The 64,378-nt window shown below is 40.7% G+C and overlaps 2 protein-coding genes and 1 long non-coding RNA gene across 3 annotated transcripts; 2 read left to right on the top strand and 1 right to left on the bottom strand.

The window, feature by feature from the left end:
• The first annotated feature begins 8,041 nt into the window (after positions 1–8,041).
• Positions 8,042–20,948, top strand: LOC117525550. Its single transcript, XR_004565087.1, has 3 exons — positions 8,042–8,214; positions 16,130–16,134; positions 20,938–20,948. It is a non-coding gene; the product is annotated as an uncharacterized LOC117525550 (long non-coding RNA).
• Positions 20,949–25,894: 4,946 nt separating this feature from the next.
• On the top strand, positions 25,895–29,059 carry rtn4rl2a (reticulon 4 receptor-like 2 a). Its single transcript, XM_034188084.1, has 4 exons — positions 25,895–26,145; positions 26,686–26,912; positions 27,082–27,315; positions 27,523–29,059. The coding sequence occupies exons 1-4, from the start codon at positions 26,088–26,090 to the stop codon at positions 28,381–28,383; spliced, it is 1,380 nt and encodes a 459-aa protein (XP_034043975.1). The 5' UTR covers positions 25,895–26,087; the 3' UTR covers positions 28,384–29,059.
• A 10,371-nt stretch (positions 29,060–39,430) lies between these two features.
• Positions 39,431–43,987, bottom strand: LOC117526716 (CD209 antigen-like protein B). Its single transcript, XM_034188770.1, has 7 exons — positions 43,843–43,987; positions 43,500–43,724; positions 43,310–43,408; positions 42,416–43,210; positions 40,560–40,702; positions 40,234–40,343; positions 39,431–40,079 (listed from the first exon to the last, which is right to left on the bottom strand). Exons 2-7 carry the CDS (start codon positions 43,603–43,605, stop codon positions 39,941–39,943), a joined length of 1,392 nt encoding a protein of 463 aa, XP_034044661.1. The 5' UTR covers positions 43,606–43,724; positions 43,843–43,987; the 3' UTR covers positions 39,431–39,940.
• Between the last annotated feature and the right edge of the window lie 20,391 nt (positions 43,988–64,378).

A 64,378-nucleotide genomic window follows, 5' to 3' on the forward strand; every position in this document is an offset into this window, starting at 1 on the left:
CCTACGTACCCGCTCGGGCCCTGCGCTTGCAGGGTGCAGGACTTCTCTGTGTTCCTAGGGGGAATTAAAAAGTCTGCGGGTCACAGAGCTTTCTCTTATCGTGCCCCTGCTCTGTGGAACGAGCTCCCTGCGCACATAAGGCAGTCGGATTCTGTGGAGACTTTTAAATGAAGACTTAAGACCCATTTTTTCCCCTGTTTTATCATTATTATGTTATTATGTGTTTTTTATTCTTTTTACTCTTTTATGGTTTTGTGCTTTTATTATGTTTGTAATTTTTTATTTTAGTTTGTTCTGTTTTTTCTTAGTTGTGTTGTGTGAAGCGCCTTGGGATGACCTTGTCGAGAGGTGGCACTATATAAATGAATAAATTTGATTTGATTTGATAATTCTACAATAGTTTCCGTGTAATTTCATAGAATATGACTTGTGTGTGTAACTGTGAAGACACAGGTCCACTGGTTGACGAACACTTAAATGATTGTGTAACCGTAAAGTTAAGACCAGTTGAACACCTAAATACTCGAGCAGCTGTTTCACAAACATTTCTCCTGAAATCCAACAGTATCTTTTTAGTCCATCCAGCATTGTATTTAAAGTACTATCAACTCTTGTTTCCATCTCTAAGTTGTGGCTGTTTTCCATTTCAGGACATTAATCCTGTTATCTTCATAAGTGCTACCAAATCACATTATCATCTTGCCACAGAATGTTGAGAAAAGAAATTGCAGGACCCATAAAGTTAAGTATTTCCCTTTAATTTCGATCCTTCTGCCTCCCACAAAACCCATTAAGCTTTCAGGGAGACATTTAGTTTGTAATTGAAAGGATGGCAGATAATTACCTTTCCTGAGGTACAGTAGAATAAACCTGGCTTACATATAAAGATACAGTAATTTGATTATCGCCTACAATTCATTAACTGTGAAAAGAGCAGCAACAATTAAAATCAACAGACAAAAATCATGAGTGAGCAATAATTTAATTTCAGATACAATTTCATCAGTCACATGGATTCATTTTTTCATATTAAATTCATTATTATGGCAGCACAGGGTTTAGTGGTTAGCACTGTTGCCTCACAGTAAGAAGGTCAAGGGATCGATTCCTACCGGTGGCCTTTTGTGTGGAGTTGCATGTTCTCCCCGTGTTTGCGTGGGTTCCCTCCGGGTTCCTTCCTCCCACATCCAAGGACATTTAAATATGTGGCCCTGCAATAGGCTGGCGTCCTGTCCAGGGTGTACCAACCCTCATGCCCTATGAGTGCTGGGACAAGATCACCCCCCGGCCCCCCGTGACCCTTATTTGGAGTAAGCAGTTGAAGATGAGGGAGTGAGTGAATAGATTATTATTATTATTTATACTTTAGTACCCTTGAGCAGTATTTTCCCAATACTTTCCATCCATCTGTCCTTTTCTGCTGCTTCTGGTAGTACTTTTATTTATTTATTTTTTTCTGCTGGCTGAGGAAGGTAGATGTCATGTGATCGCCCTATTTATCTGTTCCCCTAAAAGCAGAAGAACCTAAAAAGTGAAAATCATATTTTGTAACTAGTAATGGCCACCGAAGCTGCTATATATATATATATATATATACACTCAACAAAAATATAAACGCAACACTTTTGGTTTTGCTCCCATTTTGTATGAGATGAACTCAAAGATCTAAAACTTTTTCCACATACACAATATCACCATTTCCCTCAAATATTGTTCACAAATCAGTCTAAATCTGTGATAGTGAGCACTTCTCCTTTGCTGAGATAATCCATCCCACCTCACAGGTGTGCCATATCAAGATGCTGATTAGACACCATGATTAGTGCACAGGTGTGCCTTAGACTGCCCACAATAAAAGGCCACTCTGAAAGGTGCAGTTTTATCACACAGCACAATGCCACAGATGTCGCAAGATTTGAGGGAGCGTGCAATTGGCATGCTGACAGCAGGAATGTCAACCAGAACTGTTGCTCGTGTATTGAATGTTCATTTCTCTACCATAAGCCGTCTCCAAAGGCGTTTCAGAGAATTTGGCAGTACATCCAACCAGCCTCACAACCGCAGACCATGTGTAACCACACCAGCCCAGGACCTCCACATCCAGCATGTTCACCTCCAAGATCATCTGAGACCAGCCACTCGGACAGCTGCTGGAACAATCGGTTTGCATAACCAAAGAATTTCTGCACAAACTGTCAGAAACTGTCTCAGGGAAGCTCATCTGCATGCTCGTCGTCCTCATCGGGGTCTCGACCTGACTCCAGTTCGTCGTCGTAACCAATTTGAGTGGGCAAATGCTCACATTCGCTGCCGTTTGGCACGTTGGAGAGGTGTTCTCTTCACGGATGATGCGAAGGAGATGTGTTGCACTGCATGAGGCAAATGGTGGTCACACCAGATACTGACTGGTATCCCCCCCCCAATAAAACAAAACTGCACCTTTCAGAGTGGCCTTTTATTGTGGGCAGTCTAAGGCACACCTGTGCACTAATCATGGTGTCTAATTAGCATCTTGGTATGGCACACCTGTGAGGTGGGATGGATTATCTCAACAAAGGAGAAGTGCTCACTATCACAGATTTAGACTGGTTTGTGCACATTATTTGAGGGAAATGGTGATATTGTGTATGTGGAAAAAGTTTTAGATCGTTGAGTTAATCTCATACAAAATGGGAGCAAAACCAAAAGTGTTGCGTTTATATTTTTGTTGAGTACTCAACAAAAATATAAACGCAGTGCAACACATCTCCTTCGCATAGAGTTGATCAGGTTGTCAATTGTGGCCTGTGGAATGTTGGTCCACTCCTCTTCAATGGCTGTGCGAAGTTGCTGGATATTGGCAGGAACTGGTACACACTGTTGTATACGCCGGTCCAGAGCATCCCAAACATGCTCAATGGGTGACATGTCCAGTGAGTATGCCGGCCATGCAAGAACTGGGACATTTTCAGCTTCCAAGAATTGTGTACAGATCCTTGCAACATGGGGCCGTGCATTATCCTGCTGCAACATGAGGTGATGTTCTTGGATGTATGGCACAACAATGGGCCTCAGGATCTCGTCACGGTATCTCTGTGCATTCAAAATGCCATCAATAAAATGCACCTGTGTTCTTCGTCCATAACAGACGCCTGCCCATACCATAACCCCACCGCCACCATGGGCCACTCGATCCACAACATTGACATCAGAAAACCGCTCACCCACACGACGCCACACACGTTGTCTGCCATCTGCCCTGGACAGTGTGAACCGGGATTCATCTGTGAAGAGAACACCTCTCCAACGTGCCAAACACCAGCGAATGTGAGCATTTGCCCACTCAAGTTGGTTACGACGACAAACTGGAGTCAGGTCGAGACCCCGATGAGGACGACGAGCATGCAGATGAGCTTCCCTGAGACGGTTTCTGACAGTTTGTGCAGAAATTCTTTGGTTATGCAAACCGATTGTTTCAGCAGCTGTCTGAGTGGCTGGTCTCAGACGATCTTGGAGGTGAACATGCTGGATGTGGAGGTCCTGGGCTGGTGTGGTTACACGTGGTCTGCGGTTGTGAGGCTGGTTGGATGTACTGCCAAATTCTCTGAAACGCCTTTGGAGACGGCTTATGGTAGAGAAATGAACATTCAATACACGAGCAACAGCTCTGGTTGACATTCCTGCTGTCAGCATGCCAATTGCACGCTCCCTCAAATCTTGCGACATCTGTGGCATTGTGCTGTGTGATAAAACTGCACCTTTCAGAGTGGCCTTTTATTGTGGGCAGTCTAAGGCACACCTGTGCACTAATCATGGTGTCTAATCAGCATCTTGATATGGCACACCTGTGAGGTGGGATGGATTATCTCAACAAAGGAGAAGTGCTCACTATCACAGATTTAGACTGGTTTGTGAACAATATTTGAGGGAAATGGTGATATTGTGTATGTGGAAAAAGTTTTAGATCTTTGAGTTCATCTCATACAAAATGGGAGCAAAACCAAAAGTGTTGCGTTTATATTTTTGTTGAGTGTAACTTTAAAACAACACGTGTTGAGAAAAACAGAGCGTTCGAGGCTCATAACATTTTAATGTTTGTCATTGTTAAATGCTCTTTTAATTTAATTTCTGGCAACATCAGTGGAGGTGATGGACTAATTTATCTGTCATCTATGTATTCACTCACTGCATTTCCATCAGTATTCCCATGTCTAGGAATATTTTGACTATATGGTCAGTGGGTCTTGAAGGAGCTGATCAAAATCTGGTTTAATCTGACTCTTCCTCCTAAATTTTACTTTTTTTTTTGTTCACTTACATTTTACCTTATGACATCACAAAGATATGATGGAGATAAAAGTCAGAATTTTGCTTGCCCGACTACTTTGATCAAGCAGAGGTTATAATAGTTAATTATGTTTGCTATTACTGTTATTGTTATTATTGGCTAGCAGAGGTACCTGTCTTGGCCCAGGTGAAGAATAGTTACCAGGTTTTAAGCATTTGTCATAAAAAAAAAAAAATAAGCACACCGTTGGAGTCAGTGCATCAACCTGGTAGTTTCAGGCTATAAACTACTTAAACTTGTGCTATCTTCTAATAGTGTTAAGATATTTATTGCACATTTTGATTATTTTGTTTTCATTTTTTTTTCATTTCACATTCTGTATTGTATTGACGTAGAATAATTAATGCTGTGATTTCACACACTCCCACAAAGCAAGCAGCAGTATGGTCCTCTAAAGCTGGTTTAAGGTCCACCAAAAAACACAGAAGAAGAAGGGGTTTTTAATTTTTATTTATTGATAAGTTTATTTTCAAACAGTAGCTGATGGTCTGACCAAGGCTTAAAACACTGATTTATGATGGATTTAATCATTCATGTGTCTTGAAAATGACATCTTTTAGACGTTGCAAGCATCGTCTGAGGGACACAATGGTACGTACAATGGCACAATGGTAACGTGCTAAAATGCTAGCATGACCAAATGGGTCCTTTTTTTTTTAGCATTTTATTATAAATATTTGTAATAATATGGTTTAATGTGCAGTTAATTGGCCTAACAGATCATCTAAGAGGCGTGTCCTGCCGTCTTTCTGTCGAGCGAGGTGGTGATTTACGCACACACAAATGTACTATGCTGAGAGTTCCACCTTTGCTGTGGACACACACACACACACACACAAGGTTGTTTACAGTATTGATTTATTGACCAACAAATGATTTTGTTGTATGAATTTCTTCACTTTTTGAGTTTAAAAAGTCAGGTACTAACCCTGTCACCGACCGTACGGTCTCCCCTAAAAATTTGCCCCCCCCGCCTTCACTGCGCATGCGTCATTTCGGAGCGTCAGCAGCAATTCACCGAATATCGCCTCGTTTCTGCTTAAAACGGCCTTGTTTCCTCTTAAAACTGACTTTAGAATGATTTAAGAGGTTTTACTTTCTTTCTGTCACCTGATGGTTAATAATCACACGATTCCCTTTGATCGTTTTGGGTGTGGAGAGTCAGACTCAGAGAGTCAGACTCAGACATGCTGCTGTGGCGCTCTGATCACTCCCCCCCTTTTATTATGAAATAATGCTGAATTTATGTGGAAATGATTTTTGTACAAAAGCTTCAGATATTTGTTGCTGAGATAGATGATGACTGAAGTGCAGTTTGAAGCAGAAACGAGGCGATAATGGGTGAATTGCTGCTGATGCTCCGAAATGATTCATGCACAGTGAAGGCGGGGGTGGGGTGGGGGGACCAATTTTTAGGGGGGGACTGTACATTCGGCGACACCCTCCATAAATGAGATGAGAGAGAGATCAAACACTAATCTAACAGGAACCACAGAGTGTTTAACACTCCTCAGGTTCATCAATGATCAGCCCGACAGGCTGTGAACATACAATATGCAAACTCCTCCATCGTGCCACCTGCAGGCGTTACTACATGCACAACATTTGTTCTACGGTGCCTATGTAACTTCCATCCCCATGCAGATTATATGGGACATGAGTGGATGAAGAAGGAGGACGCACACAGCTCATCATCTTGCAAATCTTCCTCATAATCACCTGAGAGCTGCTCAACTGGCAGATGGAGTGAGAAGTGTAGCGAAGAAAATAGAAGTGTGAAGGTGGAGACTGGACTGGTATTCCTGTTTATGGGGGCGTCTTCTTTAATACTCTCTCTCTCTTTTTCCTCCTCCTCTTCTCTGTGTGCTTCTCTCTCCCAATTATTTACCAGTCATGGAGTCATTAAGCTCTCCTAAGCTATCCCATAATGCCATGCTGTCGAGGCAGTCCCAAAGCACAGAGTGACATCAGCGCCAAGGCTGGAAATAGTTGCTGGTGTAAGTGTGCGTTTGCATCCATATGTGTGTCATGCATGCCATGTGTGTGTGTGTGTGTGTGTGTGTGTGTGTGTGTGTGTGTGAGTGCGTGCACATGCGAGTGTGCATGTCAGTCTGACGTCAGTACTCCTCCAATCCATATTTGACTACATAGTGAGGAAGACTCACAGCACCTTGTAGGTGTCTCATCTGAGGGTATTTATAGACAGAACTAAACTGGGCGCCTGTTTGACAGGTGAAACGTACCCCTTAAGTTTCAGACAAAGACGAGATTAACCGAGTTATTCTGGGATTGCATCGGAACCCAGCGGCAGGGAAAAAGATTTTCCAGGAAGGAGGGATGAAAAATAATAAGGAACGTCATGAAATGGGGCTTCAACACCAAAACCCTCTTGCAGAGGCAAGACTGCCCAGTGTCCGGTTAAGTTCGATCCCCCTTCTCACCCACATGATGGCGATAACCTTGTGATACAGTTTTCTTTCAGTTAAGAACTCCCCCGTTGTTCACTGATGTTCTGTCATGAGAGCCATCCTTTAATCCTTAAGTGAGGGGGAGGCCACGTTCAGACATGGCTGAAAACCGGATCCTGCACATCCTTGTGGGCGAGACAGCGTAGCCCAAGACTGCAGGGTGGTGGAGCTGAAACCTGCGCCAGCTTTTCTGGTTTTGACCCTCAGCTTGAACTGCTAAACTCTTCTGCTGGTCGCAAGTTACTGCAGCTTTGATGGCGGTAATCGTCCAGGCTGACCTGGCTTTACTGACCAACTCCCACATCATTCAGTCCATTTGACGTTCTTGGAGTGAATCACATTTTTTGGCCAATCCAAGACTGTGCCGCAGATGCCAGCTCCTGATGGAGGATAGCGGTAGTGGAAGTCCATTTAATTGCAAAATCACAATGTCTGCAGTAAATCATCACCACAGACAATGACAAAATCTGGGAGATGGGTTATCGTAATTTGTCCATACTTTGTCTATTCATAGATTAAACTATAATAAATAAACCGCTAACTCGTCATTTACTAAGTTACCTATTTACCATCATGAGTTGAGGAACAGTGTACTTCAGCCTATTTTTCCCAAGCAGCCATCATCTGTTGGAGAAGCTGCGTAGGTCCTGATATCACTGGAATGACTTTGTGTCAGGGCAGCGCAGTGGCTCAGTGGTTAGCACTGTTGCCCCACAACAAGTTAGGTGGGTTAGTAACTTTAAATTGTCTCTACAGGTCAACCTTATTAACTCACGCAAGTTGGGGTCCATAAAATCAAACCGTGAGTTATCTGAAACTGTGAGTTAATGAGGTTGATTAAAAACATGCAATAGTCAAACTTTTGGGGGTCCACAAGTCAACCGTGAGTAAAGACGAAATGTGAGTTACGCATATGTGAGTTAATGTGGCTCTGCAACAGACTGGCATCCCATCCAGGGTGGACCTCGCCTCATGGGCACTTAGGGAGACTCAGATGAGGAGTATTACTTGCATTTTGAGAGAACATCAGCTATGACATTTTGGCCATGTGGCACGTTTCTCTGTGCATGATCCAACACTTGGGTACCTCATAGTAGAGCAGCAGACAAGCGTAAGAATCATTCAGCTGATGATACTAGCGCCAAATTTGGTATAAATACTTCTGAGACATTCTTTTCTTCAAAAAAGATATTAGCCACGTGAAATTTTATGTGAATATAATGTTGAATCATTATTTCATCTGTTCAACAGTCTATTCTAGATGTTTGCAGTCTTCATGCACTGATATGGGAGCAAAGCAGACTCCATCAGAGAAAATCTCTCTGTGTGCTACCTTTACCTAGTTTAGCCCACAAGCCAATGTGGTTTATTGGGTTGTGGCCATCGCCATGCACAAGCAACTACTTGGATCCATAAGCAGTGAAGACTAGAGTTCATCCAAAGGACATGGCTGACTTTAAAAGCAAAATTTGCAAAAATTAAAAACAAGAAAACAAAACAAAATTTTTTTCATGTTGTCATTATGGGGTGTTGTGAGCAGAATTTTGAGGAAGAAAAATGAATTTACTCCATTTTGAAATAAGATTGTAACATAACAAAATGTGGAAAAAGTGAAGCACTGTGAATACTTCCTGGATGCGCTGTATCCTTCCTGCTTTTAATGAGTATGATGCCCACTGCTGACTTTTGTTTGTGCAATATAAATTAGATTACATTAATTGACTAATTAATGTTGCATACCTTTCTATTTCTACATACTACCGTTATGTGCTTTTAATTGCTGCCTTTACGTGCAGCTGCAAAGCTTTTATTAGTAACCCACTCACACGTGTGTCCACACTAGCTCATTCTCTCAGAGGTCATCGACACACATCATATCAAAGCAGGATCATGTAGTTCCAGCTTCACTGTAATTCACCTTTGCGCTCTTGTTCTTGATGAGTGAAAACACTACAGACATTTTTAAAAGCAGCTTTAATTAAATGAAATTGAAACAGAGAGAAAGAGAGAGAGAGAAAAAATCATGACAACCTGAAAATGTGGTAGGAGGGAAGTGTAAAAAAATAGCTGAAGTGTTAAAGGTGTTAATTAGTGAAGTTTTAGACACGCATTTACACACACAGGTGAAACAGACTCTACTGATGACGGCATCAATATCAGCTATTGTGAGAAATGAACAAGTCTGGCAGCTGAAGGTCACCAGCTACTTTTTTAGCTATTTAATTTGCTGTATTATAAAATATGCAACATCGTCAGCCTGCATAGCTTCAGGCGGTGTGACGAACCATCTGTTTTATAACTTCAGGCCGAGAAAAAGTTTTGCAAATATATACAAAATTAGCTATTTGCGTTACTAAGTGTACACGCTCATACGCAGTCTAATACGTGCAGATAAGGATGATTTGAGAGGATGTACTGTATGTTGCCTCAGCACAATAAGGGAGGCAGAAAAAGGACGAGGCGACACCTTCTGCTGGGAAAAGTAGCAATGACAGCAGGAAAGCAAGATAAAATTAAGATGGAAAGGAATAAATACGATGTTATTCATATCACCCACTGTGATCTGCAAACAACCAGCAAGTGCTGCTAAATGTGGTAGTCTTCACACAACCAGTAGGGGGCATTAAACGCCCACATTGGAATGGACAGTGTGAAATTTGAATCTGTTTATTGAAATAAGTTGAGCGTGTGTCCTTGTTTATTTTACGATGCACATTGCAATAGGAAGGGGGTGCTAACATCACGCAAAATATGAAGTTACGCCAGTGAGAGGTTTCTGAGCTCTAGCTGCAGACAGACACAGCAGAAGTGCTCTGTTTGCTTAAAAAATAAAAACAGTGCAAGACTTTGGCCACACATGTAAGTGGCCCAAAATAAAAATAAATAAAGCAGATTCAAGTCATATAGTCATATATAAGTGACCCAAATGTGTTGTGAAATATTTGATATGGTGTGTTCGTGTGACCTAAAAAAAATTAAAAAGGATTAAACCTTGTCTTGTGTTGGTATGTTGGGAAAAAAAAAACTCATTCAAGTCATTTCAGGTCACAATGTGAACATAGCCATATATAAGTGTCCCAAAACTGACATGAAAATTCTAATGTGATGCATTTGTATGACTTAAACAAAGATCAAGTCTCTGTCATAGGTAGGCAAAAAAAACAAACAAAAAAAAACATTCAAGCCATTTCAGGTGGTCATGTGAACATAGCCAAACTGTGTTTTACATTGGCAGGTTGGAAAAATTCTTAGTTTGTGTCACTTCAAATTGTACTGTGAACATAAACATATGTAAGTGCCCCAAACCTGATATATATATATATATATATATATATATATATATATATATATATATATATATATATATATATATATATATATATATATATATATGAGGTCTATTAGAAAAGTATCCGACCTTATTATTTTTTTCAAAAACCATATGGATTTGAATCACGTGTGATTACATCAGACATGCTTGAACCCTCGTGGGCATGCGAGAGTTTTTTCACGCCTGTCGGTTACGTCATTCGCCTGTGGGCAGTCTTTGAGTGAGGAGTCGCCCACCCTCTCATCGATTTTTTTCATTGTTTAGGAATGTCTCAGAGACTGCTGCTTTGTTTGATCAAAATTTTTTTCAAAACTGTAAGGCACAACTGAGTGGACACCATTCGATAAATTCAGCTGGTTTTCGGTAAAAATTTTAACGGCTGATGAGAGATTTTGGTCTGGTAGTGTCGCTTTAAGGACGGCCCACGACGCCTGACAGCGATCTGCACTTCGAGGCGGCAGCGTCTCGCCGTTTCAAGTTGAAAACTTCCACATTTCAGGCTCTGTTGACCCAGTAAGTCGTCAGAGAACAGAGAACTTTCAGAAGAAGTCGGCATGAGGAGTTTATTCGGACATTCCATTGTTAACGGTCATTTTGTAATGAAAGAACGTGCGGGCAGAGTCGCATGTCGGGCTGGACCCGACCGCGGGGGGTCGCGACAGGAAAAACACCTCCGTTGGAAATCTTAACGGGCAAGTTGGAACATGCCCAAGCTGTTAAACAATTTCTCAGATACTCACTTGTTGAAAGCCATCAAAAGCCGCCTGAATTTTACAAATGGTTTTCAACACGGAGGTGTTTTTCCTGTCGCGGCGCACACAGATTTGCTGAGTCATCATGGAAACGATGGCGAATTTGCGCGCACGTCTTTCATTAAAAAATGTCCTTAAACAGTGGAATGTCCGCATAAAGTCCTCATGCCGGCCTCTTCTGAATCTTCTCTGTTCTCTCACGACGTCCTGGGTGAATTAAGCCTTAAATTAGGATGTTTTCAGGTCGAAACAGGCTGACGACGGCGCGTGGAAGCGCTGCACGACGTCCCGCTCTGTGGGAAGTCCTTACACCGACAGAAACACCCCATAATCTCTCATCAGCCGTTAAACTTTTCACCGAAAACCAGCTAAATTTCTCGAATAGTGTCCACTCAGATATTCCTCACAGGTTCAGAAAAATTTTTGATAAAGCAACGCGCGCCGTCTCAAGCAACGTGTGAAACAAAGGAATTCAGCTGAGAGGGCGGGACCACATCTCACTCAAGGCCTGCCCACAGGGAAATGACGTCACCGACACGCGTGAAAAACTCACGCATGCGCACGAGGGTTCAAGCATGATTGGTGTAATCGCACGTCATTCAAATCCATATAGTTAAAAAAAAAAAATAAAAGGGTCGGTTTATTATCTAATAGACCTCGTATATATATAATCTGACATGGTGTGTTTAAAACATGAAAGAAATGATAATGAAAAAAAACAAAAAACAAAAACAGCTCTTATGTTATCATGTTGGGAAAAAACTGATTTGTAAAATTTCAGTGATTAATATTTTCGACGGCTACTGTTATTATGACAGAGATCAGGCGTAAAGCTTTTATGCGGCTGGTAAAAGCAAAAAGGACACAAAAAATGAATTCAGAGCTGAAACGGAGCGAGTGAGGGAGGCGTGGAGGAGGGAAAGTGGCAGTATTGATTTGAGTGCATGCAAACACGTACAGTAAGGCCGAGCAGCATTACACAATTATCCTGGATGAGATAAAAGCGGAAGTGAGGCCGATGAATCGAGAGCAAACTGAATTCAGCTGAACTGCCACATCAGTGTCTAAATGGTGACATCATACTGATACGGACGTGTGCACGGAAATAACGCAAAACGTTATGGCCAGATTTTAGTGGCATCTGGTGGAACGGTACAAAGAAGAGTTAATCTGAGTTTGAAGACCTGAAAGCAGAACCATCATAGGTTAACATTAATATTTGTGGGACGTGATGGTCCAGTGGTTAAGGTGTTGGGTTTGAGACCAGAGGATCCTCGGTTCAAATGCCAGCCTGACTGGAAAATCATTAAGGGAACTTGGGCAAGGTCCTTAATCCCCTAGTTGCTCCCGGTGTGTAGTGAGCAGCTTGTATGGCAGCACCCTGACATCGGGGTGAATGTGAGGCATTATTGTAAAGCGTCTTGAGCGTCTGATGCAGATGGAAAAGCGCTATATAAATGCAGTCCATTTGCCATTTATTTGTAGTTTCTCAGGGGCAGATCTAGCTTCAGGTGGGGAGATGTGGTGTTGGTGTTGTGTGTGACTTGGATGGGTTCTGGGTTCATCATCTGACAGACATTAATGGCCAAGTCTTCAAAACACAAAGAACAATTTCAATCAGAATGGATGGACAAACTCTGAGGACCATCCTCTTGCAGCCCAGGTAATGCCAAGGTCAGGGGTTAAAGGTCAAGGTCAAACAAGATATCATCGTCCAAAACACATTAAAGGCCATATTGTCAAAATGCAAAGAACAACTTCAGTTACACACAGGGTGGATGAACATGTTCTTGCAACAAAGGTCATAGGTCACTTTCTCTGTTCTGTGAGGATATCTTCAAATTGTAAAGGTCATGTCAGGTCATAGGTCACGGTCTACTGTCTGTGAGGATGTCCTCAAATCGTAATGTAATGCCAGGTCATAGGTCACTGTCTACTGTCAGTGGGGTTATCTTCAAATTGTAACTGTAATGTCAGGTCATAGTTCACTGTCTTCTTTCTGTGGGGATATCTTCAAATCATAAAGGTGATGTCAGGTCATAGGTCACTGTCTACTTTCCCTGATGATATCTTCAAATCGTAAAAGTAATGTCAGGTCATAGGTCACTGTCTACTTTCCCTGACGATATCTTCAAATCGTAAAGGTAATGTCAGGTCATAGGTCACTGTCTGCTTTCCTTGAGGATATCTTCAAATCGTAATGTAATGCCAGGTCATAGGTCACTGTCTACTGTCAGTGGGGTTATCTTCAAATTGTAACGGTAATGTCAGGTCATAGGTCACTACTTTCCCTGAGGATATCTTCAAATCGTAAAAGTAATGTCAGGTCATAGGTCACTGTCTACTGTCAGTGGGATTATCTTCAAATTGTAACGGTAATGTCAGGTCATAGGTCACTACTTTCCCTGAGGATATCTTCAAATCGTAAAAGTAATGTCAGGTCATAGGTCACTGTCTACTGTCAGTGGGATTATCTTCAAATTGTAACGGTAATGTCAGGTCATAGGTCACTACTTTCCCTGAGGATATCTTCAAATCGTAAAGGTAATGTCAGGTCATAGGTCACTGTCTGCTTTCCTTGAGGATATCTTCAAATCGTAATGTAATGCCAGGTCATAGGTCACTGTCTACTTTCCCTGACGATATCTTCAAATTGTAACGGTAATGTCAGGTCATAGGTCACTACTTTCCCTGAGGATATCTTCAAATCGTAAAAGTAATGTCAGGTCATAGGTCACTGTCTACTGTCAGTGGGATTATCTTCAAATTGTAACGGTAATGTCAGGTCATAGGTCACTACTTTCCCTGAGGATATCTTCAAATCGTAAAAGTAATGTCAGGTCATAGGTCACTGTCTACTTTCCCTGACGATATCTTCAAATCGTAAAGGTAATGTCAGGTCATAGGTCACTGTCTACTTTCCCTGAGGATATCTTCAAATCGTAAAAGTAATGTCAGATCATAGGTCACTGTCTACTTTCCCTAAGGATATCTTCAAATCGTAAAGGTAATGTCAGGTCATAGGTCACTGTCTACTTTCCCTGAGGATATCTTCAAATCGTAAACGTAATGTCAGGTCATAGGTCACTGTCTACTGTCAGTGGGGTTATCTTCAAATCATAACGTAATGTCAGGCCATAGTTCACTGTCTGCTTTCCTTGAGGATATCTTCAAATCGTAAAGGTAATGTCAGGTCATAGGTCACTGTCTACTTTCCCTGAGGATATCTTCAAATCGTAAAGGTAATGTCAGGTCATAGGTCACTGTCTACTTTCCCTGAGGATATCTTCAAATCGTAAAGGTAATGTCAGCTCATAGGTCACTGTCTACTGTCAGTGGGGTTATCTTCAAATCATAAAGGTAATGTCAGCTCATAGGTCACTGTGTACTGTCAGTGGGGTTATCTTCAAATCGTAACGGTAATGTCAGGTCATAGGTCACTGTCTACTGTCAGTGGGATTATCTTCAAATTGTAACGGTAATGTCAGGTCATAGGTCACTACTTTCCCTGAGGATATCTTCAAATCGTAAAAGTAATGTCAGGTCATAGGTCACTGTCTACTGTCAGTGGGATTATCTTCAAATTGTAACGGTAATGTCAGGTCATAGGTCACTGTCTACTTTCCCTGAGGATATCTTCAAATCGTAAAGGTAATGTCAGGTCATAGGTCACTGTCTACTTTCCCTGAGGATATCTTCAAATCGTAACGGTAATGTCAGGTCATAGGTCACTGTCTACTGTCAGTGGGGTTATCTTCAAATCATAACGTAATGTCAGGCCATAGTTCACTGTCTGCTTTCCCTGAGGATATCTTCAAATCGTAAAGGTAATGTCAGGTCATAGGTCAAGGGCAAATTTTAGGTCACTGTCTAATGTCCTTGGGGATATCTTCAAGGTGTAAATGGCATTTTCAATCAAACCTAGTGGATAAACTCAGCGGACAGTTTTCTCACAAAACAGGTCATGTCAAGGTCAAATCAGAAGTCATTGGCTGAAATACACTAACAACAATATCTCAGGAAACATCGAAAACCTTTCTGCACAGATGCCTGCTCTCTGCTCTTCTGGGGCGGATAAATATCTGAGGTCGCTGATGTCATGTGATGATTTCAAACCAAGTCAAAAAATGAGCTTGCGGTGATGCCTCGTTTTTAAATTGCATTGTGTAATGCGGGCATTCCAGGGTTTTAATGTTTTTTTTGTACCAGTTTGCTGCAATCTCAGCTGTTCTTGCCCCCTCACTGTGAACACATGAATATTCACACCACTGTGAATACTCACAAATAACTAAAGAAATAACATCAGTTCTCAGCAGCTGTTCTAATATGCACCTAAATTTACAGTATATGGTGTGTATGTGCTAGTGCTACTTCAATCAGCACTACAAAACCACCGTGGGTTCTGGATGGCAACCACCCAGGCAGACAACCAGTCCAACCCCACCTCCCAAAACTAGGGTCAGACTTTTGATAGGTTTGGCGATACGTTATACTGTAATTATTAAAAAATGATTTTAACATAATTTTTAATCTGGTTTTTCAACCATTTCTAAAAAAGAAACCATTCATTCATTAACGATGTTGCATTTTTAGACGCGCTGTCTCCGGTGTAAATTGTTGATATGCACGTTGTTGTTTGCTCAGTTAATTGCCCCATGATAAAAAAAAAACTCATTATTTTTGTTTGATTTAAAGTGTGGCCTGCCCTTTTAAGATGAGGATCAATTTTTACGAGCTTGCTCGATGCTTTTTCTCTCACTCTGAAAATGAAGCCAAAACTGACCACTAAAAAAATGTAAAAGGTCATGTCCACATTTGAAAAGGATCTGCTATAAAAACTCAATTTTTGAAGGTCTAACACACGAAGAAGAGCCTTAGATTAAAACATAATAGCACAAAATTAGCTGTCTTTCTTTGTGTCTATCATTTTCCAAACACAAAAGATAAGTTGCCTTACAAAAAAAAGGTAATTACAGAACTGTTCAATAGGCGCTACACATTGTGTGCCAGTGTGTGGAAACAAAGCAGCAAAATATGGTTCAGCGGAAGCTGTGACGCTGAGGGACATAACTAACAACAACAACAAAAAAAAAAAAACAACCAGTGACAAAAAGGAAGGGTGGGTCGAAAGACAAAACCAATACAAGAGAAGGGAGGGGGAGACAGAATACCACGACCATCTTTCTTGCCAATAATTGGACAGGCAGCCAAAGACGCCGCTTGTGTGACAACGCATGAGAGGCAGAAACAGATTGTGTCAGCGAGCGACGTCGTTACTTTCATACAAAACAATATGATATTGAGTCAGCCTCCAAAAGTACATGTCACGGCTTTCTATCAATGGACGTCCGGCTGGCGTCTGATTGGCTGCTTCAGTGCCTCACGTCCTGCACGGCGGTGTTAGAATCAGGAAACACCCGTGCACGCGTTTCCAGCTGTGCATGTTCAAAAAGAAACAACCAACAGCCAACAGTCCGCTGTCCGATGATGCACTTTTCTAGACCTGTTTCTTACCACTCCCCTGCACAATAAATAAATAAACAACTGAATATGCAATATTAACCAGATCCAGAGTTAATCAAACATGCTCATAGATTTTTTTTTTCTTTTTGGCTGCCCTGGTTGCTTGGGATCACCACAGCAGATCCAATACAGATCTGCTGTGGGATTTGGCACAAGTTTGACACTGGATGTCCTTCCTGATGCATCTCCAGTTATACATGAATAAACATGTGCATGTCCAAACATGTCCTGGTGTTTCCAAGCAGTCTCCCAACCAAGTAACGTAGCATAGCTTAAGATTTCAAATTTAAAATTTTGATTCACGGAATCAATAACAGCTGGAATCTCTAAATAAGAAGCAGATTGTTCACCTTTTATTCATCCACTTACAACCAATAGGTAACACGCATGTTATAAAAGCAAACAAACAAACACACAACAACAAAAAATAAACAGTCTGTTCTAACTCACCTCTTTGCAGCTTGCAGTCACTGACCTGGATGCTCCCTCCACCACCCCACTGGTACCAGACAACAAGGTCACCAACAAGGCAACACTCCTCAGCTGCAAACCCAACACAAATGGAGAAGCTGAAGGAACTTAAGCAGAACAAAAATACATAAAATAATCAATAAGCCAAGATGGCCAACAACGGGAGAAATTTAAAGCATGTTTTTCTACTTTGCACACATAGAGTACATTTAAACAATATTAGAAAAAAAAATGAAGTTAATGTGCAACATTATTCCAGTTGGTCATATTATTCTCTCATCACCCCCCCCCCCCCCCCCCCCGCCAACACCTCCCTGTGATTAGCAGGACAAGAATAGTACTACTGTAGAGTACATCCTGCAAGTATTAACAGCGCTTCACTTTTTATACATATTGTTACATTACAGCCTTATTCCAAAGTGGAGTAAATTCATTTTTTCCTCAAAATTCTACTCACAACACCCCATAATGACAACATGTAAAACTAGAGTAGAGTGAATACATGTTTATGTGATTTCTTAGTATTTTTATTGTTAATAAATTTGCAAAAATAAAAAAAAAACTTTTCACATTGTCATTATGTTGGGAGGTTTTACTGTCACATTTGCAGCTTTGCATTGACGGTGTAAATTATGTTTTTTAAGGGAGGGGGAGCACTATTTTTTCTTCCATATTTGGGATGGAAATGCATCACATGCACAAAAAGGGTTATTCACAAATGAAAAGAAGTGTCCTCCAAAGTCTGGCCTTGTTAAACCAATACAACTCACCTCACTAAGGTACGCGTGAGTCATTGAAGGTTTTGTGATGCAAATCGCGACAATTGGCACAGAAGCCAAACCATAGAGTGATGTGCTGTTAACCCAGCATCAGACACAACTTTATTATCTCTGTTCTACCTGTTGATGCCAGAGACAAATAAATGAGACAGTCAGCAGGGGGCCCGCAGACACACAGACACATTGAATGTGTGTCTGATCGACAAACAGATGGGACAGATGAAGACGTGCCGACAGACATGGCGACGGGCTGGCAGATGTGCAGCAGTGGGCATGGCACGGGAAAGCCCCGCTTTGTTTCTGTGTGGGGATTACACAAACCCGATGTACTGTTAATCACACTCATAAAGATCACGGCGCCCACAGAGTGGAAAAAACCTGCTGTGTGGGTGACTGTCACATCACAAACTGACTGAGACTTGCATGCTGGCATTTACAGAGTCATGTTCCAGCACATGCAAACAACAATGCACAACTGGTTCAGTGGGTGTGTGCGAAGGGGAAGCCTGTGTGCTGTTGGCCCCGGATGGTCGCTGGGTACCGAAACTCGTGTGAATCCGCAAGTCCAGATAAGGACAAAGCAGGAGGTGTGAGGGAACAACATGCAGTGTGGAATAACTCACATCAAAATTACTCATCTGTTTATTATGCCTGTAGCTCATTTGGCTTCCTGCAGCTTTCATGCGTGTGCACGGAGCTCTGCTGTACAAGCTGTGTGTATGCACATGTTAGCCCGTAGCTGTGGCTCCCCCAAAACTTCTCATCTGTTCATCAGGGAGGCACGATGCTGACCTCAGTGCCTCTGCCAGCCCACGGAGGAGGAGCAACCTCTGCACACCTCCAGAAGATTCATGTGGTCACCTATGTTTGTTTGTTAGTGTAGAAGTGATGTCATAAAGTGGGGGGCGGCTTAACATGACATAACAGAAGGTTCCAGCTCACGATATGGTTGGCGGTCACGCGGTCACCCACGTTTGTCTATGCGATTGCTCAAATGAAGGCACAATATCTCCAAAAGGTCAGGTCAGCCGCGTACACCACACCGCGGACCTGCCTCGCGTTTTCGATGGTAACCACCCAGGCAAACAACAGGTTTAAGTACGTAACTATCTATCTGCTACAACCAGGTGAAACGTGGGTGTGTCCTTGCCGTTTATCAGCCGCTGAGTTCCTCAACACTCAGGAACCTGTGCGCCAGATAATGTCAAGGGAAACATGTCACATGGCCAAAACAACATAGCCGATGTTCCTTCACAATGCAAGTCCCCTCAAGTAACCGAGGACTCTAGATCATTTCTCAAAATCCGATACGACATGTATGTATTGTTGGACCTCGATACTTGATACATATCATGATAGATATAATTATGTGTTTAGGGTTGCTTATAGATATATATGCTAGGGTGAGGAGCTCGGTCACTCTGGAGGAGCTCGGAGTCGAGCCGCTGCTCCTCCACGTCGAAAGGAGTCAGTTGAGGTGGCTCGGGCATCTTTTCTGGATGCCCCCTGGACGCCTCACTGGAGAGGTGTTCCAGGCACGTTCCACTGGGAGGAGGCCCCGGGGAAGACCCAGGACACGCTGGAGGGACTACATCTCTCGGCTGGCTTGGGAACGCCTTGGGGTTCCCCCGGAGGAGCTGGAGGAGGTGTGTGTGGATCGGGAGGTCTGGGCAGCTTTGCTTGAGCTGCTGCCCCCGCGACCCGACTCCGGATAAAGCGGAAGAAAATGGATGGATGGATGGATGGATGGGTTGCTTATAGAAATTTTATTTAAATGCAAACATACACTGAAGTGTGTGGTGTTGGTGTGTACCCAGGCTATTTAGTACTTTAGTATACTCCTTAATGTGCATTTTATTAGTACTTTATTTTTGCACATTTTCACCTTTTTTGTGCCTTTACTCTGTCCCAAATTGATATCACAATGTACATGTCAATCCCCAAAACCCTTAATAATTTTAATATTCATGGCAACATCCCCAACCCCTGACCTCCACACAAAAGCAAAAACAAATATTGCTTCATTTCCCACTTTAGCTATGCAGAAAGTTAAATGAATTAAAAAAAAAAATTATGTGGCTCATCAAGACCATTTAATTCAGAATTTTAGATAAGTAAAAAACGTCAAAAACATCTTCAAAAGTTAACCTTTAGTCTAAGGAAATTAGGGGAGAGGGGAAGCCATTCAATCTCCTCGCCCCTCTGGCTATGCACCTGCACAGTCTGTGTGAGCAGTAAGAAAACATGATGAGAAAAAAAAAAACAACTTTCTATGCAGAAAGCAGTATGTGATAGACAGGTATGGACACATTATGTTGGCAAAGATGCAGTGCTCACAATTGTGAACAAAATTTGCCTTTTTGTGTGCATGGACAAAATCTCAAATCTTTCACTTCAATGCATGAAAAATGGGCATAAAACTAAACTGTTGCATTTAAGAGAAGAAAGAAAGAAACAAGTCAGGAATAAAGTATAATGATGCTTGACAAAGAACTATACCTACAGTACAATGCATCTGATCCAACAAGGTAAACAAGCCCAACAAAGACCTCTTGCTCCTACATGTGTATCGTAAACTGCAATGCCGTTTCATTCAAGCCAACTGGACAGCATAACATCATGGACCAGAAACACTACTGTCAGATGCATGAAGAGTAATCAAGCAAAATTATGAGAATAAATGATCACCTGGCCCACATAACACACTGAAAGCAAGAGGCACATCAATGGCCCACATCTTGAACTACATTGCATGCACAATCTGGCTCACAAGCTCATTGCCAACAGAATGGTACAAATCTGTTATTCCAATTCCCAAAAAAAGAAGACCTCCTGCAGTGTAGTAATTAAAGAAAAATTACATTGGTTTCACACAACAGAAAGGTGCTTTTACTCATCTCTGACAGACTAAAGAAGCATGTAAACAGATTTGCTCCAGGAGGCCAAAGGGAACCATCGACCAGCTCTTCACTGTGCACCAAAAAAAAAATTAAACACTCAAAGGGGTCAGCACATACATGTGTTTGATGAAAGAGTCAAAGGTGTTTGACTGTGTTCAGGATGACAATGACCCAAGTGGGCGTGGCTCCACAATACAAAAACAACTATATATTTCATTTTGTTAAGTGTACTTAGAGTGGAATGTGTAGTAACCATTACTAAGGGTTTATTCATGCTATGATGATGATGCTGATGCTGGCTGATGTAGCAGATTCTCAGAAATCTGACACACCATAGCAGGCTCACTCCAGTGGTACAAATTACTCGTCTTCAATGCATGTCGAAGTAGCTCAGCAGATGGTAATGCTTGGCAACGGTCCACTGACTAACTATTGGAGGTAGTTTATCTTTCACAGTTGGAGGGTGGGTGCATTGGTTGCTAGCATAGCTTGGTGGAGCTGATTGCCGAGTCAAGGTTTGAGGTGTCATGTGACACAGCGTATATAAACTCGACACAACTCTGCAACTGCATCACTTCCTACTGGTGCGTTGTCAAGACAGGTTCAACGTATTCCCTCACATTTCTTCATATGTCACCATATTTCTTCATGCCCAAGGGATCCAGAGAAGGTAGTGTGTCCAGTCAAGCCTCTGATGTTGGCCAGCAGAGTGCAATGTAGCAGTAATAGCATACTAGCGTAGGTAAGGTAGTGGTAGTGGAGCTCAACTCTTGCTGGTTATTTAGCATGAATGTCAAAGATTTTAAGCATGTTGAAAATTTATCTGGGACCACAACAAACATCAGCATTGTCTGACTATTGTTGATGTAGCTCCTGTGGAGTCTGGTGGACCTCACCGCTGGTCAATGTAAGCAACTTTTCACTCTCTGTTGGCGAATGCTGGGCTAATCTTCAGAATGTGAACAGGCCATAAGCAGGTAGTTTGGTGGGATAAAGAGTTGGACTATCCAATATGTAGACCCAGGCTTGATTCCTGGTCATGCTACCCGCCTGTGTCCTTAGACAAGACCCTTCATCTACATGGGGTCTCAGTCCATCCAACTGTAAACTGGAGAGTAAAGCCCTGGTCAGACCGAATAATGAACAATGAATAATGATCCATAAAACATGCATTTTTTTTTGTGCAAGTCGCTCTTAGAAGCAGATTATTTGGCCAACGAGGCTCATCACTGAGTGTGGTGCTAATTTTGTGAAGTTCAAAATTTAGCAGAAATAGCAAGGGGTGATTTGTGTACGAGGTACTACGAGGACAAACGAGGATGTTAGAGGCATGTTAGTGGTGAGTATGAGGCTGTTAGAGACCCATTATCTGAGTACCTGGCGGCTACAAGGACAGGACAGGCTACCTGCAACAGAGCAGGTTCCACTCTGAGAAAGCCTTTTTTAACATCTGTTGCCTGCAATTCCTTCAGAAGAGCATCATATAGTATGTGGCTCATTATTCGAATAATCACTGAATAATGTCACTATACCACTTTTGTCCAATACAGTACAGGTCCTGGAACCTTTGATATTTGCAGATACCAATTCTAATCCAATCCCATTTTCCCTGTCTTAAAAGAACTAATCTGTTAAATACATTTGTCTGGAGACACATCAACCCAAACTGTTAAAGGAAGTCAATACAGCCCAAAACGTGACACGTGTGCAGTAAAAGAAGCAGATCATTTTTTTTAATTTCTGACATCAAATTAGGCTCATACCAATCTGAAATACTGGATCACAATATAGGTCATGTCAAGGTCATAGGTTAAAGTTCATTGCTGAGTTGAAGGCGTTTGATTACTCTCCGTGGCAATATCTTCAAAATGCAAAGACCAATTTCAATCAAATTTGGCAGATAAATTCATTGGACTGCCCTCTTAAAACACAGGTCACATCAGTTTCAAAGATAAAAGGTCAAGGTGAAACTAGGGGCAATTTTAATTCAACTTGGCACATAAACTCAGTGGACTCTCCTTTCATAACATAGGTCATGTCAAGGTCATATGTCAAAGGTAAAATATGAGGTGATCGTCTACTCCCCATCTTCAAAATGCAAAGAGCAAATTTATTCTAAAAACTTACACTTAACGGACTCTCCTCCAGGAACACGGGTCATGTCAAGATCATAGTTCAAAATTCAAGATCAATTAAGAGCTCACTGGCTAAATATCTCAGGAACCACAAGAGATATTGAAATGTAGTTTTCTGCCCAGAGATCTGCATCGCCCACGACATAACTTGTGTGCAGTAGAAGACATGAATATTTTTTAATGTGTGATATACAATCAGGCTCACACCAGTCTGAAATACTTCATCACAGCACCCCAAATTTTTACACACTCCCCGGTACCAGATAACTACGTACTGGATTCAGGATTGAATCTACATATCTAAACCTAAAGGATTTAGGTTCAGTTCTCTCATCTTCTTCTGAGTTCTCATAGCTGTCAGTTTGAGCAGCAATCTTTATTTTGTTTCAGTGTCACACATGAAAAAGACAGCTGCCATCCAAGGAGAAAGCTGATTTATTTTTCTCACACGGTTCGTACCTCACTGTTACATCAAAGGTAATAATTTTCACAATTATTTCCTGTGTTGAGTTAAAAATGGCTACACTGATAAAATGCTGCATTCAAGCACAAGTTCAAGTTCATTCTTTTGTTTAGTTGAAGCTCACTCCCTTAACAAAGCCACATCTCAAAGACACAGTGTTAATTCAGATGTATTTCACTGCTGAGTTTGTACTTCGTGACTGGAAATGTGAAAATATAACCATGTAATTAAATCACAAATATATAATTTCCTGTACTGGCTAACAGCTCAGGGTGGGTGCAGAGAAAACCGACATGAGTGGATCAGTGACTGGCTCCATCACAGCCAGCCAGTAACTAAAAAAAAAAAAAAAAAAAAAAAAAAAAAAAAATCAATATTATCTCATGTCTCATCAAACTAAAAGTGAGGATGATGAGGATGACATCATTAGGTGGTGATTAATTTTGATGAATCACATCAACTGAAAAAGCAGCTTTGTTTTGCCTGCGTAATATCCTACAGTTGGGTCTGCCTTCACCTGAGTGTCACTTTATGCAAACAAGAAACGAACCAACAAAGGTGTTGGTAAGGTCAGACCTGTGTGTGATGCACCTTGAGGCAGCTTTGTTGTGATTGGGCACTATATAAACTAAATGAACTAAATTAATTAACAACATGATTCACAACATCACCAAATTTGAGACAAAACATACAACAGAATTGGAAAATAAATTGGAATTAAAGAATGGATAGAATGTGCAGCTGGGGATGATTCCAACATTTATTGTTACTACTGCAAATTAGTGATGTCAAACTCAAAACACTGTTTCTCATCATTTCCAAAGCTTTGAAACATGCAAATTTTGAAATGTTGTTCCAGAGTTTGTAAATAAACAGTAGACATGCTGAACACTTGCACCTGATGGACGGTTCAAGAATGTGCATCCATTGTCTATTTTCAACAATAATATCTTCAAAACGCAAAGAACAATTTCTATCCAACTTGGCAGATAAATTCATTAGACTGCCCTCTTGAAACACAGGACACATCAAGTTCATAGATCAAAGGTCAAGGTCAAAGTAGAGGCCACATTCTATTTTCCACAACATCTTCAAAATGCAAATAGCAATTTTAATCTAACTTGGCACATAAACTCAGTGGACAGTCCCTTCACAAGATAGGTAATATCAAGGTCATATGTTAAAGGTCAAATGTGAGGTGATCATGTACTGTCCAAGGCAAGATCTTCAAACTGTAAAGAGCAATTTTATACCATTTTTGTCAACTTAATGGACTGTCTTCCAGCAACACATCACATCAAGATCATCGGTCAAAAGTCAAGATGAAATCAGAGGTCATTGTCTAAAATATCTCAGGAGCTACACAAGACATTTAAGTGTGGTTTTCTGCACAGACATGTACTCTGTTGGTGTTAACTACCATGTCAGGCTTCTGACAATTACGTCATGTGATGATATCAGGCAAAGAAAATAAAATTAGCTGGTGAGGAATGCATTCATTTGGTTGCCTTGTTTCTAGTCTTCATTATTTTATTTTAAACAGCAGAATTTAACCGTTTTTCCAGTAAAACCTTCATTTAAAAAATACCTAATATTAAAACTAGTATTAGCCATTTCAGTAAAGGAAGGTCACAGCCTGTTTTTTTTTCCTGACAAAATGACAGTAAAAAGCTCAACAAAAGCACAATTTATTACTGGAATACAGCCTTTGAACATCAGTTCTTCATATTTCTTTGCCATTTTATAAGAGCTGCACCAAAGAGAAAATGAATATCACACATGCATGGGGCCAAATTTAAAACAGAAAAATGCCTTTTCTTCTTCTCTCCTCATACCTTAAGGCATGGCCTTCATTTTATCAACTGAGTGGCAAACTGGAGGATTTGTTACAGACATTTTCCTGCAGCATTACTGCTATCTCACACAACAGTAACAGCTTGAGGCACAGACACAGCAAAACTGACTCGAAGTGGAGAAAACGAGGCATCTGCTGTGGTTTGCAGTCTGGCAACTCCGCGTGCCATTCAGGCCATTTCTCAATCACAAGTCTAATTCACAATTTGAGATATACTGCAAGAGAAATGAACATGAACCGACAATATTTTCACTTCTTACGCATATCAAGTGTTGTCTGAAGTGGTCTGCATTAAAAGGTTGCAAATTCCAATAAGCCCTATGCATTTGCAGTTTGTGATTTCATATCTCCATCACCAGAAGGATTGTGATGAGTATAATTACTGAACAAACAACATGAATGGAGCAGGTGGAATTAACATCCACATCAATTACTACTCAGTCACGCTTGTTCTGAGTGACTTTCTGGTTGAATCATAATTCGGGGGCATCTTTTCTTTCCTAAGACAAACATCTAAGGCTTTTCTCTCTCTTTCTGTCTGGCCGAGGCGCTCCGGAAACAGACCATAAGAGTCTCTGAGGGAGCCGGCCAGGAAGCGAGCTGTGCGCTCTCCTACCCGTCCTCCGCTCCTCCACAAAGCGCACCCAGTCATCATTCACGGGCAACGTGCCTGAGCTTTCTCCCCCTCCCAATTTGCTTTCTTCTTTCACTCTCTCGCCCTCCCTCCTTCTCTTTGTTCCTGTACGCGTCGAAAAAAGTCTCCTCCTCTCACCGAGTCTGAGCGCACGTCTCCAACCAGCCTTTACGCGCGTAAAAGCTCTGTAAGAGAATCCCCTGCGGTCGGCTCCGCCTCTTTCCGTTTCTTGCCGCCCTCATTCAATCATGACCCCAATTTGGTGACGTAGGAGATTCCGTGGTGCCCACTGTCGTAGGCAATAACGGATTGCTTGAGTATATATGGGACGCTGGGAGCCATCCACCGGTACTCTCTCAGTCGCTCCGACTCGGGAACCAGGGCATCAGCGGAGATAGCAGGCTTTACTTCGCCCTTTCAGGCTAACTCGCTTTGGGCTTTGGTTCAGGATGGAAACCTCTTCGATTTTTCGGAGCCGACGAAGCTCCATCATACGCAACTGCAAAAGTAAGTTTATTTTATTTTTCACATTCAGTTTGGATATCACAGACTTAAAACTGGCGTTCATTACAATTTGCACAATCAAGTCCAATTTTTAAGTTCAGAAGCTTTTGAGTTTATTTTATGTCAGTGTGTAGGAAATGGATGCATGAATATATAGAATCGACTCAAAAGTTATATGAGGCAACAATGGTTTGGGATTGTATAAGTAAATCTGCATGCGAAGCGTGTTAATAACTTTTTGTTAAACAAAAAGTGATTTCGTTGTTTCAGCTGGAGCACTATGAGAGAGAACCGTGCGTAATGCGTAATGGAGAAAAGGGCTGTGCCGTTTGTGCAGCCGCTTATTTCGGCAAGAACATTTGAGTATAAATGCAATAGTAATAATAATAAATCATAGCAGCTATCAGCTATCATGAAATAATCACACAGTTTAACTAAATGTTCCTGGTTTACTCACGTTTGGACTCGCGGTGGCGGATGATTTCAGCACCACGGACAGCAGCCGCTCACCTCGCGCGCTTTCTCTTCCCTTCTCTTCCGCAGGCGGTGTCTCCTTCTTCTTGGTGGTGTGGCTGGTCCTCGGTAAACCAAGTCCGGTGTCGGCGTGCCCGCACTTGTGCGTGTGCTACCCGTCTCCGATGACTGTGAGCTGCCAGGCGCAGAACTTCACCGCCGTGCCGGTCGGAGTGCCCTATGAGTCGCAGCGCGTATTTCTCCAGAACAACCGCATCACGGAGCTCAGAGTTGGCTCTTTCGGCTTCGGGACTCAGGTAAGGAAGCGCAGTCGACAGATTAATTATTTATTTTTATTTTTATTTATTTATTTTTTGGATGCAATGCGTAAAACCTTCTTAAAAAGAGGAAGGCTTTACTGATTATCAATATTTCCGCCCATATTTAGCAAAATTCAGAATATTCATGTCTTCTTCCCCCTTTCAGGTCCTGTGGCTGTTCTCCAATAACATCACGTGGATTGAGGCTGGGGCATTTAGTGAGCTGAGGGACTTGGAGGAGTTGGACCTGGGGGATAATCCAAGCCTTCACAGGCTGGAAGGAGAGGCCTTCCGCGGCCTAGAGAAGCTCCAGAGCCTCCACATGCACCGCTGCCGGCTCACGGCCCTGCCACATGACATATTCCACAAACTCTACAGCCTGCAGTTCCTCTACCTGCAGGTAGGAGCGCTGGAGAGACACGCATGTGCATTCAGACAACCCAGAGCCGCACCAACCTGACGTCATGAAAACCCTTTTGAAAAAAAAAAAAAAAAAAAACAAAAGACCAAAAAATAAATAAATAAATAAAATAATTAAATAAAACTAAAAAAAGTCCACTTTTCTTATTTGCCGAACTTTATTGACACAAATCTGTTTCTTTCTCAGGAGAACAACATCCACTTTCTGCAGGATGACATCTTTTCTGACCTCATCAACCTAAGTCAGCTGTTCCTGCACGGCAATCGCATCCGCACCCTGTCAGAGAACGTGTTCCGCGGCCTCGTCAACCTCGACCGCCTGCTCCTCCACGATAACCGCATCAAGCAGGTCAACCGCCGTGCTTTCCGAGACCTCGGCCGCCTGACCATGCTCTTTCTCTTCAACAACTCCTTGGCTGAGCTGCCCAGCCAGACCTTGAGGGACACCCAGGGCATCCAGTTCCTCCGTCTCAATGCCAACCCATGGTCCTGCGGCTGCGAGGCCCGCGCCCTGTGGGAGTGGTTCCGCGAGGCACGTGTCTCTTCCTCTGAAGTTATTTGTGCCTCGCCTTCCACCCGCCGCGGTCAGGACCTCCGCTTTCTCCGGGAAATGGACTTCGCTCTCTGCCCCTTGCCTGACCCAGGCTCCATTGCTGGCTCCACCACCACCACCTTCAGCACCAAAACCCGCTGGTGGATCTCCAAGAACAAGCCCCAGTCGTCCACCAAAGGCGTCTTTGAGAAATCCTCAGAGACCGTCAAGGCTGGTTTGTACGGGAAGGGCCCATCCACGACCACCTCAGTTGTGAAGTACGAGTTGGGGGAGGAGGAGCTGGCGTTGCCCAAACTTGACCCAGAAGAGTATTGGCTAAACTACGGCAACGAGGACTCAGGTGTCACTCTCCGCTGCTTTGAGCTCGAATGTCCACCTGAGTTTGACCTGACTCCATCTTCGTCCTCTCCCTCAAACTCCTCCCCCTCCTTCCTCTCACTCCTTGCTCTCTCTGTTTTCAGCATCTCCCTCAACTTCCACCAGCTGATTGGTTGAATCAGACTCTGAATGACACACCCTTTCCCCTCCAGCCTGTTTTAAAGGCTGCGAGGATCCCTGTTAGACTCTCTACACCCCCTTTGCCCACTCTGCTGTAAACCATTAATCAAGGCACAGCAAGGGAGATGGGGGGATGGTTCGATTTTGAATCTAACACCTACAGGGCTTAACTCTTTTCAGGGCTGATAGGAGTTTTTGAGCTAAAGGTCAAATATCTACTCTGCAGGTTTGGCTTTCTGTGTCTTACCTGTACGATGTCACGTCATGGTCACCCATGATTCCCTGCTATCAGGGTTACGAGGGCTGAGTCCATCATTAATATCAGTGTGATTTGATAGCTGTTGTGAATGATGCTAATTTCGTCACCTCAACTTAAAACTGCTTGTGCTGTTAAGTACATCAAATTGACTGGCTGCTACAAATGCCACGATTACTGTTAGAATCCGTGCACAGTAATAACTATACCGTAACCACTTAAAGTGTCATGTAAATAAGTGTGCGTTATGTGTTCCACCTGATATCACTGCCCAGTCGCCGTATGACTATGATCCAGAATAACTGTGAGGGCGAGTGCTTGTACCGGGCAGAGCACAAAGAGTTTACAACGACCGAAAAAAACAACCAGAATGCAAAACTGTGAAGCTGTGAGGGAGAAGGCGAAAGAAGGGTTTGACAAAAGGCTTAGAAAGAGGGTGAGGAAAAGAATATGATGGGAGGAGAGATGGGTGGAGTTAGCACAATGAACAGGAAGCAATAAGAAAATAGTTCGAATTGAATAAGGGAGCAAAAGAAGCGTGCTGGCCGTAGAAAAGCAGCAACCTGCAGGATATAAAAGTAATAAATCCATTCAGTAAGATTTATTTAGTTATTCATCAATCCACTGTTTTGTACAGATATGGTTTCTTTGAGACAAGACTTCTTCCTGACAGGAAGCCACAGATTTGTCTTTCTGTGACATCATATGTAACGATTGTTGACTGGAGACATCAAGAGCTTGAAGAAAGCGAACGTGAATATTTCCTGAGTCATGCTGTCTTTTGACAAGTTTGTGCCAAATGACAAAGACGCCGTGTGTGTTCAAACAAATTAGCGAAGCAGAAATTGGTGACCCCAATTTTGCTTTTGTGAAAGAAAAGTGGGTCTAAATTGGGCGAATGGACTCATCGCATGGATGTAATGTCACATGTCATAGCCTGAGCCAGGTCTGAACAGTTCTGGCTGTGACTGGTGTGTGTGTGTGTGTGTGTGTGTGTGTGTGTGTGTGTGTGTGTGTGTGTGTGTGTGTGTGTGTAAATGTGAATGGAAGGATTCACAATCTGGCAACGCTGCAAAAGGCAAATACGTCACACGTTTCTCACTTCACTGAATCACCGGCTGCCGATGCCAGAAGGACAGACGGTGCGCAAATTGACGGATTTGTAACAACGCTAAGAGAGCAGTGACAGTTTGATGACTGTTAAAACCGAAAGGGCATGAGATAAATTAAGACCCAGAAAGAGAGAGAGAGAAAAAATTGGACCAGAGGTGATAAGATCAGTGAGGTGAAAGGTCAAATCAGAAGAGCTGGCGAAGGAATGCGAGTCCAAAAAGGAGGAAGTTGGAAGAAGATGGTGTAGGTGTGCTCATGTTCACATTTCATTCCTACACCTTTTTCATCTCTCACGGGTCGAGAAAAGAGAACGCTGTGGTAGCAGTGACGAGGGAGGCAACGGCAGCGAGCTTCTCCAGAAAATGCACGTTTCTCTGCACTTAAAATCAGTCAGACAACCTGACAGACAAACAAACAACCAGGAATTTGATCGCGAGTGAGACTGGAAATGTTCGTTGTTGTGTTCAGCATGTTTTTGGGGTCAAACTGAGGCTCGGTGCTCTTCAGTGGCCGTGACAGTGAGGTCACTGTCAGACGACCAAAGTGCCAGTTCAACTGCTTTGATTTTTTTTCCTCCTTTTCTCTCAGCGTGCATGTTTCATGTTTTGTATCTTAGAAAGATTCAGTGGTTCTATATGAGTTTGACAGGTTGGCTTATTATTATTTTTACCGTAAAGAAAATTGTTATTGAGAGAATAAAGAAAGAATAAATTCATACTTGTTTTAACAAAATATGTCTGTGTGGGCATTTCCTTTTATGTCTTGGGCTACTGGCAAGTTGAATATCAACAAACAGGCACAGCAGGCAGTGCACACAAACACACATTTGCACAAACTCCCACATGCACTCAGATTCACACATGCAATTGGTTTTGCATAAGGCCTCTGGGCGGCTGTCCAGCTTTCGAAACCATGTAACCGCACAGCTACACAGCTGAGGAATAGGAAGCTGGGAGGTAATAAATACATATATAAATAAATAAATGCAGTAAAAAATGCAGAAATACAGTAAAATAACGCAACGATAACAATAATTAGAATTCCCCTACAGAGAATACACTCTAAAAAAATGAAATGTTATATTTAATTAATGTAATTGTGTCAACTGGTTGTTTAAATGGGGTCAGCAAGTTTCAGTTCCAGTGAACTGCATATTATTTGTTTATATCAAATCAAGTAAAATCAAATCAAATATACTTTTCCTTGGGCAACAAGTTAAAAAAACAGCAGTGGTAGCAAAACAATAAACAGTGATAGAGACAACATACAAAAGACAAATAAGACACACACAAAAATACATAAATAAAAGTAAGACATAGCACATGCCCTAAAACAACTTAAAAAAGCAGATAAAATTAATTTAAAAAAATCTAATTTTATAACCAATAATGCAAAGCACAATAAAAATGAGGCATTAAAATCTAAATATAAAAAAAATCACAAAAATACATAAATAACATACATAAAAACACATACAAAAACAACAAAAACATATATAAAATAAAATTAAATAAAAAATAAAATTATGTGCACTAGAGTGCAAAAATAAATAAACAAACAAACAAATAAATAAATAAACATAAAAAAAATTAGAACATCGCTTATTCCAATTAAGGGACAGGAAAATGGTGACGGGGTGGGGGAGGGCTGTGGGTGGAGCCTATCCCAGCAGTCATTCTTCAGGTAGAAATGGGCGTAACCAAAGGCTCCACTTCTCCATCAAATTTAATTAAAATCCCTGTACTATTTTTTTGAGTTATGGGGTCCATAATTTGAAAAACCTTGGACCTTCATTCTCCTGCAAAGACATGAACATCGCTAAATACTTCTGTCCAGTGATATTATGGCTCCATAAGCTCTTCCCAAGTGTCTCTCAACCTCAAAATGTCAAAAGTCTATGGACTCGGATGTCACTGATGAGGTTAGTCTGAATCAAGTCCTGAAAAATGCAGAAGGATTCAACAGGTTGAGAAAATGCTTCCTAAACCCAACAACTGCAAACAGAATGGAAAGCAGCTGAGGATGGTCGCGTCAGTGTTGCACCTCATGTGCAAAAACAGTGTTGACTGCACGTCTTCCAGGTCGGACGCCACGATTATATGGAAGGAAGAAAAGAACGCACTGAGTGTAAATTCATATATTTTATTATAATTCAAAACATATTTTCACTTTCTTGGTTTGGTCACAAAACAAATGGGTGAGATTGTTACTGTTAATTTAAAACTACAATTAAACACGATGCCAGATCGGATAGTTTCACTCACTTTGCAGACGTGTTTGTGCCAGAAGTCACTGTGCAAACTGAAAACACAGCAGACAAGGAAAGCTGTTGTAAAAATACCAAAATCATATCCCATGCGCTGCGCGCGCACACACACACAGACATACACACACATACATGCACACACAGAGTGTTGCATTGGAATTGCAGCTTGTGATGTCTATATAAGGAAGAAAGGAACATATCAGACAGCCCACCCTTCAAATTTCCATTGGTCTCCAATTTATTTTTTTGCCAAAAAAAGAAGTTTCCATGACGCACCTCCTGAGCAGACTACATACTCATGGCGTGGGTGTGATTGGATGCCGTCCACGTCACTCAACAAGCCAACACAATCGAGTGACTGAGGCGAGCTGTGAGGCGGGTGGCAGGCCGTGAATATGTCTGTGGAAGCTTTGCTGAACAGATGAATACTAATGACTTCACCAGGGAGAGGGTGCAAAACAGAAATGGAAGGAGTTTCTCAAGTGCGTCATCACTTTGTCGCAAGTTGCTTCCACCCGCTGCGCCCCCGATCCCCTCTTTTTCACACAAACATACACAAAGATGCAAATATTCACACACAACTTCTCGGTTTCTCTCATGCATATATACAGTTTTGCACGGCACCTCTCCCACATATAATAAATGTGACATCTGTTTCCTTTTTCATTCCCAGGTATCTTACTTGTTTGCAAATGCATTCCTTTCAAAGTGCTGCTGGCACCAAACATTCTTGATTGTGTGAAGTTGAACAGGTGTGTTCTTCTGATTCATACGACTTCACTGTAAGTGTGATTTTGACCTTCTCGTTTTGTCTGGTCGTCCAGTTTTTATGACTCCATCCTGCCCACACTACATTTCCATCTACTTTTTGCTTAGGTTCTACATAAGTTTCATTATCCTGTTGCAGTTGGCTCCAAATAATGCTCATCCTTTTATGGTTCAACATTTTTGTCCTTTTGCAACAATTGTGAAGGCAACAAGGTTACGCTTTGAAATACACATTTTGGGAAGGACATGTGAATTTAATCCAGCAACAAAACACATTGCAAAACTACTGGAACAAGTGTTTTCTTTGTGGAAAAAAGAAAGAAAAACAAGAACAATCAGAGATTTCTGATGCCCCCCAATCTGGATCCAGATCACCAATGGAGTGCAGTGGAGTCTTCCATGCCCTAATGTCTACCTGTAGTGCAAATTTGGTGAGAATCTGTGCAATAGTTTTGACATAATCCTTCAAAGCCTATATAAAGTGAAAGCTTGATCCAGAATCTGGATCTGGATCCATATCACCTCCAAAATTCAGTGGAGTCTTCCTTGACCTAATATGTGTCCGTGGTGAAAATGTGGCAAGAATCCGTGAAGTAGTTTTGACGTAGTCCTTCAAAGCCTATATGAAGTGAAACGTGATCCAGAATCTGGATCTGGGTCACCGCCAAAATTCTTCCGTGGTCAAATATCTATCTGTCTTGAAAATTTCGTCAAACTCTGTGCAGTAGTTTTGATGTAATCTTGCCAACAGTCAGGCAGACAGACAAATAAATAAATGCCAATGAGTTTATTACATCATATATATATATATATATATATATATATATATATATATATATATATATATATATATATATATATATATATATATATATATATCAAGCTATAACACATTTTCAATACATACTGAAGAAATCATGAGACACAACCAAGATGAGATAGATAGATAGATAGATAGATAGATAGATAGATAGATAGATAGATAGATAGATAGATAGATAGATAGATAGATAGATCAGTGTTACTGTTTTTATCTTACCAAATAATGCAAAAACCCAACTCTGCTGTTGGAAATGGGATCATTAAGTAGTTTGTTCAGTAGAGGGTGCTGTGGCAGGGCTGTTTACAATATGGTCAAGCATGGCTGGGACCCCCACCATCTCTTGGTCACATCAACTGCAAGAGACAAAGGCAGTGACCAGCTACCATTAACTTTCAATCTGAGTGGGCGCTTTACAGCCTAAAGAGAAAAGTGGTTGTTATACAGCGAGTTCGGTGGGGCTAAAACAAAAGAAGTGTATTTTGTGAAAATGCAGAGTGATAACACATGGTGACTGCCAGTCGGAGTGAAGGCAGCATGATGACAATGAGATGTATGTTGGCAGCATGGGGGATTAGTGGTTAGCACTGTTGCTCAACAGCAAGAAGGTCATGGGTTCGATTCCCACCTGTGGCTTTTCTGCATGGGTTTGCTCCCACATTTAAAAGACATGCTGGTTAGGTGAATTGGAAACTTTGTAATTGTTCAGGTCTCCCTTGCAAAAGAAATCTCAATCTCAATGGGACTAACCTGGTTAAATTAAAATTAAATGTTAGTTGATGGTTATATTTAGTTATTTATAATAAAGTTCATGTTTAAAGTGCAAAACATCAAGTCTTAATTACATTCCCTTGTCAAAAGGGTTTAATCATTAAATGTTTGGAATCATTGCTATTATATTCCTATTGAAATCCTTCTCTGTGACAGTCCACCATGAATCTGTAAAACAGCTGATTCAACAGATAAAAGCTGCAAATGTTTACCAATCACAGTCACAGAAGCCTATAACTCCTTCACAGCTGCTATAGATGTCTTGGTGGTTTCCCTCGCTCGTCTCCTTTTTGAAACCTGCCTACTCCAGACAATTTATCATACGGTACCATACTGTTTGCATTCATAATATTTGATAGAAATTAAGTCTAAGACATATTGAGTGACTTGAAAATTTTCATGTATTCATCCCCTGACTTTTTTGTAAATCCATAAATTGCATTTTTGTCCAAATACTTATGGACTCAACTGTAATAATGACAATGTAGACAAGTGTTGCTGTTGTCAAATCCCATCCTTGACTTTTTTCAAGATTACTGGCTGTAAAAGTGATTATTTAATTGGGTTAAAGTCGATTAGTTTTATGCAATTCAATATTTAGGGTATTGAATTTTTATTTAATTTAGAGAGTATCATAGAGATTTATTTTCAGTTTTTCACTTTAAAGAGCATCCTTAGATCTTATTTTTTTCCAGATTTTTTTTTTTTTTGTGTGTGTGTTTAGTTATGATGTGATGTCATAAAGCAATCAAAAGTAATAAAAGCCACAGAGGAGAGGGAGCAGTTTGAAGCCTAGATGATGTTCTCTTTGGTAACTTATGATCTCTTTGGTAAATTACGTCCACCTCCTGTGCATGTGTTCGTGCACATGGGTAACACTGCAGAAAATAGATGCATAACCCAGCATGTGTGTTTGACAAAAGGCTGGGAAAAGGTGAAAAGTCACTGACTCCAATATGCCGTGGAAAACAGAGTTTGTGTTGAGAGAAAGATGAGAAGGAAAACTGGTGTGAGAAATGGAGGGAGACAGAAAGACAGCTACAGAAGAGGTGTGACGTTTGACTCACTGACTTGGATCCGTTTGCAGGCGAGAACATTTGGGCGGCTTAAGTCTGCCTGCGAACACACACGTGAAAATGCACCCTCGCTGGCAGGGTTTGGTGTCGCTTGTAAGCCATCAGAAAGGCCCACTGGGAGACAGACGTTCTTCATGACATCACACAAGCTAAGTCCATGCGCATGCACAGACCTGCACACGTTAAAAAGTGCACATTTACATGCACATTCAGCTACACATTCTCCCAAATGGTTGGACCCAAAAATATCTGCACATTTTACACAACATGAGTGTTTGTGTGTTTTTTTAACTTGATATTTCAGGATTTCTGAACTTTGGCTGCGTCGTGCACTCTGCTGTGTGCTCGTTCACCTCTCAAACAGATTTTTAAAAAGCCCTGCTTTTACAGAATTATTAATATATGCAACACAAAAATACCAACCAAACATGCAAATGCAAAACAGCACTCATACATATACAGACAACAAACGTGCATTCAGGCAAACGTGTGTATTAGATTTCTGTATTCTGCATAGTATGCAAAAGTGGAGCATTCTGGAATTGGGCCTGGACCATTTTGGAATTCTGCTAGTGTATAAGACCTATGGAAGTTTTATTGCTTCTCAATTTGGAAAAAGTAATCACAAAAGCTTTTGGAGGCTGCAGCCAAGACTTTAGGAATCACTGCCCAAAACCCATTCGGTTAAAGTCATTTGCATGGTTGCTAAGCAGCTGATATATCACGTTGAGACCCTTGTCCGAACACTGGAAGGGTGCTGCTTAAGAGCTTTATGAACTTCCTGAACAGAAAAAAGTACAAAGCTGAAAGGTTGACCAGCGTACTTTGGGAGGCCTGTGCAAGACGTCACAGAGACAGATCCCACAGAGTCAAACAAAGAGCCAGAAGATATAAAATTTTTGTTAAAACAATTCAACATCTCCATCCTATCACAGACAAGAACAGAATCCTTTAAAACATAGGTAGATAGAACCTGAGAGCTTTTACTCACAGAGAGACGCAATAACTTTCCAAAATTTCTCTGGGTTGTTTCGGTTATTAGTGGTGACAAACAAATAACTTTCTCATTTGGCTTTCTTTATAAAAGAAGAGCATTTGTTTCTTAGTTTTCACAAAACAAGCCAATCAGTGGTAGAACCCGTTCTGCTTGTCTTCACCCAAGCCAGGTTACGCTCATGATTAGTATCTGCCAGCTCTGGGGAGAACCAGGGATTATCTCGCCCCTTTACCCTGAATCTCCTTATTGGGCATGTTTATTTACTCCATGCATAAAACAATCCCTAAAAGAATGTCCAAGCTATCCCTACATCAGGGATAAGTCCAGTTTTTTCCAATCAAAATTTGACAAATCGTGGTGATATGCTTGTTCATTAAAATGTTTAAGAGTCCTCTTTTTAATGATACAAGGTTTTGATTTGGGCACCTTAATGTTTCTGACAGCAGCAACAACACGGTGGTCACTTATATCACTGCAGAAAACACCAAGGCATGATAATTTACAAGGAACATTTGTCAAAATCAAATCAATCAAGGTAGACTTCTAAGGGCTTTCGAGGTTTTGATGAGCGGGTAAATTCACAGACTTGGTTAGATTAATAGAGTAACAGAAACACTTAAAATCCTCAGATACTGCTTTATCCAGTATCTGTTCTTATTTTTTAAAACACAGACTTCTCCAATTACATCAGTTAAGTACCATTAGTCTGCCTAAAGGCTACCTATGGTTTAGTTCTGCAATGCCCCCAGTGTCCACATCACCAATGAAATATTGTTCATGCAACCCAATCTCCCGCCATTTCGTGATGGTACCACAAAAAGTAAATTCATGTATAGAATAGATAGAAGACACTTTATTTAACCCAAATGGGAAATTCAGATATCCAATAGCTCATAAATATAACCCCAATTCTAATGAAGTTGGGACGTTGTGTAAAATGTAAATAAAAACAGAATACAATGATTTTAAAATCCTCTTCAACCTATATTCAATTGAATACACCACGAGACCAAGACAAGATATTTAATATTCAAACTAATAGACTTTGTTGTTTTTGTGCAAATATTTGCTCATTTTGAAATGGATTCATGCAACACATTTTAAAAAAGTTGGGACGGGGCAACAAAAGACTGGGAAAGTTGATGAATGCTCAGCGAACACCTAATTGGAAACAGGTGAGTGTCATGATTGGGTATAAAAGGAGCATCCCCAAAAGTCTCAGCCATTCACAAGCAAAGATGGGGCGAGGATCACCACTTTGTGAACAACTCCATGAAAAAATAGTCCAACAATTTAAGAACAATGTTTCTCAACATTCAGTTGCAAGGAATTTAGGATTCCATCATCTACAGTCCATAATATAATCATAAGATTCAGAAAATCTGGAGAACTTTCTATTCGTAAGTGGCAAGGCCAAAAACCAACATTGAATGCCCATGACCTTCAATCCCTCAGGCAGCACTGCATTAAAAACCAACATTATTGTGTAAAGGATCTTACCGCGTGGGCTCAGAAACACTTCAGAAAACCATCGTCAGTTAACACAGTTCGTCGCTACATCTACAAGTGCAAGTTAAAACTCTAATATGCAAAGTGAAAGCTTCTCTGGGCCTGAGCTCATTTGAAATGGACAGACGCAAAGTGGAAAAGTGTACTGTGGTCTGATGAGTCCACATTTCAAATTGTTTTTAGAAATCATGGAGCAACACATGCTGCCATCCAAGCAACATCTTTTTCAGGGACGTCCCTGCTTATTTCAGCAAGACAATGCCAAGACACATTCTGCAAGTGTTACAACAGCATGGCTTCATAGTAAAAGTGTGTGGGTACTAGAGTGGCCTGCCTACAGTCCAGACCTGTTGCCCATTGAAAATGTGTGACGCATTATGAAGCACAAAATTCGACAACGGAGACCCCGGGCTGTTGAACAACTGAAGTCATACATCAAGCAAGAATGGGAAAAAATTCCGCCTACAAAACTTCAACAATTAGTGTCCTCAGTTCCCAAATGCTTATTGAGTGTTGTTAGAAGGAAAGGTGATGTAACACAGTGGTAAACATACCACTGTCCCAGCTTTTTTGAAACGTGTTGCAGGCATCCATTTCAAAATGAGCAAATATTTGGACAAAAACAATAAAGTTTATCAGTTTGAACATTAAATATCTTGTCTTTGTGGTGTAGTCAATTGAATATAGGTTGAAGAGGATTTGCAAATCATTGTATTCTGTTTTTATTTACATTTTACACAGCGTCCCAACTTCATTGGAATTGGGGTTGTACAAACACATCTAAAAAAGGTGCATAAAATCAACACATCACTTTCAAACACCAAAGTATGTATCAATAAATTAAAAATGCCAAATAGTGCAAGCAATAAAACTAATACACGTATTCTCAGAAGTCTTTGGATATCATTAGTTTCTGATAGCATTACAAAAAGTGCCACATTTTCAGAACAAGAGTATGAATTCATCAACTGGTCAATCTTCATTCCTACTCTCAGCTATGGTCATGAGGGATGGGTCATGACCAAAAGAACTTGATTACACGCACAAGCAGCTGAAATGGGCTTTTTCAGGAGGGTGGCTGGTGTCTTCCTTAGAGACCCTCGTGGCTGGTCATTCATGAGGAGCTCAGAGTAGAGTCGCTGCTGGGCTTTTCTACTTTTTTTTTTTTTTTTTTTTTTTTTACTAATAGCCCAATTTCATAGCCTTAAGAGTGTGCATATCATGAATGCTTGGTCTTGTTGGATTTGTGAGAATCTACTGAATCTACTGGTACCTTGTTTCCCATGTAACAATAAGAAATATACTCAAAACCTGGATTAATCTTGTTAGTCACATAGCACTACTATTATTCTGAACACTACTGTATAAAAATATACACATGGACAGATGTGAGGTCCATAACATTGCTATTTTGTAAGAAATTGGGCCACAAATAGCTTCATATTTCATAAACCTGACAAAATGTATGTGAATCATAAAACAAGATGTTTTTTATTCACAATCACACATCTTTTCATACTTCCATGATTTAATACATAAAATACACAAACATTACAGCACAATAATGACACCTGTTAAATACAACAGTCAAAGCCTGGTTAGTGGATGATGAAATACCGTTCACTCTGAACTGGCTAATCATACTGCGCAAAAAGCCATTGCAACATACATTCAGTAACTCAATCTGATATACATTTAAGGAGACAAACTGGTGCAAAATTGATTTTATAAAAATGCCACAATCAATTGTTGGTGTCAAAACATCTTTAACATAATTTTGCGGTATGTACAAATGCAGCTTGTTAATCACAGTGCAGCCATATCATTTAAAATTTTTAATTTTAACACAGAAAACTCCAAAATAATGAGAAATTGATTTTTGCATATTTTAATTCATGAAATCTGACAATTTCCCAAAATGATTGGGAAAGATCTTTGACTTGATTGATGGCTTCATCATCAATTTCATTAAGCAAAATTACATTTCACAGATCCAGTGTGCTTCTGTGCTACAGCTTTCATCATTCCACTCCCCCTGCCTCGTCAAACGATGCCAGAACTCCACACAGTCCTGGTTCCTCCCGCTCATGCTGTTGGGTTGACCTTTAGCCCAAAACCTGCAGCACATAGGGACATGTCCAAAAGAAATGGTGGTTCATGTGATTACTAATGCTTGAGTGACTGAAATCACCATTGTTCAGTTTAACGCATAAAGACAAAAATAATGTTTAGATTTCAAAGTTATGCAGAAATGTGAGCTGAGTCTCTTACGTCTTGGTCAGTGGCGTCCCATCGACCCAAACCCATTGTCCTTCTACGCCTTCATCAGTCAAACCGATCCAAACTTCACTGTCACTTGAATACAAGCCATTGATGAACGACTTTAAGAAAACACACAGAAAATCATCATATTTTACATCTCAGCCACATCATAGCTGTCAGTATTCAGCTCTGCCCAATTCCAAGCTTCTTTAACCACATTTTTGAAGGACCTTGTCCAACACGTTGAAACACGTTTGTTTTAATGTTAACTAAAGAATAAATACAAACACCATCGAGAAGCTGTAGACAAAATGTCTGTCTGCACAAAAACGCACCATTTCTTGTTCGCTGGTTATGATGACCAGGTCAGCTCCTCTGTTCTGACAATCCAATCTGCTGTTGTGCCACGATTTCTGTCCAGAAGCAGCATAGTAGCAGCTGTACTGAAACTTCTTCCAGCCAGCAGGACACGGCTTATCTTTCAATACAAAATATCACAAATCAGTAAAAATGAAGACTGAGATCAAGTCTTTGTTTGACCCTCTGCATGGAGAAGGTTGCAGTCTACATTAGAGCTTATATGGACCCAGAACCCATTTCTGAATTGGGGTTACAACTTGGAAATGTCCTAATTTCAGTGAAAAGAATCAGAGGGCATTAAACAAATCCTGTGTACTCTGGTTGATCATGACACCACTTATACTGGAGAGAGGGGATCAGATCCGGCCTAAAATGTCCTGGTCATGCAACTACTGTATAAATACATATTCAAAATGTTGTGTCTCCACCATAAATCAACTTTAACTGTCTTCATTCAAGAGCAGACACCAAACGTTCTCTAGTTTTCATTAAATTATTACTTATTAATTATAATCATCTTCTATATTGTCCAAGTTCACCCAACCCAGCTGTACATGGGTACTGGACTTCACTGTGGAAGTAACCTGTGATGGACTGGCATCCCGTCATAGGGGAAACATAGACTCTCATCTGCTTCACATTACTGAATCTGGAGATAAGCACCAACACCAAAGGACCTCAGGTCCAAAACAGGAATGACTTCTTTGACTGGAAATGTAATTTTTCATCTAATATTTGCATTGTCCTTTGGCCAACACTTGTCTTAAATGTATTTTTAAATATATTTGGCTTGCCTTGATTAATAATACACCCTATACCAAAATAATTCAGGTCTGGGAACATGCACTGGTGACTGGCAACACATTGCTGCATCCAACACAAATACAGAACCACCTTGGGTCCTGGATGGCACCACTAGCTACAGAAATGGTCCAACCCCATCTCCTGATAATGACCATCTGTCTGTTGCAGCCTGGTGAAACATGGGTGTCCCCTGGACTTTTCCAGCAGTTAAGCAGTTATGCTGCTTTAGACTTAGACTGCTGGGGGGTTCCCATGATGCACTGAGTGTTTCTTTCTCTTTTTGCTCTGTATGCACCACTTTGCATTTAATCATTAGTGATTGATCTCTGCTCTCTTCCACAGCATGTCTTTTTCCTGGTTCTCTCCCTCAGCCCCATCCAGTCCCAGCAGAAGACTGCCCCTCCCTGAGCCTGGTTCTGCTAGAGGTTTCTTCCTGTTAAAAGGGAGTTTTTCCTTCCCACTGTCGCCAAGTGCTTGCTCACAGGGGGTTGTTTTGACCGTTGGGGTTTTTCCGTAATTACTGTATGGCTTTGCCTTACAATATAAAACGCCTTGGGGCAACTGTTTGTTGTGATTTGGTGCTATATAAATAAAATTGATTTGATTTGACTTCCTCAACACTGAGGCACCTGGATCCTGGATCATGCTCAGGGAAGTGCGACACATGGATGTGTTGGTGGAACTGAAATTCCCTCAGAACACCAGATGTTTGTCACTTGTGTGTTTCCGTCACCTAATGCAAAGTCATTCCAGTGGTACCAAATTGCTTTGCCTTGGTGAGTGCCAGTCAGGACCCAAGGTGGTTTCAGAGCGTGAACTTGTGGCAACGACAATTCCGACATGACCTGAGCCTGATATTCATCCTGAGCTTTGCTTGTTTGTTTTTGTTATGGCACAAGATAAGATTTACTCTTTCAGGCATGAAAGTGATGAGAAAACCTAAAGCTTCTGCAATTTTTTCTGAACGACAGTTTCACAACACATATGCTGATGATGCACTTTTTTTCCCCTGCTTTGTTCTGCTGACCTTGAATGGTTGTGTTCAGTTTCTGAACTTCCTGCTGCAGTTTGTCTCTCTCTGCAGTCAGATTGAAGTTGACCATCTTCAGCTGGTCTCTCTCTGCCGTTACATTCATCTTAGTGCTTAGAAGTTCCTCCTTTTCTTGAAGTAAAACGGTGTAACTGGCCTGCAGCTGATCGTTGACCTTCACGAGTATGTCGTAACTGGCCTGCAACTCAGCCATCTCCTTCGTCAGGTTTTGGTGACTGCTTGCAAGCTTCTCCTTCTCACTGGTGGAGATGTTGTAGTGTTTCTGCAGGTTCTCCACAGTTTTGGTCAATAAGTTGCAGCTAAGCTGCAGTTGTTCTCTTGATCTGGTTGCGTTGTTGTACTTGTTCTCTAAATTGTTCCTCTCCTTTACTGCCGTGTCGTAACTTGTCTGTAAGTCCTTGTTGAGTTTGACCACTGACTTGTGTTGTTCGTCTAAGAGGTCTCTGGCCTTAGTCAAAGCCTTGTTATTGGTCTGCAGCTGCTGCTGGCTGGAGTTTAATTGGTTTAAGCTTTGACTTAATGCACTGTTTGCCATCTGTAACTGGCTTTGTTTAACTTTAAGATCATTACTTTCTTGTTTCAGAATGTTGGCATTTGTTTGCAGCTGATTATTCTGCCTGGATAAATAATCATATCTGCCCTGTAGCTGGTCTTTGTCCACTTGGAGGGTTTTTTTGTCCTTTTGTACGGTCTTCAGGTTCTCCTGCAAGTTGTCTTTGACTTTGGTCACTTCGTTGAGACGGTTCTGGTTTTCTCCCTCTAATTTACGATCTGCCGGAGAGGTCAGACTCATGTTATAATGTCACAACTTTTACACCAAAATCTGGCAACTTTGTGAGAATTTCTGGAAAAGAAAAGAAAGAGACTCACAGTGGAGATGCTGACCGATGACTCCAGCCAGCAGAAAAACACACAACAGTCCAAGACCAGCTGCAACCAGCTTGAACGGGTTCCTTCTCAACCCGTTAACTGAACAACAGCAAGCAGTTAAAAATGACAAGTACAACCTTCATGTCACACATTCACTTCAGACTATTAAAACTAAATTAATTTTCCTCACCTGAGTTCTGGAACCTGCTGCCGTTCCCTGAAAGTCGACTGTAGCCAAATTTACTGTCATCGATGTCCATGTTGGTCATTGCAGAGGCACTCGTGTCTGCGGTCATTTTTGTCTGTACTCAACAAGCCTGATCACTGCAGAATCTTAGGAGTAAACAGGAAAGTGTCGGCTTGTGAAACAGCTGCAGAGTTCGGTCCGTCACGGACTCTCGCCCTTTACAGTTGCCTTAAAATATTGACAGAACACAAATGATTATGTTGACAATCAGATTTGTGTTTGTGAGATCAACTGTTGTCAGTTACTTATTAAAAGTTCTCAAAGTTAGAGGTTAATTAAATCTTACCTCTTGTTGCAGAGTTAACGTTTTGTTTGTTACGCTGTAAATCCTTGCAAACGGTCTTTCCACTTCTGGTCAGAGGTGTGGAATTTAAGGCTTCTTCAGGAGGTGGAGCCTGATCCTTCCTCATTGTTCGAGATGGAGTCAACGCACTGAAATCCAATGTAAATTCCGGATGAATAACAAGTCTGATCATGAGCTGTCTGTCCTCAGAACAATTCTGAGAAATCCTGAGTGGGGCTGGGTGGGGGGTGCATTGTGCTCCATCCTTGTGGTTCTAACCTGGTTGAATATTTGGGTCTAGTTGCTTAACTGATGCAACCACAACAGGGGTCACATGCGTATCTCCTCCTGGTTAATCATTCCACTGAGCTGAAGTTTCTCCTCTCTGCTGTTTTTGTTGATGTTGTTTGTTTTCATGTTTTTTTTTATTTGTTAGTTTTTCAGTTCAACAGAACGGTGTCTCTGAGTGCACAAAATGACACCGAGTGCGGATATTAAGATAAGCACATTTTCACCCAGATTGCTGAAGTATGCAATTTTCCTATTGAGTCAAACATCTGAGTCAGATCATTTCCCCAAGATCTGCTGAAACTTTGCATAAAACCACTTCGAGGCAGACTAGTAATATCACAGTATCCAGAAAGTATTACACAACTGAAAGTAGTGAACTTACTCTCATTCAAAAAAGTTCACATGCAGTCAGATCCATAAGAATCTACACAGTGACTTTTTTTTTGGGGGGGGGGGGGGGGGGGGTGTTGTGCCTCTGTATGTCCCCATGCTCACTTTACCAGCAAAAAAAAAAAAAATGTTATCGTCTGAAAGTTATCGGAACTAAATTTATCGGAAGATAATTGGTCCGATGATGGTTTTAAATAGTAGAGAAGCTTGAATCCTCGACTGGACTGGGTTGCTTGACAGATTCAAGCTTCTCTACTATGGAAACCACCTGGACAACTGAGAGCCTACACAGACACGATGGTTTTAAATCTTATCTGAAAAGCTAATCCACTAGCAAAAACATTAGCTTCGATAATTATCTGCTATCAGATGAGATGAACTGTGCCCACCGCTGGACCTGGACAATTACGAAGTTTCCAATTCACCTAATCTGCATCTCTTTAAATGTGGGAGGAAACCAAAGCACCCGGAGGAAACCCACACAAACAACACACAGAAAGACCACTGGTGGAACTCGAACCCATGACCTTCGTGGTTTGAGGCAACAGTGCTAACCACTAATCCACTGTGAACCCAAAGCAGCGTTTGTTCTGATTTTTGATCATGTCTGGCAGAGGGCGGAGCTCCTTTCTTTTGTTTTCGGGTACTATTACCTCAGACACTACACTTTAAATACTTTTGCACTTTTCTGTCCTTATTGTTGAAATGTCTTGTCCTGTCATCACCGAGGGAAGGTGAGAAATGAAATTTCAATTCCTTGTATGTCTAGTACATGTGACGAATTGACAATAAAGCTGACTTTGACTTTGACTTTGACAAACTGGCTTAAGCCATTTTATCCCATTGTTGCATTTTTTTTTGGATCGTGGGATGATCATAGTAGAACGCTGCTTGCCCTGTGGATTAGCCCTGAAGAATACAGTTTCTATGTGGATGAAACACCAAAACACACAGAAAAAGCTGTAACACACTTTATAATAACTATACACATTTGTTAAGTATTGGCTAGCTATTAGTTGATACTTTGTTCAATGATTTAAAGCGTTGTTCAAACATTAATTGTCATCAGTAAATAATTTGGAGACATAGTTATAAATGCTTTGTTCCTGGTTAATAACCCCTCAAGAATGTGTTTATTAACTGAATTAATGTGTTAGACAATTCCAGATTAAATAATATTTAAGTTGTTGTATGGTTTATAAGCTCAGCTAGAATATGAAAGTTAATGCTTAACAAAGTGTACACTTTGTTAATGCTTAACAAAGTGAATGAAAATGAGGCACTTTTCATCACAATATCACAAACCAATAGATTAATGTATAGTGTGTGCTTCTGAATCACGACTTGCCAAGAGACCAGGTTGTGCATGTCAAAGAATCCAGTGGACCTTTACTTTTGTGACCAAGCGTTCGCATAGTTAGAACTATTCCATTTATGAATCCTTTTAACTCAACGAATAATTTGCATCACTTTTCCCCCAAATTGGAGCAACTTAAATTTTTGGCCCCTGTACAAACTGAAATGAATCAGCCGGTCTGCTCTGTGTCAGCCTGATCCCATCAGATCTCAGAAGCTAAACAGTGCAGCATCTGGTTAGTACTTGGATGGGAGACCTCTCTGGAACACCAGTGGCTGCGTGTGTTTCTCCAGGTAAAACTGGAGTTGCATCAGGAAGGGCATCCAGCGTAAAACCTGTGCCAAATGCCGATGCTTTTCTGGCTGTATCCGCTGTGGTGACCCTGAACAATACGGGAACAGCCGAATGGACAACAACAACAAACTGAAATTAATCGTTGTCACCATTTTTTGCTGTTTTTACCCCGTAACTCCAGAACATTCAGTCATTGAGGATCCAAACTATACCTTTTTGGAATGTTTATGGTAAGACAAATGTGATATACGTTTCAATATGATTGGAGAATTTTTAAATTTTGACCTCTGTGTAATTTTTCAATGACCCCTATCGGGGTATAGCTACCACCCTGGGATGGTCACCATACATTTTTGTGCCAACCATGGTATATTTATGCTGCCTTTACACATAACAATGACAAGTCACGAATGCCACAAAGTATACATTCTTGGTCGCTGATCACGAATGTGATGATTTGAGGCAGAGGCGTCAGGTCTCTTCAGGAACTGCTGCAACCTGTTACCACACGTTATGATTAATGGCATGTGCTGCTGGCGAATGATCAGGAACCATTACGCACAGTCAAGAATAATGTTCCGTGCTGTTCAGGGCTATTGCACATAACAGCGCATTGTTATGTTCTGTCACATTGTGAATGAGGCGAATTGTCTCCACACACACACCCATATTCATCCATCAGCTGCTGAACAATTCCGATCGCTCCAGTTTGCTCCTCAAAATCCGCAGCAGAAGAACTTTGTGATTGCATGCTTAGTTGGGCTCTGTGCCATGTAGTGACGCAGAGAGGAGGAGGAGACAGAGAGAGCCAGATGTGTGGCTCCATGCGGCTCTCATCTTACGCGTTTTCCCAAACATCAGGCACAGCAGCAACAGCAGCAGGTGAACCACCTGCAGAAGCACACTGAGGAGCATTGGAATGAAACTTTTAGCTGACTTGGCATCACTGTCCTTCTTCAGCATACTGCAGCAATGAAACTGAATGTGGTACAGCAGGGTTTAATTGTGTGCATGTTAGAGAATGCTGTCACACTCTGTTAAGGATCACCACTCATCAAGACGGATCAACACGCTCAGTTGCGACCTCCATGACATGAGGTGAAATGAGGTTGATGCGTGACATTCGTGGAAGAGCTTTTGACAGCCTAAAACATGCTCCAAGAAAATCATGAATATCACATACCAACACGCACTATTAAGAAACCTATTCAGATGCATTAAATCACATTAAGAATGTCAGGAATGTGCCAAGAATGATGCAAATATGACGATCGTAACTTATCCTGACTATGTGTAAACGCAGCATTAGGCTGGATTGTAAGTGTCGTTTAGTGGTACTGATTAGTTCAAAATAGTCTACTGGCTCATGGACTTACAAATACTTTACAAATGTCTGTAGTTATTATGAAGAGATACCAAAAAAGCTATGTTTTTCAATTGAACCGTGTACGAGACAACCATTCAACCATTTCAACCAAGTTTTTTCCTTCAGTGTTTGGTCAATAACTAAGAAATACAAACGCACACCCACCCACCCATGCACACACACACACACTGTATCTTCATTACCCATTCCCTCATTCCATTTGCATACTATCAGTACATGCTGCCACCTACTCGCTAATACAGATGATTTAACAGGCATCATCACCAACAGAACTACTTTTATGTTGTTCTACTTCATTTGCCAGTCTGTCTGAAATTATATCAATCAATTCAATTTTATTTATATAGCGCCAAATCACAACAAACAGTTGCCCCAAGGCGCTTTATATTGTAAGGCAAGGCCATACAATAATTACGTAAAAACCCCAACGGTCAAAACGACCCCCTGTGAGCAAGCACTTGGCGACAGTGGGAAGGAAAAACTCCCTTTTAACAGGAAGAAACCTCCAAGCAGAACCAGGCTCAGGGAGGGGCAGTCTTTTGCTGGGACTGGTTGGGGCTGAGGGAGAGAACCAGGAAAAAGACATGCTGTGGAGGGGAGCAGAGATCAATCACTAATGATTAAATGCAGAGTGGTGCATACAGAGCAAAAAGAGAAAGAAACACTCAGTGCATCATGGGAACCCCCCAGCAGTCTAAGTCTATAGCAGCATAACTAAGGGATGGTTCAGGGTCACCTGATCCAGCCCTAACTATAAGCTTTAGCAAAAAGGAAAGTTTTAAGCCTAATCTTAAAAGTAGAGAGGGTGTCTGTCTCCCTGATCTGAATTGGGAGCTGGTTCCACAGGAGAGGAGCCTGAAAGCTGAAGGCTCTGCCTCCCATTCTACTCTTACAAACCCTAGGAACTACAAGTAAGCCTGCAGTCTGAGAGCGAAGCGCTCTATTGGGGTGATATGGTACTATGAGGTCCCTAAGATAAGATGGGACCTGATTATTCAAAACCTTATAAGTAAGAAGAAGAATTTTAAATTCTATTCTAGAATTAACAGGAAGCCAATGAAGAGAGGCCAATATGGGTGAGATATGCTCTCTCCTTCTAGTCCCCGTTAGTACTCTAGCTGCAGCATTTTGAATTAACTGAAAGCTTTTCAGGGAACTTTTAGGACAACCTGATAATAATGAATTACAATAGTCCAGCCTAGAGGAAATAAATGCATGAATTAGTTTTTCAGCATCACTCTGAGACAAGACCTTTCTGATTTTACAGATATTGCGTAAATGCAAAAAAGCAGTCCTACATATTTGTTTAATATGCGCTTTGAATGACATATCCTGATCAAAAATGACTCCAAGATTTCTCACAGTATTACTAGAGGTCAGAGTAATGCCATCCAGAGTAAGGATCTGTGGGGTCAAGTACAATAACTTCAGTTTTATCTGAGTTTAAAAGCAGGAAATTAGAGGTCATCCATGTCTTTATGTCTGTAAGACAATCCTGCAGTTTAGCTAATTGTCCTCTGGCTTCATGGATAGATAAAGCTGGGTATCATCTGCGTAACAATGAAAATTTAAGCAATGCTGTCTAATAATACTGCCTAAGGGAAGCATGTATAAAGTGAATAAAATTGGTCCTAGCACAGAACCTTGTGGAACTCCATAATTAACCTTAGTCTGTGAAGAAGATTCCCCATTTACATGAACAAATTGTAATCTATTAGATAAATATGATTCAAACCACCGCAGCGCAGTGCCTTTAATACCTATGGCATGCTCTAATCTCTATAATAAAATTTTATGGTCAGAGATGAGTCCACTGTCTGAGGCCATAAGAAGATCATTTGTAACCTTCACTAATGCTGTTTCTGTACTATGATGAATTCTAAAACCTGACTGAAACTCTTCAAATAGACCATTCCTCTGTAGATGATCAGTTAGCTGTTTTACAACTACCCTTTCAAGAATTTTTGAGAGAAAAGGAAGGTTGGAGATTGGCCTATAATTAGCTAAGATAGCTGGGTCAAGTGATGGCTTTTTAAGTAATGGTTTAATTACTGCCACCTTAAAAGCCAACTAATAAAGATAGACTGATCATATTTAAGATCGAAGCATTAAATAATGGTAGGGCTTCCTTGAGCAGCCTGGTAGGAATGGGGTCTAATAGACATGTTGATGGTTTGGATGAAGTAACTAATGAAAATAACTCAGAGAGAACAATCTGAGAGAAAGAGTCTAACCAAATACCAGCATCACTGAAAGCAGCCAAAGATAACGATATGTCTTTGGGATGTTTATGAGTAATTTTTTCTCTAATAGTTAAAATTTTATTAGCAAAGAAAGTCATGAAGTCATTACTAGTTAAAGTTAAAGGAATACTCAGCTCAATAGAGCTCTGACTCTTTGTCAGCCTGGCTACAGTGCTGAAAAGAAACCTGGGGTTGTTCTTATTTTCTTCAATTAGTGATGAGTAGTAAGATGTCCTAGCTTTACGGAGGGCTTTTTTATAGAGCAACAGACTCTTTTTCCAGGCTAAGTGAAGATCTTCTAAATTAGTGAGACGCCATTTCCTCTCCAACTTACGGGTTATCTGCTTTAAGCTGCGAGTTTGTGAGTTATACCACGGAGTCAGGCACTTCTGATTTAAAGCTCTCTTTTTCAGAGGAGCTACAGCATCCAAAGTTGTCTTCAATGAGGATGTAAAACTATTGACGAGATACTCTATCTCACTTACAGAGTTTAGGTAGCTACTCTGCACTGTGTTGGTATATGGCATTAGAGAACATAAAGAAGGAATCATATCCTTAAACCTAGTTACAGCGCTTTCTGAAAGACTTCTCATGTAATGAAACTTATTCCCCACTGCTGGGTAGTCCATCAGAGTAAATGTAAATGTTATTAAGTAATGATCAGACAGAAGGGAGTTTTCAAGGAATACTGTTAAGTCTTCAATTTCCATACCATAAGTCAGAACAAGATCTAAGATATGATTAAAGTGGTGGGTGGACTCATTTACATTTTGAGCAAAGCCAATTGAGTCTAATAATAGATTAAATGCAGTGTTGAGGCTGTCATTCTCAGCATCTGTGTGGATGTTAAAATTGTCCACTATAATTATCTTATCTGAGCTAAGCACTAAGTCAGACAAAAGGTCTGAAAATTCACAGAGAAACTCACAGTAATGACCAGGTGGACGATAGATAATAACAAATAAAACTGGTTTTTGGGACTTCCAATTTGGATGGACAAGACTAAGAGTCAAGCTTTCAAATGAATTAAAGCTCTGTCTGGGTTTTTGATTAATTAATAAGCTGGAATGGAAGATTGCTGCTAATCCTCCGCCTCAGCCCATGCTACGAGCATTCTGGCAGTTAGTGTGACTCGGGGGTGTTGACTCATTTAAACTAACATATTCATCCTGCTGTAACCAGGTTTCTGTAAGGCAGAATAAATCAATATGTTGATCAATTATTATATCATTACTAACAGGGACTTAGAAGAGAGAGACCTAATGTTTAATAGACCACATTTAACTGTTTTAGTCTGTGGTGCAGTTGAAGGTGCTATATTATTTTTCTTTTTGAATTTTTATGCTTAAATAGATTTTTGCTGGTTATTGGTGGTCTGGGAGCAGGCACCGTCTCTATGGGGATGGGGTAATGAGGGGATGGCAGGGGAGAGAAGCTGCAGAGAGGTGTGTAAGACTACAACTCTGCTTCCTGGTCCCAACCCTGGATAGTCACGGTTTGGAGGATTTAAGAAAATTGGCCAGATTTCTAGAAATGAGAGCTGCTCCATCCAAAGTGGGATGGATGCCGTCTCTCCTAACAAGACCAGGTTTTCCCCAGAAGCTTTGCCAATTATCTATGAAGCCCACCTCATTTTTTGGACACCACTCAGACAGCCAGCAATTCAAGGAGAACATGCGGCTAAACATGTCACTCCCGGTCCGATTGGGGAGGGGCCCAGAGAAAACTACAGAGTCCGACATTGTTTTTGCAAAGTTACACACCGATTCAATGTTAATTTTAGTGACCTCCGATTGGCATAACCGGGTGTCATTACTGCCGACGTGAATTACAATCTTACCAAATTTACGCTTAGCCTTAGCCAGCAGTTTCAAATTTCCTTCAATGTCGCCTGCTCTGGCCCCCGGAAGACAATTGACTATGGTTGCTGGTGTCGCTAACTTCACATTTCTCAAAACAGAGTCGCCAATAACCAGAGTTTGATCTTCGGTGGGTGTGTCGTCGAGTGGGGAAAAACGGTTAGAAATGTGAACAGGTTGGCTGTGTACACGGGGCTTCTGTTTAGAACTACACTTCCTCCTCACAGTCACCCAGTCGGCCTGCTTTCCCGGCTGCTTGGGATCTGCCAGAGGGAAACTAACGGCGGCTAAGCTACCTTGGTCCGCACCGACTACAGGGGCCTGGCTAGCTGTAGAATTTTCCACGGTGCGGAGCCGAGTCTCCAATTCGCCCAGCCTGGCTTCCAAAGCTAGGAATAAGCTACACTTATTACAAGTACCATTACTGCTAAAGGAGGCCGAGGAATAACTAAACATTTCACACCCAGAGCAGAAAAGTGCGGGAGAGAAAGGAGAAGCCGCCATGCTAAACCGGCTAAGAGCTAGTAGCTGCGCTAAGATAGCAGATTCCTAAAACACACAAAGTGAATAATGTGTAAATAATTTAGAGGTGATTCAGCAGAGGGAGTGCTTTAGTTAAGGCACGTGAAGATTACACTGTGAAACAAATCATTATCTAGATCAATCTAACTGCGCAGATTAAACAGCTAACAGATACAGAAAAACACCGCTGTGCTCCGGAACAGGAAGTGATACAATACCACAGTGAGAGCCAACCACCAGTAGAGGCAAGCAACTGGTATATCTAAATAATTTCTGCCACCGTCAGTCATCTTGATTATTAATGAATTCTCTGTATTTGCTCAGTTTGATGTGATGGATAAGTTTTACAGCTTTAGAGAATAAATTTTTTTCTGTCTTATAATTCAGGGGAATCTTTAGATATAACCCACTTAACCCCCTATCTGCTACTTCCTGCATAATGTGATTTTTCTGAAGAAAAAGACATTCTGCTCTGTCATCTGTATCTTGATCACCAGATTAGACGGCCAGATTCTTTTCTCAGAGACAAGATTCCCATCAGCTCGTGACGTGGTTGAAGCATCTACCCAGTACCTGCTTTACTTTAAATATCCAGCCGCAGAATAACATTCGTTTGATCACCTTGTTCATTGTTGTGCAGGTATGAGCTCAATGAGCTGGTGAGTCATCAAACCCAAAAGGCCCCCACAGCTAAGATAACACAATTATGGGAGAGTCGTGCTTTTCATGCAAACTGCATTACAACTCATAAAAACCTAAATATATTCTCCACAGACACGATTTAACAAAACTGCTTTTAAAGGTTCATAACACGAGGTGGTTTTATCCTGCTCAACTTCTCAGGTTTCCCATTAAGGGACAGGAAGCGGGCATCACACTGCTGAACCAGCAGTAAGGCAGCAACAAAAAGAGGAACTGGTCCGTTGGATGCTGCACACATAGTTCTCCTTCTGGTTCCCATGAAAGCTGCAGGAGCCTCTATGGTTGGCAAAATTGCACCCAAATGACATCAAATACATCATTAGGAAATAGTTTGCAGAATTAAATTTTATTGTCACCATGAAGTCACAGGAGGATCCTGTGAAACATAAAACATGAACTGTCCAGTAACACTGTGTGCAAGTGTTCATCAAACATAATTTGAGCACGTTTGTTTGTTTGTTACACACCTTCCACTGAGGTGCTTGGACCATTTTCCAACATGGAGGTTGACTCCAAAATGCCCTTAAAAGGTTTATTTTGGTAAAGGTCATGGTATTGGTGTCAGCTGTCAACACTTAACTTTCATTACAATGTCCACCAAACTTGGCACTAATTCCATATGTTCTAGATTTATCAAGGCAAGCTTAAATTTGCCGTAGGAAAGTCACTGTGGTGTCAAAAGTCGAACTTTTACTTTCTTTTTTGGAAAAAGAAAAAAAAAAAAAAACCTTTGATTTGCACCAAAAGTGGCACACATAGAGAGGTGGATTCCAGAATTACCCAGCAAAGGTCAAGGAATTTGATTTGCAACCGGATTTGCTCCAAATGCGACGCATGCTTAGGTAGATTTCAGCATTGCTCTGGCAATGTCAGCCACAAGTCAGTCATTTACGTAAAGGTCAAGGTCTTTGAGGTCACTTTGCTTTGACTAATTTCCACCAAATTTGGTATTTCAATTTCAATTTATTTTCATTTATATAGCGCCAAATCACAACAGAGTTGCCTCAAGGCACTTCACACAAGTAAGGACTAACCTTACCAACCCCCAGAGCATCAGTGGTAAGGAAAAACTCCCTCTGAGGAAGAAACATCAAGCAGACCAGACTCAAAGGGGTGACCCTCTGCTTGGGCCATGCTACAGACATAAATTACAGAATTATTCACAAAATGAATATACAGCAGATGCTGTTGGTGCACAGGACAGGAGGGTATCCAGCACAAATAGCACACCCATCTCTGGATGGAGCTGCACCTTAAACAGAGAGAAAAAAAACAGAATCAGGCATCAGAAAGACAAGAAATACTGTAATCTTGAATTTCCCTCTGGGATCAATAAAGTATCTATCTATCTATCTATCTATCTATCTATCTATCTATCTATCTATCTATCTATCTATCTATCTATCTATCTATCTATCTATCTATCTATCTATCTATCTATCTATCTATCTATCTATCTATCTATCTATCTATCTATCTATCTATCTATCTATCTATCTATCTATCTATCTATCTATCTATCTATCTATCTATCTATCACTAAAAGACCCAGAATTTAGGTAAAGTTGAGGCCGCGGCATGCTCCGTTTACTAATAAAATGAATTAAAAGAGTAAAAAGCGTAGAACTATACTATGCCAGTATGCTAGCCATACGAAAGGGAAAATAAGTGCATCATAAGTCTGGACTTGAAAGTCTCCACAGAATCTGACTATTTTATTGATGCAGGGAGACCATTCAACAGAACAGGAGCACAATAAGAGCAATGGTGGGCACAGCTTACCAGAAAGTTAGCTTTGATAACTGGTAATCAAGGTTGGGTAAGATTACTTTGAAATGTAATCCAAAAGTAATCAGATTACAAGTAATCCAAATGTATGTACATACATATATGTAATCCACATGTATTCTTTCAAAGTAATCCTACCCAACCTTGCTGGTAATCAGCAAACTGGAAAGTTATCTTTTATAAAGCGAAACCGATAAACTGCCTAAAAAAACTGATCAGAATCTACAGCTAACTTTCAATTTTGCCTCCAATATGCTCTCAGCTACGAACAAACCAATTATGAGTTTAAACACCGCCAAAGCTTCTAATAGAATTAATGGCGATGACAAACCCAAACAGCCAATGAACCAGTGCTTCTGTCTTGGTGAACTCTGCTCCCTGCTGTAGGACAGTGTCATTTAATTGACAGGATGCAATGATCCAACGATGAGGCAGAGGTCTTGAAATGGAAAGCAGGTTTGAATTATGGTTTTGATTTATAAATAAAATTATTCCAGATAGAATAGCTACATTAATGTAAACTCTTAATGTACAAAGTGGATATATAACACATATCTGTTAATTTTAAAATAATGCACTAATTCTGAAGATTTGAACATTAACACACAGATGCCCAAAGGGAATATGGGTAAACTAAACCTCCACTCATACTGATTAGTTGATTCATTCATTCTATGTAAAAACCATCACAAGTGAATCCTTGTAACATGTGTTGGTGTTTAGAAATAAATGTGCTTTTGTGAAATATGTCATTTTTTTTCATTTGTATAAAAAAAGAAAGAAGATCCCACTAGACAGCGCCTAAGCAAATGTGTGATGACATCACAACTCCATCTGGTTAGGGAGACAAGGTTTCTTTCAGTAACAAGAACTGTCAAAAAACTTTCTTGTGTGGTTGGAGTTGTGTGGCGATAAGAATTGCCTTTTGAATGCTTGAATAACAATGTCAGTCACACAAAGAAATCAAATAATAGTGAAAACATGTTCATTGCGCCCAGAATGTTGGTATTCTGGTCGTTGAACTTTGCGGTGTGGCGTCATAACAACGGATCAATCAGTCGCTCCGTGTGATGACATAACATCCGATCGGTTAGCGGCTCGGTGCGGTGTCACAACGGATCAATCAGTTGCTCTGTGAGGCATCATAACATCCGATCGGTTAGCAGCTCTGTGCAGTGTTATAATATCTGATTGGTTAGCGGCTCCATGTGGTGTGACAAGGGATCGATTAGTCCTTCTGTAAGGCACCATCAAAAAAATGAATTAAAAATTTAAAAAACTCAGCACATTGTTATTCATGGCTTGACTAGCATTGGTTTTGTAGAAAACGATTAGAGGATACATGCATTTCCTGCTTGGGATGTTGACATTGAAAGTAGTACCACTTGTTCCACTTGTTTTACCAGATGATAGAAACTGAACAAGTCAAACTTTATAAAGATGATGGAGTCCTGTAGAATTTCAAAATAGAGAGAGAGAGAGAGAGAGAGAGAGAGAGAGAGAGAGAGAGAGAGAGGGAGAGCGGTATGTAAGTAAAAGTTGGTAGCACTTTTTGACAATGCCATTGAGTCCTAGCAGGACAGGACATATCTAGCAGGACAGGAGACAAGATAGATCATTCCAGCAGTTGAAATTGGTGGAGATGGCCGCACAATGCAAAAGCGACCATGTCTGAATACGCTGGAAGGATATTCCCTTCCTTGAAAGAAAAAAAAACAAAAAACAGAGATGAGTATTAACGCTACACGAGATCGAGTGTCAAAATCAGAGGGCAGCTCTTGAACAGTGAAGGTGTGTACTCGCACAGTCCTTGATCAAATGAGTCATAGTGAGAACAACAGTTCCACTTACAATATTCAAAAGGTGGGAACTGATGACCTCAGATGACTGGTTCTGATGCCAAAGTCAAGATAAAACAATTACAGAAAATACAGACACAAGTGTCTGATTTAATAATGGAATTTATGAAGCCTGAATCAAGAGGAACATCACTGAATTAATGACATAACTGCTGTAATCTCAAGGTACCAAAACATCACAGTAGTTTCAAATGCACAAGATAAGATAAGATAAAACTTTATTGATCTCACAGAGGAGAAATTCATGTTACGTCAGCTCTTAAAAAACACGCAAGATGAGTGCAAGTAGAGGAAAATGTTCATCAAACAGTGTGTGCAAGGATACGCAAAAATAATAATACTTAATAATAATAATAATACTACAATAAAATAAGAAAATGAGGTAGAAATATATATATATATATATATATATATATATATATATATATATATATATATATACATACATACACATTCTGTACATATACATACATACGCACATATGCACACACATACCTGTACACATACACATATACATATGCATATATATATAAACATGATTGGGTTGAAAAAAGATAGGAGCATCTTATTTACAATATGTAAATAAGATAATAAGATAAAAGCATTCATCAAACAAAAAGAAGAGTGGAAGGGTGAGTATACTGAGTGCTGATGATATGGCCAATTATCACTGGTGGAACAGTCCAGAATGTGCTTGAGGAGGAGGCAAAAGAGGAGGAGGTGGAGGAGCAGAGTGAGAGAGAAGAAGGTAGAAACAGTGAGGTGTAAAGTGGCCGGCAGGGTAAACACAAACGTGGCATGGGACACGGAGGAGTGACTCCACATGAGTCAGAGAAAGAAAGAAGGTATAGGAAGTAAAAGACAAACCATTCAGGATGAAATTGTCTTTATGTCAAGGGAGTTCTAACGTGCACAAACATACAGACGTGGAGATTTCAAGATATTTAAGGTGAAATCTGGGCTTGTGGTTTTAATTTCCATGTCATACCAGAATATCGTGAAGGTACCACAGGCAAAGGTACTTAATACACAAGTGGTTCCTGGTGTGCAGTTGAGCACTTTGCATGACAGCAAGTGTGTATGTGAGGCATCACTGTAAAGTCCTTTGAATATCTGTATCAGATGGAAAAGCACTAAAGAATGGGATTTTTATTATTATTATTATTATTATTATTATTATTATTATTAAATTTAGTATATATTTAATATATTATTTAAATGATTATTATTATTATTATTAATAATAATAATAATAACAACAACAATTATATATATATATACTAATATATATATATATATAATATATAATATATATGTATATATAGTATATTATATATATATATATCTATATATATATATATATATAATATATATATATATATATATATATATATATTTTTTTTTTCCCAGTAAATGGTTCTGGGGAGCATTAGCATGGCAAAAATCCTTCATGTAATTTACACACCAAATAGTAGTCACTGATTGACCTCATGAGGTCAATTTAGCATGGCGGCTTCTCCTGTCTCTCCCGCACTTTTCTGCTCTGGGTGTGAAATGTTTAGTTATTCCTCGGCCTCCTTTAGCAGTAATGGTACTTGTAATAAGTGTAGCTTATTCGTAGCTTTGGAGGCCAGGCTGGGCGAATTGGAGACTCGGCTCCGCACCGTGGAAAATTTCTACAGCTAGCAAGGCCCTGTAGTCGGTGCGGACCAAGGGGTAGCTTAGCCGCCGTTAGTTCCCCCCTGGCAGATCCCAGAGCAGCCGGGGGGAAAGCAGCCGAGCTGGGGACTGTGAGGAGGGACAGCGTATAGCCCTAACAGACAGCCCCCCGTGTACACCGCCAACCCGTTCACATCTTTAACCGTTTTTTCCCCACTCGACGATACACCCGCCGAGGATCAAACTCTGGTTATTGGCGACTCTGTTTGAGAAATGTGAAGTTAGCGACACCAGCAACCATAGTCAATTGTCTTCCGGGGGCCAGAGCAGGCGACATTGAAGGAAATTTGAAACTGCTGGCTAAGGCTAAGCGTAAATTTGGTAAGATTGTAATTCACGTCGGCAGTAATGACACCCGGTTACGCCAATCGGAGGTCACTAAAATTAACATTGAATCGGTGTGTAACTTTGCAAAAACAATGTCGGACTCTGTAGTTTTCTCTGGGCCCCTCCCCAATCAGACCGGGAGTGACATGTTTAGCCGCATGTTCTCCTTGAATTGCTGGCTGTCTGAGTGGTGTCCAAAAATGAGGTGGGCTTCATAGATAATTGGCAAAGCTTCTGGGGAAAACCTGGTCTTGTTAGGAGAGACGGCAGCCATCCCACTTTGGATGAGAGCAGCTCTCATTTCTAGAAATCTGGCCAATTTTCTTAAATCCTCCAAACCGTGACTATCCAGGGTTGGGACCAGGAAGCAGGAGTTGTAGTCTTACACACCTCTCTGCAGCTTCTCTCCCCCTGCCATCCCCTCATTACCCCATCCCCGTAGAGACGGTGCCTGCTCCCAGACTACCAATAACCAGCAAAAATCTATTTAAGCATAAAAATTCAAAAAGAAAAAATAATATAGCACCTTCAACTGCACCACAGACTAAAACAGTTAAATGTGTCTATTAAACATTAGGTCTCTCTCTTCTAAGTCCCTGTTGGTAAATGATATAATAATTGATCAACATATTGATTTATTCTGCCTAACAGAAACCTGGTTACAGCAGGATGAATATGTTAGTTTAAATGAGTCAACACCCCCGAGTCACACTACTGTCAGAATGCTCGTAGCACGGGCCGGGGTGGAGGATTAGCAGCAATCTTCCATTCCAGGCTTATTAATTAATCCAAAACCCAGAAGAGCTGTATTCATTTGAAAGCTTGTCTCTTAGTCTTGTCCATTCCAAATTGGAAGTCCCAAAAACCAGTTTATGTGTTATTATCTATCGTCTCTACCTGGTCGTTACTGTAGTTTCTCTGTGAATTTTCAGACCTTTTGTGCCTGACTTAGTGCTTAGCTCAGATAAGATGAATTAGAGTGGGCGATTTTAACATCCACACAGATGCTGAGAATGACAGCCTCAACACTGCATTTAATTATTATTATGACTCTATTGGCTTTGCTCAAAAAGTAAATGAGTCCACCCACCACTTTAATCATATCTTAGATCTTGTTCTGACTTATGGTATGGAAATAGAAGACTTAACAGTATTCCCTGATAACTCCCTTCTGTCTGATCATTTCTTAATACCATTTACATTTACTCTGATGGACTACCCAGCAGTGGGGGAATAAGTTTCATTACACTAGAAGTCTTTCAGAAAGCGCTGTAACTAGGTTTAAGGATATGATTCCTTCTTTATGTTCTCTAATGCCATATACCAACACAGTGCAGAGTAGCTACCTAAACTCTGTAAGGGAGATAGAGTATCTCGTCAATAGTTTTACATCCTCATTGAAGACAACTTTGGATGCTGTAGCTCCTCTGAAAAAGAGGAGCTTTAAATCAGAAGTGTCTGACTCCGTGGTATAACTCACAAACTCGTAGCTTAAAGCAGATAACCCGTAAGTTGGAGAGGAAATGGCGTCTCACTAATTTAGAAGACCTTCACTTAGCCTGGAAAAAGAGTCTGTGCTCTATAAAAAAAGCCCTTCGTAAAGCTAGGACATCTTTTTCTACCATCACTAATTGAAGAAAAATAAGAACAACCCCAGGTTTCTTTTCAGCACTGTAGCCAGGCTGACAAAGAGTCAGAGCTCATTGAGCTGAGTATTCCATTAACTTAACTAGTAATGACTTCAGACTTTCTTTGCTAACAAAATTTTAAACTAGTAGAGAAAAAATTACTCATAACCATCCCAAGACGTATCGTTATCTTTGGCTGCTTTCAGTGATGCCGGTATTTGGTTAGGACTCTTTCTCCTCCGATTGTTCTGTCTGAGTTATTCTCATTAGTTACTTCATCCAAACCATCAACATGTTTATTAGACCCCATTCCTACCAGGCTGCTCAAGGAAGCCCTACCATTATTTAATGCTTCGATCTTAAATATGATCAATCTATCTTTGTTAGTTGGCTATGTACCACAGGCTTTTAAGGTGGCAGTAATTAAACCATTACTTAAAAAGCCATCACTTGACCCAGCTATCTTAGCTAATTATAGGCCAATCTCCAACCTTCCTTTTCTCTCAAAAATTCTTGAAAGGGTAGTTGTAAACAGCTAACTGATCATCTGCAGAGGAATGGTCTATTTGAAGAGTTTCAGTCAGGTTTTAGAATTCATCATAGTACAGAAACAGCATTAGTGAAGGTTACAAATGATCTTCTTATGGCCTCGGACAGTGGACTCATCTCTGTGCTTGTTCTGTTAGATCTCAGTGCTGCTTTTGATACTGTTGACCATAAAATTTTATTACAGAGATTAGAGCATGCCATAGGTATTAAAGGCACTGCGCTGCGGTGGTTTGAATCATATTTGTCTAATAGATTACAATTTGTTCATGTAAATGGGGAATCTTCTTCACAGACTAAAGTTAATTATGGAGTTCCACAAGGTTCTGTGCTAGGACCAATTTTATTCACTTTATACATGCTTCCCTTAGGCAGTATTATTAGACGGTATTGCTTAAATTTTCATTGTTACGCAGATGATACCCAGCTTTATCTATCCATGAAGCCAGAGGACACACACCAATTAGCTAAACTGCAGGATTGTCTTACAGACATAAAGACATGGATGACCTCTAATTTCCTGCTTTTAAACTCAGATAAAACTGAAGTTATTGTACTTGGCCCCACAAATCTTAGAAACATGGTGTCTAACCAGATCCTTACTCTGGATGGCATTACCCTGACCTCTAGTAATACTGTGAGAAATCTTGGAGTCATTTTTGATCAGGATATGTCATTCAAAGTGCATATTAAACAAATATGTAGGACTGCTTTTTTGCATTTACGCAATATCTCTAAAATCAGAAAGGTCTTGTCTCAGAGTGATGCTGAAAAACTAATTCATGCATTTATTTCCTCTAGGCTGGACTATGTAATTCATTATTATCAGGTTGTCCTAAAAGTTCCCTAAAAAGCCTTCAGTTAATTCAAAATGCTGCAGCTAGAGTACTGACGGGGACTAGAAGGAGAGAGCATATCTCACCCATATTGGCCTCTCTTCATTGGCTTCCTGTTAATTCTAGAATAGAATTTAAAATTCTTCTTCTTACTTATAAGGTTTTGAATAATCAGGTCCCATCTTATCTTAGGGACCTCGTAGTACCATATTACCCCAATAGAGCGCTTCGCTCTCAGACTGCAGGCTTACTTGTAGTTCCTAGGGTTTGTAAGAGTAGAATGGGAGGCAGAGCCTTCAGCTTTCAGGCTCCTCTCCTGTGGAACCAGCTCCCAATTCAGATCAGGGAGACAGACACCCTCTCTACTTTAAGATTAGGCTTAAAACTTTCCTTTTTGCTAAAGCTTATAGTTAGGGCTGGATCAGGTGACCCTGAACCATCCCTTAGTTATGCTGCTATAGACGTAGACTGCTGGGGGGTTCCCATGATGCACTGTTTCTTTTTCTTTTGCTCTGTATGCACCACTCTGCATTTAATCATTAGTGATCGATCTCTGCTCCCCTCCACAGCATGTCTTTTTCCTGGTTCTCTCCCTCAGCCCCAACCAGTCCCAGCAGAAGACTGCCCCTCCCTGAGCCTGGTTCTGCTGGAGGTTTCTTCCTGTTAAAGGGAGTTTTTCCTTCCCACTGTAGCCAAGTGCTTGCTCACAGGGGGTCGTTTTGACCGTTGGGGTTTTACATAATTATTGTATGGCCTTGCCTTACAATATAAAGCGCCTTGGGGCAACTGTTTGTTGTGATTTGGCGCTATATAAAAAAAATTGATTGATTGATTGATGAGGTATTAAGGTGTGCGCTGCCTGTCGCTTTTGTGTTCCTGGTTTCAGTGTCAACTCAACATTGGCATTTCCTGTTTCAGTGTCAACTGTCCACTGAATTTCCACGTAATCTCTATTTACGACAGCGCTCCTCTTTGTCTTTTTAATTTTTTTATTGACAAAAAAGTAACACAAAAACCTTACAGAGGATGAACACAACACAGCAAAAACAACGTACTGAAAAACAGGTTAATCTCCTGTGCTGTTTTTTCAAGAAGTGTTCAACATTTGACATTTCCCATTTCACTTTGGACTCAAAATTTGGCATTTCCTGTTCGTGCCTCACTGTATGATGTTAGCTAATATTACTAATTTCTGCAAAAATATTTGTCCTATCAACTTTCTATTTTTGCAGCATTCATCCCTGACCCAAAATACATAAGCATACCAAATGGCAAATGTCAGCTGTCCCTAGTTTCTCCGTGATCGAAGCCATACGCACGCATGCACACATGCACACATGCACAGACGCAGAGGCCACTTAGCTATTATAATATACTATATATAATACGATACTGTACGATATATAATATCAAAAGGGAATTTCAATGTTAAATTCAAATAGCCACAAAGTCTTCAATCCCTGTCAAACATTGTAATGTCCTGCAGATTGTCATCCTACATAACTCTGTCAAATTTGAAAGAAATGTAATTCTTTTTGAAAGAGTTATTAATTTTTACAAAGTCATTCAATGTTAAAGGATAGGGATTCGTCCAATTTTCCAACATTTTTCCTGACCTTCACCTTTGACCTATGATCTTGAAAAAAGAAAGGTGTCTAGCCACTGCGGTATAGTTTATGTGTATAACGTTTGATGAAAATCAAATTAGAAATTCAAGCTGTAGAGTGTTCACAAACAAACAGACAGACAGACAAACAAACCAACAGGGATGAAAACATAACCTAGTCTTGTTTCAACAATCTGTGTGGTTGATCCAAAACAAACGGTCCCCAAACACAGTGGTCTTCTCATCCATGTTGGCTCTAGTTATTCTGGCATTTAGTGGCATCTCTATATTCAATAAAAGGAATCCTTAAATCTTTAAGTTAAATGTTTGTTACTAATTGTCTCTTTTGGCTGTTTTAACTTTGTCTCTTTTGCTGCCTGTCTTGGCCAGGACTCTCTTGGAAAAGAGATTTTTAATCTCAATGAGCTTTTCCTGGTTAAATAAAGGTTTGAATGAAATTCCATCACCAAAGCCAAGCAATATTGCCACAACTTTACTTCTAAAATCAATGTCAGCATGATGGCAAATAATTACGTTGGAGGGGCGGGGCTTCCTGTCAAATGATCAGTAAGAAAATCATATTCTGCTTAATCTTAAAATCTTTTAGATTTCACTTCAGTAAGTCTAAAGTGAATGTGTGATATTCAGAAAGTAAGATAATATGTAATGTTTTGTAAATTATTACTGTGAGGTCAAAGATATGTCTGCTAAAATTTCATGCCTTTTTGACATTTATAAATGCTTTTTTTTATTTAGTTTTGGGTTTCAAGTAGGAATTGCAGAGAAGCCCTGAAATACTCACATCACCCACTAGATGGCAGCAAAAGTTGCTCAATTGTGCATCAACGTCTTGGCTGTTTATTCCTGTGAGAAGTTAATTTTGGTGAAAATAAAATGTGCTGATGACCAAAAATCAACGTACAATTGAGTCCTTTGCCTGTATGTGCAACTTGCTTGTTCTAATTAAAGCGATTGAAATTTGACCCATTTGTCGTTAATTTTCCAAACGCTACTTATAAAAGATAAATATTAAACTGTCACATTTTTAACTTGCATCGAAGGAAGTATTACGGTTGCCTGTTTATGGAATTGATCATCTGAAATGACCTAGTCTGTAAACAGGTGATCAAACTATCCCACAATAGTTTGACACACTCATAACACACAGAATCAGCCAAACAATGC

Source organism: Thalassophryne amazonica, chromosome 15 (genome assembly GCF_902500255.1).
Source record: "Thalassophryne amazonica chromosome 15, fThaAma1.1, whole genome shotgun sequence".
Taxonomy (NCBI): domain Eukaryota; kingdom Metazoa; phylum Chordata; class Actinopteri; order Batrachoidiformes; family Batrachoididae; genus Thalassophryne; species Thalassophryne amazonica.

Coding starts and splice junctions, on each gene's coding strand:
- LOC117526716 (XM_034188770.1), bottom strand. CDS start 43,605: ATGACCGCAGACACGAGTGCCTCTGCAATGACCAACATGGACATCGAT. Junction 43,409..43,499: donor CAGCAGGTTCCAGAACTCAG/GTGAGGAAAATT, acceptor GCTGTTGTTCAG/TTAACGGGTTGAGAAGGAAC. Junction 43,211..43,309: donor CATCGGTCAGCATCTCCACT/GTGAGTCTCTTT, acceptor CCTCTCCGGCAG/ATCGTAAATTAGAGGGAGAA.
- rtn4rl2a (XM_034188084.1), top strand. CDS start 26,088: ATGGAAACCTCTTCGATTTTTCGGAGCCGACGAAGCTCCATCATACGC. Junction 26,913..27,081: donor CTTTCGGCTTCGGGACTCAG/GTAAGGAAGCGC, acceptor TCCCCCTTTCAG/GTCCTGTGGCTGTTCTCCAA. Junction 27,316..27,522: donor TGCAGTTCCTCTACCTGCAG/GTAGGAGCGCTG, acceptor TTTCTTTCTCAG/GAGAACAACATCCACTTTCT.